Source organism: Vigna unguiculata, chromosome 1 (assembly GCF_004118075.2).
Source record: "Vigna unguiculata cultivar IT97K-499-35 chromosome 1, ASM411807v1, whole genome shotgun sequence".
Lineage (NCBI taxonomy): Eukaryota > Viridiplantae > Streptophyta > Magnoliopsida > Fabales > Fabaceae > Vigna > Vigna unguiculata.
Window position 1 is genome coordinate 35,020,074 of NC_040279.1, and position 65,698 is coordinate 35,085,771.

The 65,698-nt window shown below is 31.4% G+C and overlaps 6 protein-coding genes and 1 pseudogene across 9 annotated transcripts; 4 read left to right on the top strand and 3 right to left on the bottom strand.

Annotated features, from left to right (window-relative positions):
• Positions 1-2,711: 2,711 nt before the first annotated feature.
• On the bottom strand, positions 2,712-7,801 carry LOC114190932 (annotated as a pseudogene).
• An 11,176-nt stretch (positions 7,802-18,977) lies between these two features.
• Positions 18,978-24,284, top strand: LOC114165108 (glucomannan 4-beta-mannosyltransferase 9-like). The gene is made up of 9 exons (XM_028049768.1): positions 18,978-19,953; positions 20,072-20,170; positions 20,335-20,587; positions 22,269-22,379; positions 22,540-22,676; positions 22,834-22,947; positions 23,043-23,242; positions 23,353-23,547; positions 23,648-24,284. Exons 1-9 carry the CDS (start codon positions 19,624-19,626, stop codon positions 23,808-23,810), a joined length of 1,602 nt encoding a protein of 533 aa, XP_027905569.1. The 5' UTR covers positions 18,978-19,623; the 3' UTR covers positions 23,811-24,284.
• A 1,281-nt stretch (positions 24,285-25,565) lies between these two features.
• On the top strand, positions 25,566-29,245 carry LOC114185435 (pentatricopeptide repeat-containing protein At5g12100, mitochondrial). 2 transcript variants are annotated; one of them, XM_028073190.1, is made up of 2 exons: positions 25,566-28,135; positions 28,593-29,245. In XM_028073190.1, exon 1 carries the CDS (start codon positions 25,593-25,595, stop codon positions 27,927-27,929), a length of 2,337 nt encoding a protein of 778 aa, XP_027928991.1. In that variant the 5' UTR covers positions 25,566-25,592; the 3' UTR covers positions 27,930-28,135; positions 28,593-29,245. The 2 variants fall into 2 exon arrangements, with proteins under 2 accessions (XP_027928991.1, XP_027929063.1); XM_028073262.1 differs by having other exon boundaries at positions 28,598-29,245.
• A 678-nt stretch (positions 29,246-29,923) lies between these two features.
• On the bottom strand, positions 29,924-30,934 carry LOC114180558 (peroxiredoxin-2E, chloroplastic). Its single transcript, XM_028066892.1, has one exon. The coding sequence runs from the start codon at positions 30,809-30,811 to the stop codon at positions 30,161-30,163; it is 651 nt and encodes a 216-aa protein (XP_027922693.1). The 5' UTR covers positions 30,812-30,934; the 3' UTR covers positions 29,924-30,160.
• A 6,849-nt stretch (positions 30,935-37,783) lies between these two features.
• LOC114186177 (enolase) lies at positions 37,784-42,642 on the top strand. Its single transcript, XM_028074210.1, has 17 exons — positions 37,784-38,018; positions 38,294-38,357; positions 38,599-38,663; positions 38,761-38,808; positions 39,002-39,088; positions 39,171-39,251; positions 39,564-39,665; positions 39,752-39,832; positions 40,646-40,720; positions 40,819-40,881; positions 40,978-41,055; positions 41,344-41,538; positions 41,649-41,699; positions 41,797-41,885; positions 42,053-42,104; positions 42,197-42,253; positions 42,333-42,642. The coding sequence occupies exons 1-17, from the start codon at positions 37,953-37,955 to the stop codon at positions 42,411-42,413; spliced, it is 1,335 nt and encodes a 444-aa protein (XP_027930011.1). The 5' UTR covers positions 37,784-37,952; the 3' UTR covers positions 42,414-42,642.
• Positions 42,643-44,450: 1,808 nt separating this feature from the next.
• On the top strand, positions 44,451-47,185 carry LOC114185273 (splicing factor U2af small subunit B-like). Of its 2 annotated transcripts, XM_028072916.1 has the most exons (5): positions 44,451-44,880; positions 44,979-45,060; positions 46,199-46,325; positions 46,423-46,868; positions 47,022-47,142. In XM_028072916.1, the coding sequence occupies exons 1-4, from the start codon at positions 44,545-44,547 to the stop codon at positions 46,817-46,819; spliced, it is 942 nt and encodes a 313-aa protein (XP_027928717.1). In that variant the 5' UTR covers positions 44,451-44,544; the 3' UTR covers positions 46,820-46,868; positions 47,022-47,142. The 2 variants fall into 2 exon arrangements, with proteins under 2 accessions (XP_027928717.1, XP_027928708.1); XM_028072907.1 differs by having other exon boundaries at positions 46,423-47,185.
• A 2,548-nt stretch (positions 47,186-49,733) lies between these two features.
• Positions 49,734-59,412, bottom strand: LOC114187058 (histone deacetylase HDT1). 2 transcript variants are annotated; one of them, XM_028075192.1, is made up of 10 exons: positions 59,333-59,412; positions 58,385-58,455; positions 58,072-58,289; positions 57,924-57,946; positions 57,789-57,824; positions 57,549-57,712; positions 56,929-57,039; positions 56,765-56,855; positions 50,208-50,331; positions 49,734-50,114 (listed from the first exon to the last, which is right to left on the bottom strand). In XM_028075192.1, the coding sequence occupies exons 1-10, from the start codon at positions 59,343-59,345 to the stop codon at positions 50,054-50,056; spliced, it is 912 nt and encodes a 303-aa protein (XP_027930993.1). In that variant the 5' UTR covers positions 59,346-59,412; the 3' UTR covers positions 49,734-50,053. The 2 variants fall into 2 exon arrangements, with proteins under 2 accessions (XP_027930993.1, XP_027930985.1); XM_028075184.1 differs by lacking the exons at positions 49,734-50,114; positions 50,208-50,331 and adding an exon at positions 52,356-53,369.
• Between the last annotated feature and the right edge of the window lie 6,286 nt (positions 59,413-65,698).

Genomic DNA, 65,698 nt, shown 5'->3' on the forward strand with positions numbered 1-65,698 from the left:
TGACAATGATAATGGCAACCGTGACAATTACAAGGATTCTACAGAAAAACGAGAGAAGGAGAAGGTGATCAGTGAGGGAGAAAGAGAAGATATTTTGCTTTAGCGGAATTTTGGTCTTTGAAATACTACTAACGGTTTAGGTGGAAGACATGGGTGCATAAAGAAATATGCTTTGGACTTTTTAGATATACAATTGGAAGCCTAACCCAATAATACTCCCAGAGAAGATTTTGAAGTGTTTAAACTTGGCTGACACAAACTATTTGTACTCATTGTACTAGATTTATAGATGTGGAAACACGACTTTTCTTATTCCGATATCCATCAATTGAGTGATAACATTAAACTCATTCAATTCTATTTACCCTTGCATACTCTCTCCTAAGTCCATTGCATTGGAAATTCTAAAATGGATTCCAATGTACACCACTTAAAAAAATTGCACCTACTTCATAATTCACTTTAATGGATTTAATTGTAATTTATAAATTATCTTGTTGTTATTATTATTATTATTATTAATTTAAGAGATGTCGAGTAGATATGATTTTCAGAAGAATAGATATTAAAATTTGAAGTTGTGGTTAATATGTAAATGTAATTCTAAGTCATAGTTTTATTTTATATATTTCATAATCTTTTTAAACTTTTTTTTCTTATATTCTCTTTGCCATCTATCTAATATTTTAACTTCAGTTATCAACTTTCTCCCAACCAGAAGTCTCTTTGTAAAATATAATAGAGATGAGGAAATTCTATTCATATCAAATTTTGTTTTAGAATAAATTTTGTTTTTCATCGAATCTAAAAGTTCTGTTCATATGGTTTGTGTGAGATGGTTATAAGTCTAACACATAAGATCTAAATCATTAAATTGATCTGAGGGAAGTTAAAGTCTTAAAAGTGAAGTTACTATAAATGCACATGCTAATATAACTCAAAAGATTAACATTTTTCATCTTTCCTAATTACAAGAGTTTTCGTAATAACTAATAAATTTTTACTAACAAAATAAATTTGTTAAGAAACTCAAATTTATTGATAGATTATAGAATTTAAATTATCAACTAATATTTTAGTATGTAATTAATCAATTAATAAAATCCCTCGGTAAATTTTTTTTTTTCGACCAATTATTTTGTTACTAATGTATCCTATTGTCAATTTTGTTGATAAAATTTGTCGATAATTTATAATTTTTTTTATTAAATGAAAATTTCTATCAAGTCTAATGACATTTTTTATATATTAAGGAGAGATAGTGAAAAAAAAAAGTAAAAGAGGAGAAGGAGACGTCAACGACGGTGACTAAAGTTGGACGAAGAGAAAGATGAGAAAGAAGAAGAGGACAAGAAGAAAAAAGAGGAGGAGGAGACGAAGTCGAAGGTGAAAACAATAGTGAAAACATGATGAGTAAAAGTAAAGGAATAAGAAGATGGAAAAGAAAAAAAAAAGAAGTGAGCAATGAAGAAAAGACTCAATCATTTACCAAAAAAATTTATTGATCATAATTTATAAATAATTACTAACAAATATTTATTAATAAATTTGCGCTTACCGATAATAACCAATAGATTTTAAGAGCTATTAGTAAAACTCAAATTACCAATAAATTTTTATAATTACCAATCATTTATATTGATCAGTAATACATATTCTTCTTACAATAGAAATAATACGCCAATTTTAATATACAACAACTCCACCACTTACTCGATAAAGTAAATAGAAAACTAAAAATGATATATATACATATACTAATATTAAACTCTATTTTCAAAGCAACAAACATTTCTAAATACATTCAAAATATTATTATATTTGTAAAATTACTAACTTAAGAATAGGAAACATTTTACGGCTATGTTTCCTTGTAATATTTGATGTCATAACTCAAACTCATTTATAGACAGACAAAAATATTTTATCTTTGTCCACATTTGTGTGGAAACGAGTATCATGCATATAAAACAAGAAAAAAAAATACTAAATCATATATTGTTTTAATTTTGATAATATATAAAGCATATGAATTGTAGTTTTTTTTAGGTGTGCAGAGTTTGAGAGCAACATATAACAAATTGAACAGCATAAGCATCAATGTTGAAGGCGGTTAAATGAATCTAGGATTTGTTGAAGTTTTAAGGATTTAAATAATTAGTTGGAGGTGAGCTTTCTATTACATTAATCAAAGGTCTGGTTCGCAACATGAACTGAACTGAAAACTTGCGATTGAAGAAGTTTGAAGTTTGAACGGTCGAAGACTTGAAGTATAAAAAGGACGTTTTGGTTGGAGATGTTACGGAATTTTCAATGTGGTTGCACTGTCATCTTGTGCTTCCCACCAAAGTTCACAGATGGAAAATTGTTAAATGGGGCAAAACCATTGTCACTCATTGGATTGCAGAAGCAGCTAGGTTCTAAATGTTAATGATTGAAGTGTAGCTGCCACATTCATTTACAATGCTTTCTTTGAACAAGGACTCATTTTTAACCACGGAAAAGGAATTCGCCGCTATTTTTTTATTGGTTTTTTGCGACACATCACATTCGATTGTCTTTCGTACTAAATCGAAATGCAGTGTTGAAGCAGATACATGTCTTCCGATTACTCAGCTTTCAAGAAACGGAATCGTTGTCTTAACAAAGCTGGTAAAGATTGATGATTTTTTATAATATATTTGTTATGAAAATATATAGATTTTTTTCTTTCATAATACCTAATATAATGTGAAACTTAAACTTATTCATAGATTAAAAAAAAGGATTTTTATATAGATTTGTTAAGAAAATATTATGAATTTATCTTTAAAATAAATGATGCAGAGTTAAGAAACAACTGTGTATATAAATTATTATTATTATTATTACACGTAACTTCTAAATTAGGTAGGATTTTTAAATTTACCGAAAGAATGTAGCCTATAAATAAATTAAAATAAAAAAGATACATTCTTCATTATATTTTATTACAAAAAATTTTAACTATGCGGAAATTAAAATAAAAAGGATACATTCTTCCAATAATTTATTAGCAAAATGCATTATGTTTTTAGCCACAACAATGGATGAAATTGCTACAGCATATTTGGTTAATTGTTCCTTTATATCTTAGGTACATGAGATTATCGAGGAAACTATCTGTTGTAATCATCACCATTAGGTTGATAACTAATCATAATCCGAGGTTGATTAATCGTAATGTTGTGACTATTTACGCTAATCACAGTGGGTGATATATGTTTAACAATATTAATTATTCCTAATATTATTTACTCAATGTTTTTGTATCAATTACGACTTGACTTGTAAATATTATATATATATATATATATATATATATATATATATATATATATGAAAGAAATTAAAATATTTAGACTACTAAGAAAAAGTTAAAGGACTCTCTTTGTATTTAAATTATTCTGTAATTTCTGTTTTTCAAATGTTCTATTTAATTTTTTTTTTAGACAAGGTTTATTATTTTTTGTCATTCTACAAAAGAAATCGGAGTGAAGGATAGTAATAAACATTTTTTAGAGTAAAGTGCAAAAATATAACATTTTAAAATAAAGATAAAATTAAATAAAAATTTATATCTCTGCGTATTATATTTAAATAAATGCTTCAATTTATCCCAAAAAAATTAAATTAAGATAATGCATTTTTAAGTTTATTAAAATTAAGAAGCTTAATTACTTTGATTTGACAAATTGATGAAGAAAAAAAAATAATTACTTTAACTTAAACAAATTGAGGAAGAAGAAGGTAAAACTTAATTATTTTGACTTAAATAAATTAAGGAAGAAGAAGAATAAATTTGATTACTTTGACTTAAATTGAGGAAGAAGAAGAAAAAACTTAATTACTTTGACTTTAACAAATTGAGGAAGAAGAAGAAGAAACTTAGTTACTTTTGACTTAAACAAATCAAATATTTAAAAAATGTAAAAGAAACCATTTAAGAAAATAATAATAAATGTCATCTTATAAAATAATAAATTTAGTAAAATTAAATACAATAAATAAAGTTTATATTCAATACGCTACTATCAAATATTTTACAATGCGTCGTTTAAAATAATTGATATTTAAAAATAATATAGTGATATTTTTCAAAGAAATAAAAAAATATTTATAAATTTAATAAAAATAAAAATACTAATATATGTATTAAAAAAAGTTAAAGTCCTGTTAAAAGTATTTATTACATCAATTAAAGTTTTAATCAAACAAAAATAGGTTCTTAGATTTTTTTTATTTCCGTTAATTTTTCATCTTTACCTAGTTATTCTTCCATATATTACTAAAGATGGCAAAAATACTCGTACTCGCGGATATCCGCGGATAAAATCTATGATGGATAGTTAATACTCGCGGATAGCGGGTAACGGATATTTTAATACTCGCTTATAAATGGATCGAGTACGGGTATCATACTATCCGTACCCGCGGGTACCGTTATTCGTAAAAAAATTAAAATTAAAATTTAATTTAATTAAAATTAAAATTAGCAGTATATTTTATTATGTCAAATTTAATTATAATTATAATTATAATTTAATTTAATTTAATTTAATTTTATATTTTATTTTTATAATTTTATATTAAAAAATTTATAAAATATAAATTTTTTTAAATATTTGCGGGTATCGAGTATCCACGGATATCCGCGGATTTTAAATATATTCACGGATATTTTTAAGCGGATACCCGACGAGTAAACAGACAGATAATAGACAAATTTTTTTTTACAGATCAAATTGCGAGTAAACACTGTCCATATCCGACCCGTCCCGTTCTCATCCCTACATATTACATTACCATTTGCTTCTTATTGGTTTCTTATCCATCAAGTCTTCTACTGTCAATAATATTAAAATAACAAACTTGTGACTTTTTTATATGGAGCTTTTAAATTTAATTATTAACATAAACGACAATAACCTATAACATCCTCCTCCATCCTTTGTCAGAAAGAACCAATATACCAACGACAACCACACATATAGCTGCCAAGATGCAATTATAATATTTTCTCTTAATATTGTTATAGCAGTTAAAAGTATATCCTAAAATTAAAATTTTAAAGTACTATTTTAATTAGTAAGTAGAATGTTTTTATATGCGAAGCGTGGGACGAGAAATGTCAATAACATTATTTTTCTGGAAAAAATCTTAGTTATTATTTGAAATTTAATAAAAACAATAAATTTGGCTTCCCTTAATATTTAACTAATCTCTTATATATTTATAGTTTTCAATAATAATAATAATAATAATAATAATAATAAATAATGTGTGTATTTATGTTTGTATGCGGACTTTTGTAAAAATACATGATCAATATTAAAATAATAAATTTGTAAAACAATGTTGGTTTCTATACCAAACTTATGGTCAATTTTGTCAAAAAAAAAAAAAAACCCATTTTAAAAGGTCATACTAAAATATTAATTCTTTTTAATTCAGTTTATAAAATCAAGTGGAATTAAGTTGAATCCTCAAAAACGTGTGTAAAAGTATGTTTATTACTCATACTAATAAATTTGTAGCATTATTAATTTGGAATTAGGAGCTGCAAGTCTTTTATTTGTCTATTAAGATATTAATTTTTTAATCTATGATCACCAGTGCAGGAAGGCTTTTTGGCAGCGATTATTTTTCATATTCTGCACCGGTTCCCGGACCGAGGCATATTGGGGCGAGGCCAAAAGAGGATAGCCTTTGGCCTCGGTTGTAAACCGAAGCCATAGAGTCCCTCTTCTGCCTCGGTTGTTAGGTCTAACCGAAGCCATATGTGCTCACATTTATACATTTTAAAAAAATTCGCTCACGTTTTGGCCTCGGTTTTAGTATGACCCGAGGCCATATGTCCCTTTTTGGCTTCGGTTTGCGTAGTACCCGAGGCCATATGTCACCATTCTCAATCGCATTCCATGGCACCCACAAATCCGCATGCCTCCCCAAAGCCCTATCCCAATCCCCACCACCACGGTTCCCAAATGCACTTCCCTCGCCCTCCTCAACATCTCCGAAAAATCCGAATCATCTGAAACCAAAAATAGCCACAAACACCCCCGTCCGCCGCAGCTCCGCCACCAGCCTGTACCCCACCGCCAGCCTGTACCCCACCTTCGGAACCAGCAGCGTCGTCGCCGCCTCATTATACTTATGATTCCCGCGTAAAAATCGTTCCTTGAAACGGTCCCGTTTCTTCTTCCCCTTCAGCGACTTCAAGCGGTTCAGCTTCTTCTCTCGCTCGCACTGGTGCAGCTGCTTGAAGTGCTTCTTCAGGTCCATGTGGGTCTGCGCCCACACACCCCGCACGTCTATGGCTCTGAGGGTGTGACCACACCCTTCCGTTTGAGGATGTTGAGGTTCCTGCATTCCTGACGCTCTTCTAGGACCCACTGGGGGAGGTGGACGAAGGTGTGGCAGTTGGCGTTGGCGGAGAAGTCAGTCACCTCGCCAAAGCGGGAGGCGAGGGTTTTTAGCAAAACGGCGGCGTCGTATGGAGGCCCGCGTGGGGGCTTGTTGTAACGCTGAGACGAGAACTTGTTGGAAGCAACGTGCCTGCTTTGTGTTTGTGAAAATGCGGAGTGGAAAGTGAAGTGGATTGGGTTTGCGTTGTGGAGAAAAAGTGAATATTTGCAGAGAGAAATGGAGGATAGCAGCGCGCGCGAGGAATAAATGGGGTTCAGTTTTGAGCCCTAATTAAATTATATGGCCTCGGTTCAATTTAGAACCTAGGCATATAACCCCTTTTGGCCCCGGTTCCTTAACACCTGAAGCCTATAAGTCAAAACGAGAATGACATTTTTGAAATTTTTGGCAATCTTTTTGGCTTCAGGCCTTCTTAACCGAGGCCTAACACCCCTTTTGGCACCGGGTTTTTTGTAACCGAAGCCTATAACTGCTTTTGACTTCGGGTTTTAGGTGAACTGAGGCATAAAAGTTGTCTGTAATTGCAAAATTGCCACCGCGTCATTATAGGCTTCGGTTCCTTACCAACCGAGACCTATAAGGCGAGGTAAAAATACAATTCTGCACTAGTGGATATATTATTAGTTGAAAGTCAAAATCAGCAATTTAGTTCATATATGATTTTTATGAGTAACCTTTGTTACAAAAATATTATTAGTTGAAAGTAAAAGGCTATAAAAGCATTCTGTCGTATTGAAATTGCCCAAACTTATTATTTTTTTAATAAAAAAACTAAAAACTGCTTTTTATGTATTAAAGTTGTAATATATATGAATTTAGGATATCCTCCGTTGAAAGTCAAAGTCGAAAATACTATTTTCTTCTCATATTTAAAATTTATATACACTTATGCATGTATTATTTCTTTATATGTTGATTTTTTTTAAGATTGGTATTTCTTAGTATATTCTCTTCTAAATTAGAGGTAAAAAATATATTCACTTGCAATATTGTTATTTTATGGGTTTTTTTTTATATTTAAAATTTATTAAAAGAACGTCTCACATCTATGAAAGATGCGAATATTATGTTAAGTTTTCCTACCCTCTTTCTTATATTCAAATATACACTCCTTTTCCCTAACAAATTAAATTACATGACATTTCACTCTATTCCTAACTCTTTTATATTAAAAATTCACGGGTTCTTCTGTAGAAAAATGTCATTACCAGTATATCTTCTACGTTATCACATATAAAAAAATATATACAATTATTACATTATTATAATAGTCAGTTTATGATGTCTTAAGACATACTTTATCTCTCTGAAGGATAAGTATAAAAAAACTGTTAACAAAAACGTCCTCAACCATGTGTACGCAGGGAATTTCATATTTTTTTTATTTTTTTAAATAAATAAATTTAAATTTAAGAAACTTATTTTCTAACAAAATACTTAAATTTTCACTAAATATCAAAATTATTTAAATATTAAATAATTATTAAAAATTTAAAAGCTTTAAAATTAATTACTTTTTATAATTGATCTTTAAAGTTAAGTTGATATTAATATTTGTAAAAAAAATCTCAATTGATATTAATTGATATCGAGTATAGTTATATAAACTGACACTGATTAAGACTATATTTACGAGATTAAAACTATGTTTATGAGGTTAATGATTGAGTTTTTTATTAATATATATATATATATATATATATATATATATATATATATATATATATATATATATATATATGAACTTATTAAAGAATGTTTTTAATAATGTTTAGTCAAATGGATTTAATTATTTATTTCAGTGTTGAAAAATAATATAATAGTTTCATTAATTTAGAACAAAATATAAGTTAATTTAACATTGTTAAATTAAGTATACCAGCTTGAATATTTTAACAAAAGAATGGAAAGTAACATTCTAGTTTAATTTGGGCAGTTTTATTTATTAATTTTATACTTAAATCAACCGAAGAATATTCCTGTCACATCATGATGATGCTATAGTAGTATCCAAATATTGTGAAATAAAAAGTCTGTTATAGTATAAATAAATGGGGAAATTTGGGAAAAATGACTTCATTGCTTTACTAAAATATATATATTAATTTGACCTCATGTGAGATATTATTTTGATCTTTTAATTTTTTATAAAGATTGGAATTAGAAATAAGAGTTCATTTGACTTTATAATTTTAGACCAATTTAATTTTATATTTTGGTGTATGATTTTTTTAATAAAATTTATTAAATTTATTTAACGTTTTAAATATATTTTATAATAATATTTGAATTATTTATTTATTTAATATATTTTTATTTTAATATTAATTAAGAAATATTTTTAATGTATAAAATAAATTTAATAAAATTTGATCAGAAGAATTTTACAAAAGGTGATGGATGTATGAAATTGTTTAAATATACATGATTTTTTAACAATAAAATGTAGTTGATGTAATAAGTGATAAATTGACGGGAGAGGACTTGAGTAATTATTCCAAATCAAAGAAATGTATAATTCACTTTAAAAAAAGGAACACGAATAATATATTATTATGGCTCCGCGTCAAGGATGAAAACGATTTTCCTTAGTTTTTAATTATACGATTCTTCATGGTTGGAAAAAGAAGCTATCAGATTGGTTGAAGGAAACTACATATTCATCTGAACTGGAATACTGATCCAAAGCAGATAAACAAGTTTAACTCTCAAGTTTTAACAAATAAGCACTCTGGAACATACGTACATGACAATGGTCAATGAATTTCAGAAGGGTATGGACACATTCTAATAAAAATTATGCTAAATTACGTTTATGTTCTTTATTTTCATAATAAAATATTAATTTGGTTTTTTTACTTTTTTTTATCTTAATTTAGTTTCTATTTTAGAAATTTTGATACAATAAAGTTGTTTTTGTTAGTAATGTAGTAATAACGTTAAAGAGATATTAGGTGTCAGTTTCTGATTTTTTAATTTTTTTTTTAGATTTTTTAATTTTTTGAATTTTTTAAAAAAATAAAAAATTTATCACGTTGACATTGTGTCATGTGGCAATGGCATGGTAGTGACGTGACAATGACATGTGTCACTGTTATGCTAGGTATCATTTTTTCATTCTCAAATTGGTCTTTGTATTCTAATTTTTGTTTCAATTTAGTCACAATTTTTGTAAACAATGTGCAATTTTTACCCTATTCAAATTGAAACAAAAATTAATTTTTATATAAATGTTATACAAATATTTTTATTAAATTTGATATTTTTATTCAAATTGATATTTTTATTATATATTTTTAACAAAACTAAATTTACTTAAATTTGTGTTTCATATTCAACTTTGTTTAAAATTGTTTTGAAATTTTAAATTTACTTGTTTTCAATTTTTACATAAATTAGTTAAAATTATTTTTAAAATTTATATAATTGTTATATTTACACCAACTCAAACATTTATATATAAATTATTGAAATTTACACATTTTAAAAATATAAATTATTTGAAATATAAATTCAAATAAAAAACAATATTAAAGTATGATGTAATAAAATATCGATATAATTTATGAATCTCTTTTCTATTAGCCTTATTTTTTATTAACAACTTTAAAACAATTTTAAATAAAGTTCAATGTAAAATATAAATATAAATAAACTTAACTTTGTTAAAAATATTTACTTGAAATATCAATTTTAATAGAAATATTTGTGTACATTTATATAAAAATAAATTTAGTTTAAATTTGGAGAGAGGCAAAATTATTCAATTTTTACAAAAATTAAAACTAAATTGAGACAAAAATTAAAATACTGAAACCAAATTAAGAATCAGAAAATGACACCTGGCATAACATGTGACACTGTCACTGTCACATCACACTGTCACACTATCATGTGGCATGACATCAACGTGACAAGTGACAATTTTTTTTAAAATTTTAAAAAATAAAATAAATAAATAATTCAGAAAATCCAGAAACTAACACGTGACATCCTTTTAACGTTGTTACTGCACCACTAACGAAAAATACTTTATTGCATTGAATCTTACATAATATGGATCAAATTGAGATAAAAAAACATAGAGGGATCAAATTGATATTTTAATACAAAAACAGAGACCAAAGACATAATTTAACCTAAAAATTACATGTCTTGTAAAGTTCAATATCGTCTAGAATAACTTAAAAGATGCATGTTAGTGATTATAAAATGGACTTTAAGTCCATGATGTTTTTTGCCTCGTGTCAAATACACTTTGAGCTACTGTTTTATTTTTCTTATACTTTTGTAGTAGGGTGTCCTGAGGTGTAGTTAAATTCTTACTTTAGAGAGTGTAAATATATTTAGGATCAAAGGATTGATAAATTTTTTTATGTTATATAAATTTACACATAGTGATTATTTCCTGCTTTTGTGATTTTTTTCTTCGTATTTAGAATTTCTACATTATATTTTTTGTTATTTGTGTTAATCTTATTATTCTATTAATAAAGTAATTATTAAAGATAAAAACTATAATATTTTTAATTCACGATTATTTTTTCGAACATGTATCTCTATTGTAGTATTGTCCGTCACCGATATCATGGGTAACATAACAACAATCATCACAAGAATAATAATGAACACGAAAAAATATATTTATATGAATCTGGAAAAGCTTTCTTAATAAAGTAAAACCAAAAAATTGATCTTAGCTTAGCTGTTTGCATGACCTTTCACTGTTTTTCCTGCAAGCTTGTAGCACACCACATATGTCCATGCCACATGCCCCTCGTCTTGTCAATTTATCCAATTCGAATCACTTCTTTCTTATGCTTCTTTCTATTATTTTTTTTTAGTACAAAATAAGTTTGCAACAATTAAATAAAGACACATGGAACAAACCCTTCACAAAATTAAGTAACAAAACAATAGTTGGCATGTGGTAAAGCATCTTGCTTTGTCAACTAAAAGATTAATAGAAATATCCAACACTGATTCAAACATGGCAACAATATATAGTTCCATTTATATATATTATATCGCAAAACAATGTCTTTTATTTAACACATAACAAGCTTTCAGCTTTCAGTAATGCAAGAAATGCATGTGGTTATTACATTGCTTTAGTATAATATAACAACAACTAGACTTGACTTTTTTTTTTTAACAAATTTCCCCGGTGATACTCATTGGTCAAAACGTGGTTAAATATATTGTCCTCAATTATTGAAATTCAGCACTTTTTTCTGGGAATATAGAGCTTTTTTGTTATGCTTAATAAGATTAAAAAATAATTTTGTTTCCTAAGGTAATACTTTTGCCAGGGCGTTGTTTGTGTACCCTTTCAAAAACAATTTTAGTTGAGACTATCAACGTCAAGGTCTAAATTGAGATCATGTTAGAAGTGAATTTTAAGTCTAACTCAACCCTACAAAATCAGCTTGTAAGATGAGGTTTGCACCTCACTTATATATTATGAATTAATTTTATCTCTAGTCGATGTGAGACTTCCAACAAATCACGTTCAGCTCAGTCATCATCAACATGAAGCAACATTGCACAATATTCTAACCATCGTTGTCCTGCTCATCACTTGCACAGAGCGAGTGTTGCGAGATCTCATTCACAACTATCAACGAAATCTGCTCGTCAAATCCTAGAGATTTTGACTCTAGATCCAAACAACCCAAGCTTAATGTTTCCAAGTATTTCCTTTCTTACATCTTCAGCTATGCAATTTACCTTCGCGAACCTTGCTTTAGGCTCCTAAAAAAACTCAAAAAAAAACTTTTTTAGTATTAATTACTTTAGAGCTTTAAAAAAAGACTCTCAAAATCTTGAAAAAATATATTCAAAATAAAACTATAATACATTTAAACAAAATATTTTATTAGTAAATAAAAAGACATAATTCTTAACTTGTTTTAAGTCTTCCAAATTCTTAAATCACCGATGCACGTGACATCGTGTTTTAGTTAACCAAAGATATAATTTTTGAAAAGTGGGTGGAATTATTACACATAATTTAGTTAATCTACATGAAATAATGAAAACCCTTTATTTTAAAATAGCATCAAGAAACACCCAGAAAACAAGAAGTATAAAAGTATTTAATATATATAGTATTTTATTGAATTATTGAGAAGTAAAGTAAGTGGTAATAGATGATAGTCAATGGTGTGAAGATGAAGAAGACGTGTGGTGTGGACAAGCTTGGGATTGAAGTGTAAGAAGGATATATAGCAGAATGGGGAGAAGGGTCAAGAAGAAGGTGCAATGTCTAGTCTCAGAAAGACACACCCACTTCATTCACATGCAAATTTGAAAGGAATGTGAAACTTCTGCAACCAATCGTTACCCAACTCGAATGGGGTCTCTCTGCTCAACCATAATACTACATGAAACGTTTACGACACAAAATAGAAGAAGGAGCATCAATCACCCCACACAAAATCATTCACCAACACGTACAATATCAATAAACACTTCACATACAAGTACACACAGAATAAAAGTTATATGCTTGTAGAATATATGATGTTAAAAAAGAGAGAGATAAAAAAAATAAATGTTTAATAACTATACACATAAAATAAAAGTGTAGATATGTATCATTGTTCCTACCCCACGTATGATGTATTATTGTAAGACCCCCCACCACTCAATTTCCCCCCAAGTTAATGCATTCTACATGGTTGGCCATTGCACATTGTGCTTTATTTTTTGATTTTAAGCCTAACTCAACCTCACAAAACCGACTTGTAAGGTGAGGTTTGATGTGGGATTTCCAACACACCTTCTCACGCCGAGGTACGTCAAGGTATATTCATCATCCGATAGCGGGTGGAACAAAATGTCCAAGAAAATTCGCTATAATAGGCTCTAACCATGCTCTGATACATGTTAGAAGTGGGTTTTAAGTCAAACTCAACACTACAAAATCGGTTTGTAAGATAAGATTTGCACCTCACTTATATATTATGAAATTGTCTTATCTCTAATCGATGTGAAACTTCCAATATGTAGTTAGAAGCAGAAAGAAGAGTATTTTTTTTAAACCAATATATAAAAAATACTTCATTGGTATAGGTCATCAATTATATTAATTATGCCTTCAGATATTATAAATAATTAATAGACAACAGATTAAAGAAATTGGGAATCTCTCTTAGTCTACCTTCGAAAATGAAAGTTATTAAGACACTACCTTCAACCTACAGTTGTTGTTTTTCATTTTTTCTTTTTTTTTGGCTTTTTCCAGAATTTAACCAAGCTTTAAAGGAATTAGAAAACGCATGCATGTGTTTTATTTTTATATATACTTTGTGGCCTAATTAACAAATGCCGACGCTTTTGTTTAGCTGTTAAAGACAGAGACATGAAACTAAAATGATAATAATGTGTTAAGGATAATCGATATGATTCACACTTTTAAATTGGGTTTGTAGGAATGACTTGTGTTTCCATAGATTGGGAATTTTCTTTTTTAATTTAGTCAATGCATAAGTGGTAGGTGAGAGATTATAAACTTTTGACTATTTATGTTGATTATCTCCTTCTCTAGAAATTCTCGAGCTTATTCTATACAAAAGGTTCGTTGTATAGCTTACGATTTCCTCGCAACCTTTTAACAACAAAATATTCAGAAGAAACTACAGTTATAGCAACAACATCATCGAATCCTTTATTTCTTGATAATGCTTTGTTGTCTACATGAAAAGACTTAAAACTAAAAGATAATGCTATAAATATATGTTAGTCTAAGATAATTATAGTTAATGATGCGATGGTAGAGATTGTTGAGAATATGACTTTAAGTTAATAAGAAAATTATAATCATTTTTTAAGGTTAAAAGAAATTATACACTATTTGACTAAGGAAAGCGTATTAGGTGAAGATATAGAGAGATTTGTGACTATTGATTTCCTTTTGGTTGTGATAATTTATTTCTTGTAGAAGATTCATTACACACAAACTTCCATTCTACTACTGATCTATAGAAATACCAATATCAAATTATATTGTGGTAACAATGTACTAGGTTGTATATTGTTTTTTAAATTTGTTGCAATTGTAACAAAAAATAAAACGTTATTATTGAGAAATATACTCATTTTATATTAGTATAGATAAAGTTATTGCATCGGGTTCTATTTCCTACCGACAGTATTTGCTCAATCGGTATGTTCACTCTTTTACTTCTTGCATATTTTTTTGTGCCATTTTTCTTTTAAGAACAAAAAGCTATAATAACTAAAGAAAGTCAAACAAAAAATGTGGTAAAGAGGGGTTAATGTGTACGCAAAAATATAATTCAATTTATATGACCTGTTACTATATTTGTCAAAATTGATAGTTAGCCTGTGATTGTAGACTTGATGCTCGTTATCAACAACTTTTTATTTTAATTGCTAAAAGCATATTATTAATGACATTTTTCTTTTCCGATGGCGTATGACCATTACCTTTAATAAGGCTTTTGTATTTGCAATTAGAATATAGAATATAAAATAAAATTTCACTTTGTTTTAATTTGAAATATAAAAGATATAGTTTATAATGGTAACTTTCCCATAATAAATTGGCTCAGAACAGATCATTTGTGTTTGTTTTTCCTTGGCACCGGATTAAATAGTTCCAAATTTCACACGTGGTGGCAGATAAAATAGTTGCAAATTGAAGGGTGTTGAATATAGTGCATGATTATATTAAGGGAAAATAGAAGTAAAGAGGTTGTTATGAAAGAAAAGAAAAAAAAAAAAAAAAAGAGAATGAAGGAGAGAAGGAAGATGATGGCGCTGACCATAAAGAGATGAGTTTGGTTGGTGGAGATTTAAGGGCACGAAAGAGACACCACGAACCTTCTTCTGCCATTACACCGTCGCAACAAAAACACTTTCTCCTAATAAAAGAAACAAAAACACTTTCTAGTTTTAGGGCACCCCATTTCTCTCTCAATCAATTTGTGGATTTAAAAAAAAAAAAGACACGTCTCAAGTTATTTTATATATAAATATCATAATTAGCATTAATTTAAAGTTGGCTAATCCGTTATGAATGTCTAATATTAAGCAAATTATATTAATTTACTAAACCCATATTAATTTGACACTAATTCTAATAATTTCACTTATATATATAATTAGCATAAACATATGCGCGACCATGTGTGTACACATTTTTTGCATATACATGATGTAAAAAATATTAAAATGGAATATATACTGTTTTTAAGTTAATATATAAAATAAAATTATATTTATAAAATATAAAATAAAATATATAAGAAAAGATGAGAGAATAACGATTGATAAATAGAATAAGAGAGAAGAAATAGAGATAGACGATTTTATAAAAAACTTATAAAAATAACAATCAATCTTAAAAAATTTAATAAATAATTACATTTTAAAGGATAAAATTAGAATTTTGAAATATAAAAACAAAAGAAGAAATGCTCTTTATATATTATATATATATATATATATATATATATATATATATATATATATATATATATATATATATATATATATATATATATATATTATCTCTCTCATACACACGTATATATACATCGCATCAATAATTTATATTATTATTGTCAGTAATATACATTAACATGCAATAGTATATTTATCACACATTTTCAAAACACACTCATAGACACTTAGCATTCACACACAACATATAATATCATCACCGTAATATTTTCATGTTAGTAAATAAAGAAAATACTTAAAGACATATAAAGTTTTTTCTTATGTGTAATTGATTGACTTTTTCGAAAAAAAGTTTATTATGTATGTTTTGTGCATGAGTTTGGTTTAATTTCCATTATTATTATTATTATTTTTATATAATAACAAATAATTATTATATATTGTTGTACTTAAGATCAGTGACAGAATTTTAAAAATATTTTACAAAGACGAAGAATGATATATATAAAATTTGAAAATATACCAAGTGTATAAAATACATTAAACTAAAATAAATTTTATATATATGAGCCATAGCCCCCTCAAGACATAGACATCTGCCAAAGATGTCTAGTACAAAATAATATCTAACATCACTTAAAAAAAATAAAACTGATAATTTTATTGACTATAATTTGATTTATTTTTTATATTTTAATCTCAATTCTTCATTTAGTATTAAATATTCTAATTACATGGATAACGATTTCTAAGTTGTTTACATGAGTTTAATTTTACATTCTTGCTGTTGTCATAGACTCTTTATAAGTTGTTTACGTAACTTTTAATGACATTTAGGTTGATAACATAAGATTAATAATGTTATACTCCAATTACCCTTTTTTTATTTCATATTTCCGATTTCATAATTTTAATTATTTTGTTTTATTAAGTTAGTTTTAGAAATAATTATTAACTTTTTAATAGCATGACAAAGCATTATTAATAACAGTACATTATATATAACTTTGTTGTCAATACTATATCAAAATTAAATCTAATATAATTATAATTTTCTTAGGCTGTTGCCTCACACTTTTATCCATAATAATGTCATTTTAATTTTTTATTGTTTAATGATTTTAACTAATTAAATTTTTATTACAAAGTGACTTCTAAATCCATGTTTAATAGGTATGGAAGGCAACATTACGACCTTTATGGTGTCATTTGTTATCATAACTCATTGTTATATTTGAAACCACTACTTTTGTTTTATGGGAAATAGGCTTTTTATCCATGATTTAAAAAATAAAAATAAAAAATAAACTTGATTTTGGGTTTTGTTTATTCAAATCAATAATTTCGTCCTTCAAGATTTTAAAAATACATATATGTAAATTTAGTATTTTCTCATAGAAGGATTAAAAACTGTGGTTAAATGATAAATTTAAGTATAGAAATAATTATAATCATATATTTTTAAAAATTAGAGGAATGAAACACCAATTTAAAAACTAAAGGAAAATAATACCTTTTTCTTCGTTCTCTAAAGAGTGCAGATTAATAAATTTTTCGTACATATAAAAACAATAGGAATATTGTATTTAAAATTTTAAATAATATTAATTTCTATTACTTTAATTGAGATGGATAAAATATACAATTTTATACTTCATTCAAAACCAAAACATAAAACATAAACAAACTAGTTATATTTTAAGGTTGTCACATGATTACAGGACAGAGATAGTATCATATACATCATTGATTGCTATGTGTATGGCATAGTAATAAAAATATTCTTCTAAATATTTTTTTTAAATATTAAATGGACTGGTTATTTATTTAGTCATTTTATAGTAACAAATCTTTTTTATTTCAGTTAGATACAGATGTTCTCATTTAAATTAACGTAATTATTTTTTACTTTTTATTTAAGTTGCAGTTATGTGTATTCAATAATAGTCAACTGTACCTCTATCTTATTTAATAACGCGAGATTGGAAGTTAGCGTAATAGAATTTACAAAAAAAATGAAAATATTATAATTGCAATGCACATATTTAATTTTCTTGATATTATACCGAAGAAAAATTATGCTTGATGGAATTATTCATAAAGTATATTTATATAACTTTTATAAAAAATGTGATTTTTACTAAAATATCTGATTTGTTAGCTTCATAAAATTATTTGATAGAGTAATGTGACATTTTTAGTAAATTTTCCATTTTAATTTAGAAATTATATTCTCACTTTTGCAGGAGAATATTCTGTGAAAAACCTGATAAAAACTAGGAAGCGTTCTTTCCTAAAAATATTACTTTAAAGGTAAATTAGCATCTAAAGAGTGAGCTATGTGAAAAATACAATCCTGTTACAAACTTTAGTTTTAAGTGTTTATATTCAATAAGAATGTAGTTGTGAAATAAAATATACAACCTAATTACTTACCATGAAATTTATATGACAATATCTAAAAATGTAATGTATTGCAATATTAAAATGTCAAATATATAACCCTGTATTTTTCAAATTTAATATAATTATATTTTAGATATAGAATTATGTAGTGTACTTAAAAAAAGCACAAGTTTAAATTATAATTACCGTTTAACATATATTCAAATACAAATTCCTTCATTTTGGAGAAGAATATATCGAAAAAAGTTAACGATAGTGAAATATAAGTTCAAATTACATAAGGAAACAACTATTCTCAATCCAACATTTTAAAAGAATAAATTTAGGAATTTTTTTATATAATATTAAAAATATATTCTTGAATATAATCATGGTATAAAAAATCATTCTCAACATATCATAACAATATAGTTGTTATTGTATTTAAATAGAAATTTAAAATATTTAAAATATAAAGACAAAAAAAAAAAATGCTCATGTGCAAGGACGGGGCTCCGAATGGTATTAGTTGAAATAGTGACTAAAGAAATAAAGAGAATGAAATGTCATGTGCCGGGAAAATTAAGGCAAATGATTATAACGTTGTAAACTCGTGTGATTTCCATAATCTTTGTATTTTGATATTACCACCCTACCTTGCCAAGGTGTTGCTTATTTTATATATAAGCCACGCACTCCTTCTTCTGCCTCCACAACTTACTACTAACACTCAGCCTTAACACTAAACGTTATAAAAACCCATTCAAGAGAGAGAATCAAAGCACCCACACAAAGAAGAGAAGAGAACCTCTAAAAACAAAAATAAAAACATTCTCTCCCATTCTCCTTCCTTAGTTCTTCTTTCTCCATTTTCTGTCTTTTTTCTGTTTTTTTACTTGCTTTTCTTCTTTTTCTTTCACCTTCTATTTCTTCTCTGATTCTGCATTTCGTACATGCGGTGTTCTACTTCTCTCCTGGTTTGATTGCCGAAGCAAAACAGGATTTTTCACAACTCTTGTGGCCTCCCATTTCAGGAGAATCACTCATTGGTACATAGAGCTTGTTAAAAGCAAAAAGGAAAGAAAAAAAAAAAAAGTGTTTTGAGATCTGGCATGTTATCCTTTTATCTCTAGCTTTCTTTGTGTGGAGTGTTTGTGCTAGAGTGACTGACATTCCAGCTCTGCTTCCTTTGTTTTGCGTGGCCAAGAAGCAAAACAACAATCACCAAAAGAAAAATATTCCATTGAAGTGATTCTTTTAAGCCCTTTTGGATCTACCACTCACACCCTGAGCTTGGCCTAGCTTTGCTTCCCATTACTCATCACTCTCTTTTCTTCTTCTGACATCAAAACGGTTCCAATGGATCGTTTTCCTTCCAGTACCATTATCCCTGACGCGTTCCAAGGGGCCAAAGATGACCTCACCACACAGCTTGCATTGGTTTGGAATCAAATCAAAGCGCCATTGATTGTCCCGTTGCTGAGACTAGCAGTGTTTCTGTGCCTGATCATGTCGGTGATGATGTTCATTGAGAGGGTCTACATGGGCGTTGTCATAACTCTGGTGAAGTTGTTCGGGAGAAAGCCCGAGAAACGTTACAAATGGGAGCCAATGAAGGACGACATAGAGTTGGGAAACTCTTCTTACCCAATGGTTCTCGTTCAAGTCCCCATGTACAACGAAAGAGAGGTGCATACTACACAGTACTTACCTCTTTTTTTCACCACTTTTAACACTTGTTATCAAGTGCAAAACTTTTGACTTTTTAGCCTCGATCTTAGTTAATTTTCCTTGGTTCTAAATGCAGGTTTATCAGCTCTCAATTGGAGCTGCGTGTGGGCTTTCTTGGCCTTCGGATAGGATCATCATACAAATCCTTGATGACTCCACTGACCCAACAATCAAGGTTAGCGCATTAAAACTCATCATGGTTAGTTACCGGTGTTAGTTCCATTCCATGTGAATGATGTACTATCCCGGGAACGTACAAAGCCTGGATTGGACATACTCAAATGATGTGATTGTTCTTTGCGGCATTCTGAAACATTTGTGGTGACTTGACAAACGCAGGAAATGGTGCAGCTTGAATGTCAAAGATGGGCAAGCAAAGGGGTGAACATAAAGTACGAGGTTAGAGACAACAGGAATGGGTACAAAGCAGGGGCTCTCAAAGAAGGCATGAAGCGTAGCTACGTGAAACAATGTGACTGTGTTGCAATCTTTGACGCTGATTTTCAACCAGAGCCTGATTTCTTGTGGCGCACCGTCCCATTCTTAGTGCACAATCCCGAACTAGCCCTCATTCAAGCGCGGTGGAAATTTGGTAATCTATTAATTTTGTTTTAATGTTGAGTTGAGTCTTTCTTAATTAACTCCTAACATTCAACATCAGCGATCACAGGGACAACAACCCTTGCTTAATTTAGGTTTCTGGTTTCCTTGATGGCGGCTTTAGTTGCATTAATCTAGACTAGTATCTTAGATTAGACAGCGAATCCTAAAATCAGAACTTGCTCTTAAAAACTGTCGGTGGGTTTTTTGTTTTGAACTTGTTTTCAAGAACTAGTTTGTTCGTTTGGTTGGGGTGAGGTAGGTCCCATTTTGTGGTTGAACGACCGTGTACAAATGCTTCAACTTTCGTGGTTGCCTTTGATTTAAGCCACGTATTCCTTTTCCTATCGTTTTTTTCACTTCTTTGTGTCTGTGGGGCTCACTGTTTCTACTCGCCTCCAAAAACTATAATGCAGACTACAGGGAGCAAGTGTTCCTTCTCCTTTCCTTTTTCTTTTTCTTTCTTTTAGTTGCATTTTCCGTGGCTTTGATTTCTTTTGAGTTTTGTCCCGTGTTGTGGAAAAAGGTGGGAATGGCAGATTGGTAAACCTCTAAACTTTACATTATTTTTTGGGACAGTCTGTCATGAAAAGTCATCTATGAACTGTTAGATGATTAACCATGATATAATAATGGTTGTCACGTATATATTGTCCTGGCTAATGAATTCATTTATGGCTGAATAGGGTTTGGTTGTGTCATTGTGTGGCCGAAAAGTCTGATAAAACGTTGGACCACTGCTTAATGCGGAAAAGGGTAATTTAAATTTAGAGGTAAAATAGATCTTTGACTGGATTAGTAAGTAACTAAGAAGGTCAAAATAGAATGTTGAAACAAACACCAAATTTCACTTATCCGAGTCTCAAAAGTTAGTATTTGACATCTTTTTCTTCATGTACTTAGTTTTACTTGCCCTATACATGCGTGTATTCTGCAACATGCTGTATATAATTTTCATGAAACAACAATGCTTACAAAGACTCGATTAAACCACCCATATATGATTAACCAAAAGTACATTTTTGTTTTTAGAAATATAAAAAAATGCATGTGATCTTATAATACTGATAGAAAATAAAACAAAAAGAAGATGATAATGTTTTAGAAAGATGTGTGCTCTACAGGTGAATGCTATAAATTCTAAAATGTGAACTGGTGAAGGGCCATACCATACTCCAGTGACATAAAGAGTAGTTTCGGGTGTGAACAGTACCGATTTTTTTCTTTTTCTGCGGTGATTATTTTGTTTTTAGCTAGTAAATTGAATATTCGAGGGGTCCAAATATTATTATTGCTGATTTCTGCTACCAGATAGGAGGGCAATACTTGAAAGCTGCACTGCATGTATATGTATAGTTGAAAGGGCATTTCTGTCTTGCGAGAAACAACACCGTTTGTGATATTATTGTGGTTGTTGTTGTCATCATTGTTCTTATTGTGCTACTTCATCTTCCATTTTTTCCCCTTACTTGTCTTCTGCTCCTTCCGGCAGTTGCATGTGCAAATTTAATGGTGGACCTTATTTCGTAGTCACTGTCTATCTCTACTAACCGACAACTGGATCTCTTTTTAACTCCTGCAAAATCAATTTATTTACATAATGCCACTGCAAATTTCATGCCAGCTAAGGGAGCAATTTATTTATTTATGTATATTTTATTCTGTGATTCCAGTGAATTCCGATGAATGTTTGATGACCAGAATGCAAGAGATGTCATTGGATTACCATTTTACTGTGGAACAAGAAGTGGGGTCTTCCACTTACGCCTTCTTTGGATTCAACGGTAATATGATGCCAAAATTTTTCACCTTTATATCTGTCCATTTTTTTCCTAAGAAACAAAAAGACAACAGGGACTTTTGTGCAATAGTGGAAGCTAGGTCTTGTTTTCATGTAGCAGGAAGGTTTAGTCAATTTTTTTGTACTCTTTAAAAATGCATTAGGGACTGCGGGAGTGTGGAGAATATCTGCATTGAATGAGGCTGGTGGATGGAAGGATAGGACCACAGTGGAAGATATGGACTTGGCTGTGCGAGCCAGTCTCAAAGGATGGAAATTCTTATACTTGTCTGACTTGAAGGTTCGGTTACTCCAAACTTAAGAACAGTTAAATCCATTTTAAACATACAAAACATCATGGTTGTGTTGTGAGAATTCATGTTTTAGTGATGATTAACTTCTACTTCAGTTCATGTTTATGCTGTGTATGTGATGTGATGTCAATTTTATTCTGACAGGTTAAAAATGAATTGCCAAGCACTCTCAAGGCCTACCGTTACCAGCAGCACCGTTGGTCTTGTGGTCCAGCCAATCTTTTTAGAAAAATGGTCTTGGAGATCATAAACAACAAGGTTAGTTTGTTTTGTTTGCTTGAATAATCATGAATATGCAGAAACAGGACAACATTTGTTGACTACTTCCAAATTCATATGTATGTGCATTGCAGAAAGTGTCATTGTGGAAGAAAATACACGTGATATACAGCTTCTTCTTTGTTCGGAAGGTCGTAGCACACATCAACACCTTTGTGTTCTACTGCATTGTGTTGCCTGCAACAGTTTTGGTGCCTGAGGTTGTGGTCCCAAAGTGGGGAGCTGTCTATATCCCTTCTGTTATCACTATTCTAAACGCAGTTGGAACTCCAAGGTTTTGATTTCTCCCAAGTTTAGCTCTATGCTCAACAGAGTTTAAAAGAAAGAAACTTGTTTTTCAAGTAAACATTGTTGACTTTATTGCTTGTGTTTTCTGTGTTTCAGGTCACTCCATTTGCTGGTGTTCTGGATTCTCTTTGAGAATGTTATGTCCCTGCATAGAACCAAGGCAACGATTATTGGTCTACTAGAGGCTAGTCGAGTGAACGAATGGGTTGTCACAGAAAAACTAGGTGATGCTTTGAAGGCTAAAGCAGGAGGTAAAGCACCTAAAAAGCCTCGATTCAAGATTGGAGACAGGTATGCATGAATGAGTATTTTTTCTTCACGTGTTTGATAACTTAATGTTGTATGATATCGAGTTGCTTACTATGTTGTTTTTGTGTTGAAATATGATTAGGATTCACTTGTTAGAACTTGGTGTCGCATTCTACCTCTTCTTTTGTGGGTGCTATGATGTTATGTTCGGGAAAAACCACTTCTTCATCTTCCTCTTTATCCAATCTCTTGCCTTCTTCATTATGGCATTTGGATATGTTGGCACCATTGTTCCCCAGTCCTAGAAGGGCTTGGCATTTCTTCATTCGGCTTCTTCATATCAAAGTGTATTATACTGTTTTCACCATGGTTCTGGCAAATTACGAGCTTGTTAGTGTAAAAGAAAGGGTGGTCATTCTTTAAGGTGTTGTTGCATAATCAGAGTCGGTGACTCTAAAGAGTTAGTTTTCTTGTGAATATACTGCAAAGATATATATAAGGAAATTACGGAAGTTCTTCACTTAAAAGGGAAGCATACAGAACAAGAAAGCAGCAATCATGTGGCATTCCTCAGGAGCAAACATCTTTGATTGGATGGATTGTTTATAAGATTTTGTAGTTTTTCTTTCTATTTTTAACCTTTCTTTACATTGTATTTGTTTGAAGAAATAAACAACTTCAAGAAATGGGATAAAGACTTCCATTTTGTATTTCCAATATAAACAAAAATGTTAACGCTGTACCAAAGAAAGTTAATAATTGAATTGGCTTCGTTTAAATGATGAATTGATTTAAGGGAAAAAGGACATGAAATGAAATAAGGGTTAATTATGTTTTTTTTACCTAAATTATAACACGATTTTAGTTTTCGTTTTTATCTCAAGATCTTGGTACGTTTGTTGCCTCATTCTCTTGTCCAAAATTGGTTTCTATTATGTTTTCTCATTTTATCTGATACTGCTATTTAGTTCTACTGTCATGTTTGGGGTATTTTTTAGGGTAGAAACTTCACATCACCACTTGCTTAAAAAGCAAAAGTAGTTACTTATTTTGTTTCTTGTTATCATTTTCCTTATTTCTTATTATGGATTTCTTTGCTCCAGAAATGGTCTTGTTATTTCACTTCCTACTTTTCCAGATAATTACCAAGTATCACATTTAACTTTTCAAATGATGTCTTACTATACATTCTACTAAAAATCACATAAAGAGACCAAATTTTTTGTCAACTATGTTAAGTTTTAAGTGGTAAAAGTTGCTTCTTCATTTACAAATAAGAATGTTTGCTGGATTACATTAATTTAATATCAAAGTCTTTCGGTCCAAACATTAATTGGTTTCAATACAATATCAAATATATTCCGAACCAATTGAAAACAAATTAAATTGAATAAATTCACTTTTATGATTTCCTTTTTTGTGTAAATGTTATCTAAAAATATGAAGTTAATAAACACCATCTATAATGCCCAATTTCACTCTCTTTTCCCTAGTCGAATTACTGTTCATATTCATATAAAAAAAATAGTTAATTTGGGAGAAAATCGTACTACTTAAATAACCGAAGGCAAGCTATAATAAGGACCTAAGTTAACTTGTTGTAATATTTTAATATCTAAAAGATTTAAAAGACTTTTAAAATATTTCATAAGAAACACAAAGTGGTTTCTTATTCTTTAACTTGTTGTATAATACGGAATAAGTTTTTTTAAATTTATATTGGATTAGACAATCTGTATGTATGTAATGCAAATCTATATTCTAAATTGTATAATCTAAAATGTTTAAAATTAATATATTTGAATTTTGGAATATATAATCAAAAGATCTAGCGACAAAAGTATAGTTTCAGCATGATATAATGTAAATTTTATAAGGAAAATGATACTTTAAACCCTTTCGGTATGAGAGTGCAGAAAGCAAATATTGGGGTGCAGGAAGAAATTGTAAGAGCGTGATGGGTGACTGGGTTATGGATATAAATTGGGCCAAGAGTAGAGCCCACCAACAATAAGAAGAGTTATTTGAGATATGAACAATTCCAGCAGCAACGTGAAGCATTGAGAAGAGTGGTTTTTGCGCGCCATATGATGGTTTTTGGAACTCGTTCTGCTCTTCGCATTCTTCCCAATTCGCACTTCAACAAATTCAATTCCTTCTTCTGCTCCGAGTCACTCACACTCTGCGAATCCGACTCAGAATACCAGCGTCGCCTTCAAAAGGTTCAAAAACTCGAAGCTTTACTCAACCGCGGTCGCACAATCACCGCACGAAGGTTCCTCAAATCCCTTTTTCTCTCTAAAACCACATTCTCCTCTCTCTCCGAACTCCACGCCCACGTCTCCAAACCCGTCTTTTCGGACACGCTCTTATGGCTCTGCTCCGTTTCCAAAATGCTCGACGAAGCCACCGACTTGTACTTTTCCATGCGAAAAGATGGATTTCTCCCCTCCACGCATTCCGTCAATCGTTTGCTCCGAGCCCTGGTGGCTTCCAGGCATTTCGAGAAAACCCTTTCTGTCTTCGCCGACGTTGTGGATTCTGGTATTCGGCCCGATTTTGTTACTTACGGGAAAGCTGTTGAGGCGGCGGTGATGTTGAAGGACCTCGACAAGGGTTTTGCGCTAGTGAGTTCCATGGAAAAGGAAGGACTGGGTCCTTACGTTTTTACTTATAACTTGATCTTGGGTGGGTTGTGTAAAGTGAGAAGGATCAAGGATGCTCGGAAACTGTTCGATGAAATGATTCAGAGAAATATGGTTCCGACTACTGTTACTTATAACACGCTCATTGATGGATACTGTAAGGTGGGTGAGTTAGAGGAAGCTTTTGGCTTCAAGGAGAGGATGAAGGAACTGAATGTGGAGCGTAATCTCGTCACGTATAATTGCTTGTTAAATGGCCTTTGTGGCTCCGGGCGGGTGGAAGATGCGAGGGAGGTGTTGTTAGAGATGGAGCGCTGTGGTTTTTTGCCTTGTGGGTTTTTGAGTGTTGTGTTTGATGGTCCTTCGAATGGCGCAGGTGATCATGGTTTATTTGATGGAAAAGAAATAAGGATTGATGAGCGAACTTATTGTATTTTGTTGAATGGACTTTGCAGGGTTGGAAGGATTGAAAAGGCTGAAGAGGTTCTGAACAAACTAGTGCATAATGGAGTTACTCCAAGTAACATTTCATATAACATACTTGTGAACGCATATTGTCAAGAGGGTGACATGAAGAAAGCTACGCTGACAATTGAACAAATGGAGGAGCGAGGGATGCAGCCTAACCGCATCACTTTTAATACCCTCATTAGCAAGTTCTGCGAAACTGGGGAGGTGGACCAAGCAGAGACATGGGTTAAGAGGATGATAGAGAAGGATGTTTCCCCCACCGTGGAGACTTATAACTCGTTGATTCATGGTTATGGTCAGAGGGGCAATTTTGTCAGGTCTTTCGAGATTCTCGAGGAAATGGAGAAGGCTGGGATAAAGCCTAATGTCATCAGCTATGGTTCTCTAATAAATAGTCTTTGCAAAGATCGTAAGCTTCTTGATGCTGAGATTATGCTTGCAGATATGATAGGTCGTGGCGTTTCTCCGAATGCAGAAATATATAATATGCTCATTGAAGCTAGTTTCTCACTAAGTAAATTGAAAGATGCTTTCAGATTTTTTAATGAAATGATGCAAGGTGGAATAGATGCAACTCTTGTGACATACAATACGATGATAAATGGACTCGGAAGAAATGGAAGGGTGAAGGAAGCTGAGGATATGTTTCATCAAATGGCAGGCAAGGGCTGTAATCCAAATGTAGTGACATACAATTCCCTGATTTCAGGATATGCCAAGTCATTAAACACCCAGAAATGTATTGAATTGTATGATAGGATGAAGATGGTAGGCATAAAGCCAACAATTGGGACTTTTCATCCTTTGATCTGTGCATCCAGGAGGATAGGCATGGCCGAAGTGGAGAGAAGGTTTCAGGAAATGTTACAAATGGATTTGATTCCCGATCGATTTGTATATAATGAAATGATTCACGGTTATGCTGAAGATGGAAATGTTCTGAAGGCAGTGTCTTTGCACCAACAGATGCTTGATCAGGGAGTTGATTCGGACAAGGTGACTTACAATTGCTTGATTCTAGCATATCTTAGAGACGGAAGGGTTTCAGAAATAAAGCATATTGTTGATGATATGAAGGCTAAAGGACTGGTTCCAAAGACTGATACATATAGCATTCTGGTTAAGGGACATTGTGACTTAAAAGATTTCAATGGTGCATACTTTTGGTATAGGGAAATGATTGACGTTGGTTTGCTTTTAAATGCTCGCATTTGTTCCCTGCTAATTTCCGGACTGAGGGAGGAGGGAATGCTGCCGGAGGCCCAAATTGTATCCTCAGAATTGAGTAGCAGAGGTCTGAATAACTAGAAGACTGAATAGGAAAATCCTTGCCCCGTTGTTCAATGCATTATGATTGGAAAAGGACAGGTGCCTAATATCACAAAGTACGTGATACTCTACATTATAAAACTCACTTTTGCTGTTATTACATCTAAGAGGGGATTGTTAAACCCCCTGGCGATGAGACAAAGTTAGATACCGGAGAAAGAGGAAATTAAATACAAGCTCAAATGGTACATGACTAATCCCAATCCTAATTTTTTATACATAATTCTCCGTGGATTTTAGTTATTGATAGTTGAACGTTTGGAAAAGTTTGCTTCAAACTTTGAACACATGAAAATGAATCATGCCTCTTTTTGAGCTTTGCTATAAATAATGACAGTTTATTGAGTGTGAGAGTGTGTATGTATGTGTTTGAGAGAGATAGAGAGAGAGAAGAAATTACTGAATAAATACTTAATTAACACGTTACAATCAGGTTCTTTAACGACACATAATATTTCTGTTTATACAAGTCAGATACATCACCCTTATTATATTGCGGATGCTTGATATTTCTTTATTTGTTAGAACATATAGTGTTTGTTAATTATATCCGCAATCTTTTAGTTAAAAGTTATATGAAGATTAAAGGGTTGGCTCCAACATATATATGCTTTCAAATTTTAGTGGAGCGTATTTTTTTAGTGCAGGGACATGTTTGAGGGAGGTTTTCATCAATATCTACTTGAAAGAAATATCGTGGGTCTTCATCACTTGGTTAAGGATCCTGCAGCTCCTAGCTGATGTCGTTGTTGGTGATTGTTTGTGAGGCTGAAATTTCACCAGTATTTGCCACAAAGAAACAACCGGTAATAAGTTTGTGGCGCAAACAACCGAGGCATGGTGTCGCACTCTTTCCCGAGTATGACAGACCAGAGATGCCAGAAGTTTCAGCATGAAAGAATAATTCCAGGCTTGTGTATCACATACCCTAGCACCCTACTTTTCGTAGTGAAACGGCGTTCAACATTTTTTGTAATGATTATTTGACTTTTTAAGGATAATATCTGCATAACAAATTTAGCACGAGGTTGGTAGTGCTGACTGATTCCATTGTTGAATTAGTTTATCAAAGTGGAGCTTAACCGCAAAGGTTAACTTTAAAAGGCCTTTGATTGTGCTTATCAGTGGAGGTTGGGTTGTCTTGTAAACATTATTACCGGCAGAGTGATTTATGGGTGAACTGTATTGAATAATCTGTTTATTCAAGTCAATTTTATGTATATCCAACTATGAAAATAATCTCATGTAACATGATTTTGAGAACCTTTAAGATGTCAATTTTATGTTATCTTGTACACGATGAAAAGGAAAAAAACTCTGGATCCGCTTTTACATTAGTATCACTTTTTTCCTCCATCAAATTTACATCATTCCAAAGACAGCAATTCTTTTACCTCGTAACATATTAATAATTTAAAACCTGGGCAAAACTCAGATTGGAAGCAATACCTAGACTGCTTTTATTGACACTTTGTTTCTATTTATCTTAGAAAATCACACAATTACCTCTAAAAGAGACTTAGCGGGGATCAGCTTTATTTATTTTAGTTGCACAGTGTTATGCGAGTTTTAGAAAGAAATATTAGCATATAAAGATAATTTGAGGATCAACCACAATTCATTATTGTACATGAAACTGGATGCGCATCCCCTTAAAACTGTATATATAAACACAAAAGTGAGAAGATGAGTCTACTTTAACCTCAAAACCATGATTACCTTACCAAGTTGTACATCTGATTTGAACAAAAAAGTGAAGCTACCTGCACTATGCGAGGTTACTTAGCCAGTGCTGCCATGACCTCTACTTTACTAACCATCAAGAGGCACATCAAACAAGTCAAAGCTTTAACCATCATTGAAAGCAAATCCAAACTATTCAATAGAACAGCATCCAATCAAGTATTATTTTCGCTTGCACTCTACCAGGAAGGCCAAAACGTAAAAGCATCAAGAAGAATCAACAAGAACGCTTCAATCAAATTCTAATTTACTCATTCTTTAAGAAAAACGATAAAAGAAGAAGAGGCTCAAAACCAATCGCAACAAAAGCTCAACACCAGCACAGGGTTCTATTATTACAGGCAGAGATAACACCATTGAGATCTAATTCATCGACGTTATTAACAAAACCCTAAACCAATTGAAAAAAAGGCTAACTCGTGTGCGAGGAGAAAGCGAAATCCGGAGAAGAATTACAAGAACCGAATTCAAAGGACATCGAGAATGTCCTGAGCGCCGCTGAAAGTGAAGGCACCCCCTTCCTCCAAATTGAAGAGCTTCACAACCCCATCCTCAGCCAAGAGAGCGTAGCGCCTAGACCTAACCCCCAACCCAACGGGCTTGTCGCTGAGATCTAGCTCGCACCCAATGGCTTTCGTGAACGTTCCGTTTCCATCGGACAACAAGAGCACCTCGTCGTTAACCTTCAGGTCCTCCTTCCAAGCCTTCATCACGAAAGCATCGTTCACCGAAATGCATGCAATGGTGTCCACCCCCTTCGCCTTCAGCTCCCCCGACTTCTCCACGAACCCCGGCACGTGCTTCTGTGAGCACGTGGGAGTGAACGCGCCCGGCACCGCGAACAGCACCGCCTTCTTCCCCTTCGTCAACTCCGACACTGTCGTCGTCTTCACCTCTCCATCTGAATCAAGGTAGGAAAAGGTTGCCTCCGGGAGCTTGTTGCCGACGCTGATGGCAGCGGTGATGGTGGAGGAGGAGGAAGAGGAGAATCTAAGGGGCTTGGCATGGCGGCGAGCGGGAAGGCGAATAGAGATTTTGGAAGAGAGGGTTTTGGGAGGGAGGAGAGAGACGGTGGTAGAAGAGATGAGCCTGGAGAATGTGGTTAGAGATGCAGCCATGGTGACTGAGTTGCAGAGAATAGATGACAGTGTGGCAGTTAGTTGGTGAGGAAATGAAATGTGGAAGAATGAATGAATTGTGTGTTGGGTAAGAAAGGGGTAGTAGCGTTGTTGGGTTCAGAGTCCACGATCCTTCATAGGGCTCTTGCGTTGGCCCAAATCTAATTATATTTAACCATTCAAAAAATATCTATTGTGTTCGAATAAATAACTCTATAAAATAAACTATTTTTCTCGTTTTAAAAAATAACTCCCATAGTTCTTACATTTACAAAAACTTTATTTTAACCTCACACATAAACAAATATTAAAATCAATATTTTTTATGCAGGACTAAATCATGCACAATATATCAAAATGGAAATTAAATAAGACAACAAATGTTTCTAAGTACTGTACAGTGACTTGAAAAATTCTACATAATTTGGTAATTTTTAAAAAAGTAAAAGAAAAATGTAAGATGGAAATATATGAGCTGGAGAGTAGCTGTTATCATTTTTTATGATGTTTTACTTGCGAAAGATCCAAGGGCCAATGGATTGGGCCATCCGTCTCCTTCTATTTTCTTGTATCCACTCGAACTCACCGGTTTACAATTTTTCTTCTCTGTTTTTTTTGTTTTTGTTTTTTTAAGATAAATATCAGATTAAAACTTATTATAATATTAATTTTCATCATGGCGTGGAAGATCAAAGATAAGGATAATTTATGATATATAAGATATACAAGAGAGTGCATACATCATCTTACATATCAGTTTTATAATAATATATTAAGTTTAAAGTCTAATTCTTTATAAGTCTAATTCTTTATATGGGATTAAAGTCATGGGTAAGAGTTTATTGTAACGATATTTGTTATTTTTTCAGCTCATTGTATCACTCATTATTAGAGATTACAAATAATTTCGTTTATAAGTATTTTCTAAACTCGTTTCCATTTTGACGAGAAATCCATGAATTGACTGGATATGAAAAATATTTGAATTTTTCAATTGGGTATGAGACTAAGAATGTACATATCCATCATAATACTCATCTATGCCATATCAGCGTCTCCGTTTAAATTATAAAAATACTCATAATCTATTAAGTAAACTTATATAAAAATTAAGTTGATATGAGTACAAGTATAAGTATATATCCGTTAACCGGTAGGGATGAGGATGAGACAAAATTTTGATACCCGTTAAGTTTAAGTGTGAGAATGTAGATGGATTTTCTTTCTAAAAATGGGTATAAGATATCAAAACTTGTTCCTCTCAACCATGTTCTTAATCCTATTTGTTATCGAAAAAATTATTATTTGTTGGACAGATAGTTCCATATACTTTATAAGATTAAGTATGATTTAAGATTCACTTCTTAATATAAATATTAAAATATTTGTTTAAAAATAAAGATACAAATTAATTAAACAGTTAAGTAGGAATGAAAAAAAAAATTTAAATAAGATATATACCATTTCTGTAAACTCAACCCAACCCTCAAAATTGGACGGTGTTTCGATTAGGGATGGCAAAAATATCTTTGTCCGCGGATATCCGCGGATAAAATTCGCGACAGATAGTTAATACTCGCGGGTAGCGGGTATTTATTACCTGCGAGTAGTAGGTATTTTAATACCCGCTTATAAACGGGTTGGGTACGGGTATCATACTATCCATACCCGCGAGTACCCGTTACCCGAAAAAAATGAAAATGAAAATTTAATTTATATTTTATTAAGTTAAATTTAATTAAAATTAAAATTAGTAGTATATTTTATTATGTCAAATTTAATTATAATTAAGATTTAATTTAATTTTATATATATTTTTTTTATAATTCTATGTTAAAAAATTTATAAAATATAAATTTTTTAAATATTTGTGGGTATCAAGTATCCACGGGTACCCGCGAGTTTTAAAATATCCGTAAATATTTTTTAAACGGATACCCGACGAATAAACGGACAGATAGCAAACAAATTTTTTTGTAACAGGTCGAATTACACGGATAAACACTATTTATGTCCGACCCGAGCCGTTGTCATAGTTTCGATCCTCTTTTTCCGCCTATATTTTTGTATTTGAACATCAGCGTGTCATAACGTTAACTTATTTGTGGTCCTCTAACCAGTCGCCTATATAGCCTTTGTTCATTGTTCTTTTTCCTGTGAATAGAGAACTTTAAGAAAATAATAATTTTAATATTTTATTTTTCATTATCATACATTGAATTTTTATTTAAAATATCAAACGCGATCAGTTTTTGTTTAATCCTTATATAAAATTTTAAAAAAATTATGTCAACCAAAGAAAAATTAGTTGCGTTATGAGAAAATAAGAGTGGGAAGAAAAAAAAATGCAAAAGAAAACGACGAAATCTTATTTAATTAGTTTTGTCTGAAATTTTCAACGTGAAATTATCTTACTGGATTATTCTGCTACGTTTGGTGTTATTGTATTCACCGATAATTTCTATTGTTTGTTAGAAGAAAGAAAAAAAAAATGAATGAAAATACGTTTCATTCTTTATCTATGTATTTTTTTATATTGTCATTTTTAAAACTTTATTTAATCTCCACGAAAATTTATTTTTCTATTTCTCTTTTAGTTCTTCAAATATTTTTACGTATTTTCGTCATTGAAAAAATTTCATCATTTTTCATCATTTTTCATCAATGTATCTAGACACGAATCATGAAGCCAATCACATCTGTAATGAAATACAAAATATAAAAATATATAAAAACAGTAACTTTTTTTGCACAAGACTAAACGAAAATTGTAAGCAACACAAAAGGTAAATTATGATAAAAAAATATGGCTAGTGAATTAAAGAAGACATTAATAAGGAAGAAAGAGGCGTGTCTAGTGACGGAGAAATGCACGCTATAGTATAGCTCATAGATCATACAAGTTTTTTTTTTTGTTTCTAACTAAAATGATTTAGGATTTGAATAGCAATAAATAAGATTAAATAAATATGAAATAAATTGTACATGTAATACTTTTAATAAATATTGAATAAAATAAATAAATAAGCTTTTGAAATTGGACACGCATGACTGATGACTATGGCCTAAGCATCTTTTGCAACAGGATTTTCAATGGTTCATGGAATATTCCATGTAATATTCGTATTGGTTTGTCCATTTTTGTTCTTTTTCTGAAGAAACTTGTCTTCCTCCTGAATGCTGTTTTGTTATTATTATTTTTTACAATGAAAAATGTATAAAAAAAAAAAACTCTACTATAAGAAGAAGAAAATAAATAATAAAAAGGGATTTTCGATTGAACTATACCCCAAAAATTTTCTGGCATTACACCATACCCCAAAAAATCCTGGTTTTATATATAATAATATTTCGATTGAACAAATGATATGGGTTAAGTATGTTTGTAGTCCCTGAACTTTGTTCTAAAATTGGAATTCGTCCCTGGTCAAAACTTTGATAAATTTCGGTCCCTAAACTTTAAAAATGAATGAATATAGTCCTTTTAACCCAATTTTGTTAACTTTTTTTTAGGTTTCGAACGCATTTCTCAGTAAATATTATGGTTGTTTACGTCGTTTGACACATTCTCGGCTCAATATTTACTGAAAAATGTATTCGAAACCTAAAAAAAAGTTAACAAAATTGGATTAAAAGGACTATATTCATTCATTTTTTAAATTTAGGGACCAAAATTTATCAAAGTTTTCACCAGGGACGAATTCCAATTTTGGGTCAAAGTTCAGGGACTAAAAACATACTTAACCCAAATGATATCTAAAATATATAGAAATCAGTCCTCTTCTCCATTTGTTTAAAAGTTATATGTGTATGTATGCCTAATTTTATTAAAATGATATCAAAATATTTTTTTTTTTAAGTTTTAGCATTATAATTTTAAAATTTGGCTTTTGTATCCAAGTTAGTGTATTTTTTTCATAATCATCTTTGATAATTAGGATTCAATTTCCTTTCAACTATAAATGTTTATCTCGTGATTTTCAAGTGTTGAATTTATTTAGTGATTTAAATATATATCTTATCTTTATATACAAAGTTCCATCTACTCTATAAGAATATTCTTGTTCACTTTAATATCTATCTGTGGACTTTGTTTATTGGCATAATTAATGTTTCTTTATATTTGCGTATAGTCTTCCTTAATTTGTTGCTTCATTTGAATTATACCTTTACACTCTTTATTCAAATTTTGTTTCAACAAACATATTTTGTATTATAAACTTTAACTATTATACAATTTCAACAAAAAAAAATATTTAAATTATAATTATAAACAAACATTAACGTATACTAATACACAAATCAAAATAATAATTCATATACAAATAATTACATATTACTCTCAAACATCACTACTCAAACACCATTAAAGTGTTTGAATTTGACTTAAAAATAAAATTAACTTTTGTAGTTGATTGAGCTTCATATAAAAATTAATTTTATTTCTTAATTTTAATAACAAATATTTTATTATAATTGAAATTAATTAAAAATAAATATTGTTTTAAATTGTTCATACCCAAAATTGATTTTGACATTTGAAGTGAAGTTCAATTATACTTCTCACGTCTGCAAAGTGCAATGACCCACCATTCTTGGGTACCAAGTAAACTCCATAGCAAGACAGACAAAGAGTCAAAGAATATGACCAGACCGACAAAATATCCAGGTTTCAGATTTTGTTCATTATTACAATAAAAACTTAAAATAATAAAAAAACACATTCTAAATACTGATGTTTTTTATTTACCGGATATGTTGCCATTTTTTTTATTTATATTTGTTCATACAATTGGGTTTTCAGGACTATTTTAATATATGAAAATACTAACCTTATTTTTTTTAATTGTTTATTAGATGTAAAAATTGATATTAACTTATCTAGCTTCAGTAGTTCTCAAAGTTAAAAGCAGTCAAATTTGATGTTCTTAGCCTACCTGTTTGAATAGGACTTTGCAATTGTGATGCATGTATGTATCCATCCACCTAATAATTCACCCAAGAGTCCTTTGTTTTCGTGGAGTTTTTTTCACCCATGAAAATATAAATATTGGAATGCATGTTTTAGTGTTTGTTAAAAGATTATAAAAATATATTTTTAGCTATGTTTTACTCTAAAATAAGCTATATTTCTTTTGATGCAAATTTGTTTCATAATAAGGATTGAATATAAGTTATATTTCACAGAAACTAGTATGCAACCTTTGGTAGTTATTTTATTTTTTTTTTCTTTTTCTGTGATTATTTTATACTAAGTTATATTATTTTCACGATAATTAGAGTATAAAAGGAATTTCTTCCTCACATTTTTTGTGTGCGCGCTAACTTTATCTTGCGCATCAAGCAAATTGAAAAGCAAACCACAAAAAGAAATATTTATCTATCTCATTACCAGAATCGCACAATTACTGGTTTGCATGTAGTTATATTTTTTCACTTATTATGATTTTCTAAATGAATAAATCAAAGAAATAAATACACAAAACATTAAAAAAATGCATTTGCAAAAGTAATGTTACAGCTAATAATAAATTAAAAATTTGGCAAAATTAAAATTTCCACAAAATGCGTAATATAACCAGCTTTATTCGAAAAACACATTTATAAAACACTATCGTGTACGTGTACACATTTTTTAAATATGCGTGACATTATATTAGTAGGTGATGATATTGTAATGTTATTAAATTAATATATAAAATAAAATTAGATTTATTAAAAATAAAGTTAAATATATAAAAAGAAAAGAGAATAAATGTTGATAAATAGGAAAAAAACAGAAATAGACAATTTTATAAAAAGCTTTTAAAATAATGGTCAATTTTTAAAAATTTAATAAATAATTATATTTTAAAAGGTAAAATTGAAATTTTGAAATGTGGACACAAAAGAGAAAATCATCTTTATGTATTATTATAGATATTCTACGTTTAGATTAAAATTTGTAGAATTAAATTTGAGTTGAGCTTAAATTTTGAAAAACTGAATTTTCTAAATAGTAAAGTTTGTTTTTAGAAAATTATTTTTCAGATTTTTTTAGTGTGTATATACCCTTTTAAAAATAATTAACTATTCCATTTAGACTTAATATAAACAAAAGAAAAAGATATATAGATTGAAATTTACATCTCACTGTTCTAATTAATGTTATTATTAGAAACACCTCGTGTCTAACAGACCTCATTATAAAAAAGACAACTGGAGAAATCTTAAAATGAAGAATTATAAAGAAATGTAACAATTATTCTTAAGCAATATGAAATTAATTAATATGAAATTAATTAATCATACTTATAGTTAAGTATACAGATATTAACTACACTCGTAGTTAAGTATAGAGACGGAATATAATTTCTAAGCCCCTGTTTACTTTATTTAATTTAAGAAAAAGTAGAGAATAAGAATCAAACACAAAGAAAGTACGAAAAAAAAAGGAAAAAAAAACATATCACTTAGATTTGCATAAGAAAAATCATATACTTTAAAATTAATTAATTATATCATAAATATTCTATTAAGATTATACTATTAACATTTTATTAATATTTAAATTATTGTTTTCTTCTACCAATTTAAGAAGAAGAAGAGAAAAAGAAACAAACATAAAAGTTAAAGTAAACAAAAAAAGAAAAGAAACGAAAAAGCACCAGTAAATAGTAAATTTTTCACACAAATAAAAAGATATTTATATAATCCATTTTACCAATTATGTTATACCATAAATATTTAATTTTCTTTCTATCTTTCACTCCAGACATTCAATCCAACAAACTTTGTGCCTGTCTTAAAAAACAACTAAGAATGATTTGTCTATGACAAAAGATTGAAATTTTAGTTCACTGAGAAACACGATGAAAGATTAATGTCTGAACTTGAAACATGAGATCTAATTCATTTACAATAAACGTAAAAAAGGTTAAATGCAATGAACAATTAAGGTGTCAAAAAGTTGTTTTTCCTTAAAGTGACATGTGACTAACGAGACAAATCACAGGAAGTTTAAGCTCGGTAAACCTAAAAGTGAGTGAGCCATAGTTGGGACTGGGAGATATAAATAAACCCACACACCACTCAGGCCTCTCCTCAAACTCTACCTCTTCTTCCCAACAACTCACTCCAGATCTCACTCGAAGCGCAATCCATGGCAACCATCGTGAGCATCAAGGCCCGTCAGATCTTCGACAGTCGTGGCAATCCAACCGTCGAGGTTCGCTTCCTCCCCCTCATCTCCTCTTCCATTTCGATACGTCCAATGTTTCTGTACCATATTCACTTTTCCGCTTAATTTTTCCGTTATTACAGTTTTAATCCATCTCGGTATTTTATTTATTATTTATTTTCGGATGGATTTTATTTTAAAATCCGCACAGCTTGTTTGTTTTTTTCTGTTTTTTTTTTCATGGCTTAATTTGAATCTGACGAGATAGAGCGTTGGTTTGTTATGAGAAAGTTTTCTGATGTGATGGATGGTTGTTATGTTAGGTTGATTTGTCATGCTCCGATGGTACTTTTGCTAGAGCTGCTGTTCCAAGTGGTGCATCCACTGGTATAGTTCACTCATTTCTCTCAACTACGATTTGTCACTGCAAAGTTTTTGGTGTCGTTTTCCTACAAAGTTCCAATAAAAAAGAACGTTATGATTTCATAGTGTTTTTGTAGTACGGTACAGCGTTCTCTTTGGGGCAGCTTCCATTTTTTTTTCACTTATGTACAACCCATGTATTGTTGGTGGCTTGCGTGTTCGAAATATCGCTGAGACCTATTTTTTTCTTTTTAAACTTTGACAGGGATTTACGAGGCACTTGAATTGAGAGATGGCGGATCCGACTACCTCGGAAAGGGTGTATCAAAGGTGAGTCTTATGTTAGTGTACTAAATAGTGTGAAGGGGTTGTCTTGTTAGATTGATCTATTCGTGTGATTTTTACCTGGTCTTTTTTACACGTGCAGGCTGTTGACAACGTGAACAGCATTATTGCCCCTGCATTGATTGGCAAGGTTGGTTCAGTTTATTTTACGATTTACTGTAATGTTGTTGCTAAAGAAACTTTTGCATAAGTTAGGACTTGCTCATTATGCGGCTAATTGTAGTTGAGTACATACGAACCTGTAACATGGAAGTTCAGTTCTATTGCTAAAGGTTGTTTAGCTTGATTTAATTTTTATTTTGCTATTTTGTGATAATGAACAGGACCCAACTCAGCAGACAGCTATTGACAACTTAATGGTTCAACAGCTTGATGGAACTGTTAACGAATGGGGTTGGTGCAAGCAAAAGGTGCGTAGCTGAGTATATTTGGAAATTTGCATTTTTTTTTGTGATTCATATAATTCTAATGCAATTTTCGTTGCTGTTTTAGCTTGGAGCAAATGCCATATTGGCAGTGTCTCTTGCAGTCTGCAAAGCTGGTGCCAGTGTCCTTAAAATTCCTCTTTACAAGGTAATTATTCGTGAACTGTGGTATTTAATCATCTTAGATGTAATTGATTCTTCAGATCCCTTGTGTAACTGAAGTTGTCCTGAAAGTATGTGATATGTCTAAAGACAAAATAAAAATATCTGCTACTGTGATGGCTTCTTTATAATCCATTTAAATTTTATGAAATCCAGTGTTCAAGATTGACCAGATAGCTGTGTTATTTTACCATCAGATTGTTTACAATTATTCTTTTACAAAGTTACAATCTTTATTTGATTGGGGTCTTCTGTTGTTTTCGTATATCTGACATGGCATTCCATTCTTTTGGTGCAGCATATTGCAAACCTTGCTGGTAACAAAAAGTTGGTTTTGCCTGTTCCTGCTTTCAACGTCATTAATGGTGGATCACATGCTGGAAACAAGCTCGCTATGCAGGTATGATTTCAGACACCTTTTTCTGTCTGTGTGAGAGATGAAGCAAGACATCTTTCTGATATTTATGACATACTATGAATATGCAGGAGTTTATGGTTCTTCCCGTGGGAGCTTCCTCTTTCAAGGAAGCCATGAAGATGGGCGTAGAAGTATATCACAATTTGAAGGTTAGTTTGCATGTTACATCCATTAACTTTTTCTCATATGTATTTTTAAAACTTTGCCAGAGGTGCATGCTCTAAGAACACTGTTTAAGGTATAATCAATGATTCTTGATTTCACTATATTTAGGTTAAAATCTAAAATAATTAACTCTGCTAATTAAAATAATATAAATTCATAAGTCTTGTACAATTGTAGTTGATTTTGATAAATGAATTATGTCTTAATAATTATTAATGCAATTTTATTTTATTTAGAGGACAAAAATGTCTATAAGTGTTATACAACTGTAATTGATGATTTATTTAATGTACACAAAAATAAAAAATTATTATATAATAAAATAATTTTAGATGTTTAACGCTTTATTACTTGATTGTTGATATACCATGTTGCTTAATTTTCTTTTTTTAATTTTCGTTTGTTGCTTTCTGTGTTAATTTAAGCTTTTTTAACTACTTTAAAAGTATTTTATTAAGAATTATTTTATGCATCAAATAAATTATCAATTACAACTATATAACACTAATGAATATTTTTGTGTCCTCTAAATAAAATAAAACTGCATTAATGATTATTGAGGTAAGAATTCCTTTATTGTTATAGTTAATTATGAAGTTTTGTAAAATTCAATGTTTATTAATTATTTTTAACAAGTGCCACGCCCTGTTAGCAGGTCCCTTAAAGTTATCATTACACCTTATGCCTGGTGTATATCCTGTGAATGTTTTCATGCTGCGATGGTTTGTCAACTTGATTGTAGATCGGTGCTACTTTGTCATAGTTATTTACGAAGTGTTACACTCATTTTATTTCAGTCTGTGATTAAGAAGAAATACGGCCAAGATGCAGTAAATGTTGGTGACGAAGGTGGCTTTGCTCCAAACATTCAGGTCAACGATGATTTTTAACTCGTTTCTTTTTATGCATGGAAGTCTGGTACCAGCTCATCCTTTTGGCTAGTAACTGATAAGCTCTTTTGATTGTTCAGGAAAACAAGGAAGGTTTGGAATTGCTCAAAACTGCCATTGCCAAAGCTGGCTACACAGGCAAAGTTAGTATTTCTCTCTCTTCAAAATTCTGTCTATGGTGCTTGGCTTTTCAGTTGTCTTCTTTTACACAACCTTGAAAATTGCTATTATGTTCTTAGGTTGTCATTGGAATGGATGTTGCTGCTTCCGAATTCTACAAGGAGGACAAAACATACGATTTGAACTTCAAGGAAGATGTGAGCTCTTTGTTATTTAGCTTATTATTGCAACTGTTTTGGAAAGTGATAAAAACCAGACATCTAATTACAAGCAAATGTGAATAATCCCAAATTAAGGAAACATGCATAGCAAAGAGTGTTGGACATTCAATGGAAACAATATTAAATAAATGGATGGACTATACATACATAAATGGATGGACTGTATGAAGAAATATTATATTAAATATATAAAAATATTGATACCATTCTTACATATTTACATCTAGATTCATTATTTCTTGGCCTTTTCTGTTTGACCTGCAGAACAACGATGGCTCACAGAAGATATCTGGCGATGCTTTGAAAGATCTGTACAAATCATTTGTGTCAGAGTACCCAATTGTGTCAATTGAGGATCCTTTTGACCAGGATGACTGGGAGCACTATGCTAAGCTGACTGCTGAGGTTGGAACCAACGTACAAATTGTTGGTGATGATCTGTTGGTTACCAACCCCAAGGTTTGTTGTTTGATCAAACAAAACTTCTCCCAAAAAATGTCTTCATTCTGTTGGAGAGCCCCCGAAGGATTTTCCTTTGACTTTTTTCTTTTTGCATTTTGTGTACACAGAGGGTTCAGAAAGCAATCGATACCAAAGCATGCAATGCTCTTCTCCTCAAGGTACTCTTATTCTATTCATAAAATTTCATGTGAAAAGTTATTTGAACTGAGTAGATGTATATAAGAACCATATTTGACACAAATCTGAAATGAACAGGTCAATCAAATTGGTTCTGTGACCGAGAGTATTGAAGCTGTTAGGATGTCCAAAAAAGCTGGATGGGGTGTCATGGCCAGTCACAGAAGGTTTGCATCTGTTTTTAAATCCTACAACTGTAAGATCTTCAGTAGGTTTGGCCAATCACAGAAAAGTCGCAGATGACAGCTGTGAAATGTGCAACAAATCCTACGGCTGTAAGATCTTTAACCAGCTAACCGAATTCTATATACTCATCCTTATATTTTGGTTGCAGTGGAGAAACCGAGGATACCTTCATTGCTGACCTTTCTGTTGGTTTGGCAACGGTATATTGTCTTTGTTTAATTAATTAAACTTTTGTGTTATTATCACTCCATTGATGAAGTCCACCATATTAATGTTTCCTTTCCATCAACAGGGTCAAATTAAGACTGGAGCTCCATGCAGGTCAGAGCGTCTTGCCAAATATAACCAGGTTAGTGTTGTTCATTCTTTGTACTAGTTTCAGTCTTAATTGTTAAGTCTTTTTTGTAAACTTTGAGCGCTCTTTGCAGCTCTTGAGAATTGAGGAGGAGCTTGGTGCTGAAGCAGTGTATGCTGGAGCTAACTTCCGTACCCCTGTGGAACCATACTAGAGTTTTGAAGTGGAAAAACCTGGAGACCCAGAGTTTTGAGCAGTGAGATTTGGCCTCGCGGTTTCAGTTGTGATGAATAAGTTAGTTAGAATAATTGTCGGCATAAAGACCTTGTCAATAATTTTGAGTTGTGATTCACAGAGCTGATAGTTCTGTGTTTAAACTTTAAAAGGTGTTTTTAATCATATTTAGCCTTAATACTTGATGCCTACTTTCAGTTTAGTTCCAATTTTACGGGTTATCTTGCCACGTTAATTTCCTTTTCCCTTGATCCGTGATATAGCAGCAATTTCTTTGGATGACGATGTAGTGCATAAGTGTCCTTATGCCAAGCCGCGAAGGACGTTGACACATTTGCAGTGTCATACATATTCTTGTGGGTCTTTAAATAAAATCGTGGGATTTTATAGCATAATAGTGCATCACCTTTCCATGGCTTCCCGAATCTGTTTCCAAATCTTTGTGGTCCATTCATGATGGTCTCCAAGGGCTCCCTGTGGGCGGGTTATTTGGAAAATGATGCCCAAAGTTTCCAACTTCAATAAAGCAAAGTTCTCACTGACGAATAAGGCAAAATATGAAACTGATGACTTGAAAGTGATGCCCAGTTTTTCTGACTCTGGCTCTTGTATGCCGCGTAAATTTTTCATTTTTACTCCAAAATTCAGACATACACTTAGAATAACTTTTAACCATATCATCTTTATACGTATTAAAATTCATTCATAGCTATTTACATGTATCAAAGTTGTAATCAGATGACTGAAATAAATGTTACTTGATCAGCTTTTAGGAGATTCTGTTAAAAGATAAAGATCTGTACAATTGACTATGATATAGAGTTTATATATTTTTGGAACAAATAAGCTTTATGTCATCCACTTCGGGCTGTTGATTCCTACACCCCATCACATTTTTTTCTTGACCCATCAAAACCCCTTCCGAAAAATAATTTCCGTAATCGGGGAAAGTAATTGCTTTCCGGAAAAAAAATAATCCGGAACTGTCTATTGGGAAGTGATAGGGTGGTGGAAGAGTTTTGGTAGGGTGCAGAAAGATTTTGTCTCAACTTCGTCTATTTACCGAGACCATTCCTAGGCTCAATAAAATTGAACCCCAGCCTAATATAAACCCATTATACTGTATTATAATATATGTATTTGGTTTGATGAGATACAAAATTAATAAAAAATCATATCAAATAGTTAAATACATTTTATTGATTTAAGTGGTAAATATTTTTTTTTCCTTACATAGGATTTTAAAGTGAAGCAATTCTGAATAACAAAAAAAGGTGTCAAGAAAATACAACACTAGCAAAAATGAGAAAGACTCTCTTCAATAAATAAAAAGAAAAAATCATAAGAATATAACACTTAAATGTTACAAAAATGTTTCACTATAATTTCTGATAAAAATATTACATTTGTTATTTTCTTTAAGCAATGTATTTTTTATTTAAGTAAGGAAAGGAAAATATATTATGAAGTGCGTGACAAGGCCCCAACACACATCTGAACCTTCTGTCCCGATAATGATAAACTCAACCGATACCGACTTTCCACGGAGAAAAATAATGTTTTTTTATTTTTCTTGAGAAAAGTAGAGGAGATTTTCCAGTTCCAAAAAAAAAATCCTATAAATGGTTAAAAAGCTCAGACAATTCACATGTTTGGCCTAATGAGCGTTTGTGTAATAAAAGCTGCCTGTAATAATCCTCGTATCAAACAAACAAGTGAGGAGCGTACATATTTTTCAAACATTAGTTTTCTTTTAATTAAAATTATGTCTACCAATTAAGAAAATTATGTTCAAAATTTAAGTTTAAAATAAATTAATGAAATATTATAAAAATTGAATAAACTGATTTGAAAAAGAAAAACACAAATCTTCCGTGTAATAGGCAACATGCGAATGAACTGATGCAGAATAGTTTAATCGACTAGAAATTTCGATTTTTTTTTTAAAGCAAACTTAAAACAAATTAATGTAATAATTAAAAAAAAAAAACAGAGAGAGAGAGGAGAGAAGCGAGGAGTGTGTAGGCAGTGAGAGTGTATAAAAGGATAGAGATAGCGGAGTGAAGGAGAAAAAAAAGAAGCGAAAGCGAAACCCTAACCCTAACGGAGAGATGGCGGAGCACTTGGCATCGATATTCGGAACGGAGAAGGACAGGGTTAACTGTCCGTTCTACTTCAAGATCGGCGCTTGCAGGCACGGCGACCGGTGTTCACGGCTCCACACGAAGCCCACAATCAGCCCAACGTTGGTTCTGTCGAACATGTACCAGAGGCCCGACATGAATATGAACATCATCACCAACCCCAATCAGCCCCAACCCCAATCTCTCGACCCCGACAAGGTCCAGGATCACTTCGACGACTTTTACGAAGATCTCTTCGAGGAGCTCAGCAAGTATGGCCCTATTCAGAGCTTGAATATCTGCGATAATCTCGCGGATCATATGGTTTCTCTCAGAATCCCTCTTTTCACCTCTCTCGTTTTTTTCATTTTTTTATTTTCGACCTGGATCGTTTTTTTGTTTATTCCGTTGTTTTTGTGCAGGTTGGGAATGTGTATGTTCAATTTCGGGAAGAAGATCATGCTGCCAACGCCCTCATGAATCTTACCGGGAGATTTTATTCAGGTCCTTCATTTGCCCTTTCACTTCCCTCGGTTGGGGTTTTTGCCATTTCGTTTTAAGTGTTCTCATTGTTTGTGGTTTTTATTCTGTTGTTGTTTGTGCGTGTCGGCAGTTGTTACGAATGTGAAGTAATCATCGGAAGGTAGGTTGCTGGGTGCAGTATCAATACGAAAGCCATTTTTGAAAAAAAGAACTTATCTTTCTGTGTTTTTTTCTTTTGTAAGCAATAATAATATTCATATTACCATCCAACCGGTAGCATGGAGACGTTTTTAGATTGATTAATTGTCCCAAATTCAAGTTCTGTATATATATATATATATATATATATATATATTTACAATTTCTAGATATCAAGTTGTTCCAAATGGAGAGGTTTGCCACTCATAATGGTCCTACATGTTACAAATAGGATTACCACCAGTGAGAATACATGTGCAATCTTGCTAAAAAATGATAGTTTTTGGGTTAATAGGTTGGAGATATCCTTGTTGAGTTTTAGTTCTTTACCTTGCAGTATCCTCTTTTCTTTGCCCGTCCTTTACTTTTGTTGTGAGTCTTGAGCATTTTGACATAGTACTTTGTCCTCGGTCACATGGCCGCTTTTTATTATTATTCAAATTATCTTTCCAATGTCTTGTTTTGACTTTACTTGTTTTGCATCTAGTTAGGATAAAGATTGGGATGCAATGGTCCTTTATATTTACCTTTGGTGGCTATGCACACACACGTTCGTTGTATGCAAGTGGGGTTCAACGCTCACCTTACTGGTTTTGTGAGGTTTGAGTTGGGTCCAAACCCAGATAGTTAGATGATATCAAAATCGATCCTACTGAAATTTTTTGTTGGGTTTATCAAGTCACCTGTTATTGGTCACCTACTACAGTCAATCTTGCAAATTTCATTCTCAGAATGTCTAGTCTTGGTGGAGTGTGTTGGAATTCTTTCATTGTCTGGTGGTATGACCACGTTAAGGTATATAAATGGAGGACAACCTTCATCTTGCAAGTCAATTTTGTAAGGTGACCCAATGTTTTTGGATATAGTAAGAAAATGCTGTGCTGACTCTTTTACTGTCAACCCCGATCTCGAAATAAACCTTGCTGTTGTGTTGAAACTTATAACTTACTCATCCATCTAGGTCGCCCAATCATTGTTGATTTCTCTCCTGTTACGGATTTTCGAGAAGCAACTTGTAGGCAGTATGAGGAGAATGTATGCAATCGAGGTGGCTACTGCAACTTCATGCACCTGAAGAAGATTAGCAGGTTGACTATTCATTGTAGTTCTCATACTTCTTAAGATCATAAACTTGCATTTATAAAATGGCTCTTCTTGGGTTAAACCTCACTCTTTTATTTTCAGGGATTTGAGAAGGAAATTATTTGGAAGAAATAGACGATGGAATGGCCGCAGTGGTAGCCGGAGCAGGAGCCCTCCAAGGAATCGTAACCATGGGGAACATTCGCATTCTGTCCGTAATGCTGGCAGAAGAGATTTTGAAAGGCCGCATGGCCACCATGTTAGGAGGCCTAGAAGCCGTAGTCCTCGGCATAGAGGGGGAAAACGAAGTAGAAGTCCAATGGGGAGGGATAGGAGTCCGGTCAGAGAAAGTAGTGCAGAAAGGAGAGCTAAGATAGAGCAATGGAACAGGGAGAAGGAACAAGAGGAAACGGGTAGCAAGAACAATACGAAAAGCAATGATTATCAAGAACGGAGTGGTGCACAGAATGGCAATGAATCTGGTGACCATCAGATATAGCAGCAACAACGTAGTTATTTGGCTCAAGATTTGGTAGTAAGTGTGGCAGGTAATCTGTTTTGTGATGTTTGCACCTACTTAGTGGATTTAGTTGCCATTGTTATTCTATTTGAAACTGTCAATTTAGTTATATAACTTTGTAATATCCATAGTAACAACAGTTCAATTTTCTGCTTCAATTGTAATGTTCTGCAAATTGAAGGGAGGAAGAAAAATGGGAAAAGCGGCGAGTTTAACTTGTTGCTGGGATGAAGCGATACATTTGATAAAGTTCAGCTATGAATGTTTCATATTCTGTTATTGAGTATTGTTGGATGTTACCGTAGTCAAGGGTTTTTAGATGAAAATAGATTAATGATGTATGAATTTCAGTGTGAATAACTATAGATTTTAAATAAATGCGTTACCAAGTTTTTTACTTACTCAAAAAGCTGTCTCTAGCAAATGGCTTTACTCACAACTTGCCTGGATTCATATAAAACTTAGAGCAGCGTATGATAAATATATTTTCTATATACTTAATACTCATAGTCTAGGATCAGTTCAGTTAACAATATTCTGGAGAAATATCAAGATTTTTATTGCATTGAATTTTATATAAATTTTACATTTGTTTTGGAGTGTATTTAATAAATTCTGTGTTCCAATGTAACTTCTTTAATCTCTCAAATGTGAAACAGTTTTTTTTTTTAGAAAAAAGGTACCTGAAGTTATTTTTAAGAAATATTATAATGCACTTGTCCAAGCTTCTAAGTTTTGGAATTGAGTTTCAAAGCGAACATTTTAATTGTAATTTCGGTAAAAGATTTCACACATTCCAATCTAAAAGTTGGAGACCATGAGCATCTGTAGCTCGCAATTTCTGAGCGTTGATTATAATAGAAAAAATCATTGTCATTCAATAATTGGTATCAGAATATCATTTTTTTCTCATTTGACACCTACTGATAATATTATGATGACACCTATTGATTTTTATCTTTTCGTAGTATTTGTATTTACATATATTTCGTGTTGAATTTTACATATTTTTATTATGTGTCGTATTTTGTTATTTTTAAAATAAATAAATAATTTATACATATGGTATTTGATATATATATCAAATTATTTGTATTGTATTTTATTATCTTTAGAATAAACATATACATATTCTATTTGATATATATATATATATATATATATATATATATATATATATATATATATATATATATATATATATATATATATAAATAAATAAAAATGATAATTATGTAGTGAGTAAAGTTACATGGTAACTTATTATAAAATTTATTACACTTTATAATTGAACCACGAGTAAAAGAAATTTGACGGTGCATTTTATCTCTGTTATAACTGATGTTCCTAACATTTTTCATTTTATTTTTCAAAATAGATATCACTCAGCACTAAAATATTTTTCTTTGTTCTTTTGAGCATAATAGGGTTCCTACTAAGCATTTCCGTGCACAGCTCTCAATTGTAGTGTGATCCTCCTAGTTTGGTGCGACTGAAGAAGAACCCTTGATAATTTGTTACTGTACTATTGAGAATTGAATGGGCTCGTTGGTTTGCTGAATTGGAGAACGGCTATCTCATTATATAAATCCACTGTGATGTTTTATCCACTGTGAAATTCGTTTGTTGATATTACACAAACGCTAGCAGACTGGTTCAATGGATAGGCCCTTAGGCAAAGTCAGGGTTTGATCAATGTAGTGTTTTCTTCTATTTTCTCTCAGCCCATTATTTTCAGAAGCATAAAAAATAAAGGTATTTTTGGTTTCATTAAAATTATTGGGTATTTGCCAAGTGTTTTTGGTTTCATTTTATGACACTTTCTTTTTATAAAGTGATATGGTTTCTCAGGAAAGTTTCATAAATTACTACTATCTAATTTATCAAAATAAATCATGATATAATCCTTCAAAATTTTGAAATTATCATTTTGAACATCTCATTTTATTTCAATTAGTGTACTTATAATTGGGACATTTCTTTTATGATTACCTTGAAGGTTGACTTGTAAATTTAGTTAGTACTTATAATTATAATGTGACATGTAAATTTAATTAGTACCATAGATTTTATACGCATTTATAATGTATAATACATATGATACATATCTATAATGTATAATACATAAATACGATACATAAATGTATCTAATATATTGATACACTAATCTATATTAATACACTAATTTAAAAAATAATAAGATACAAAACACCTGATGTTTATATATTGAAAAATATATAATTTTTTTAAAACATGAAAAACATATAATTATTTTTATGTGAATCTAAATTAAAATCAGTGTACTAAATATTATTAACATAAAATATGTAAATTATTGTTATATATAAATATTATTAGTTTATATATTAAAAATATATAATTTTTCTTATGTAAATCTAAATTAAAATCAATGTACTAAATATTATTAACATAAAAATATATAAATTATTATTATCATATAAATTATTATTATCATATAAATAAATATCAATAAAATATTTTAAAATATCATATATATATATATATATATATATATATATATATATATATATATATATATATATATGTAACAAATGGATATGTGACATAAATTGGAGATATATTATAGTGTATCATAAGTAAATACAAAAAAGTAAAACCAAGATAACTTAGATATGACGTACAAATAAACATACGCCTTAAAATTATGGGGGAAAATAGTGTATATAGTCTCTAGGTCAGTGTTTGCCGTATCAAATATTAAGGACTTTTGTATGCATCATGCAAGGAAAAAGGTCATGGAAGCAAAACTTAGCCCAAAGCGAGTATTAACATTCAAATGTTCCACTAAACATACCATGACGTTATTTAAGACTTCGATATATCTTAATAAAAGTGATAAAACATTGATAGCTTTTCAGCAACATTTAATTCCCAATTTACTTCGTTAGGAATGTAATTTCACAAGTTGCAGGGAGTATTTCGGCATTTCATCACAAAGACAATAATAAAGGAAGGGTTCGGTTTGAAAGACCCTACATAGGATCAGGTTCAAATGGCCAGCAATCACAAACCCAAAAAATATAAAACTGGAAATCCGGTCTCCAGTTGATTAATCAAAGTTGGAAACAAACATAAATAAACCAGCTCTTCTACATCAAATAAACCGTGTTTTCATTATCATCCAAAGCCATAAACATTAACATACTCATGCCTCCAACAAAAAGAAAAGCTTTACTTAGCACTGTGCTTAGCCTTATTATGAGAGTTTAAGCCATCTTCTGTCTTAAATGACCTGCAAACCAATTTAAAAATTATGAATGAATTGATATTCCTGATTACTTGAAAAAAAGGAGACAAATCAGTATGAAAAGAAATCCCTAATCACCTGTTGCAAGGCTTGCAGCTGTAATCTCCTCCTGACTTCGGAGTCTGCCGCTTGTTATCTGCAATTGCTTTTCCAGCCTGCTTAGAAGGGTGAGGCGTTGCAACATGAACAACGTTCTTGCTATCTGAACAGATAAATTCTCATCAATATGATTTCAGTTTTACTGTGGTGACAAGTAAAGGAATCAAACATGGTTAAACTAGAAACAATTTGCTTTTCTAGTCATTTTCAACTTTTTAATATCTTGTACATCCTAGAGTTTACATTTAATATCAGATCTATCTCACAATTCCTTTTCACTTTGAATAGTAAATAACCATTAATTTTGTTTATGATAGTCTTTTTAAGTCACCATTTTCTATTCTAGTACACCTTCTGTTAACCTTGTTCAAATCAAAACTGTACCATACTGGCGGGATTAACCGCCATAAACCAATGGTTAAGTTAGCCATTGCCACGATACTTGTATTGGGCCGTCAACTTATTAAAAGGCTGTCAACTTATTAAAAAGCCGCTAACTAAGTTTTTATTGAACTTAATATAATGCTATACGAGGGCCGTCAACTTATTAAAAGGCCGCCAACTTGGTAAAAGGCCGCTAATTAAGTTCTTATCGAACTTAATATAATACTATAAGAGGAAAAAACACTTAACAACCATATTCATTAAACTATACGGTTTTCCTTATAACTAGTAGCCCACCTATTTTAACTTTGAATAAAATAGCTAAAAACCCATAGGGAAAACGTGGAAGGCCTGGGCTTAATCAGGCCCATATGAGCCTAGTGAAGGTCTAGCCCATGACTTAAAACTACTAAAATATGATTAATCTTCTATAAATAAAGGTGGACCCCAACAATAAAAGGTACGCACATTAATGCTAAAAATTGAGATTTGATTTTGAGAATTTTTGCTGACTTGATCGTTGAAGTTCTTTCTGCTAGTAATCCCCAAAATGTTCCACCAAGCACTAAGATATGAAGACATGTCAAACAAAGCCCGAAGAGCACACATCCGAGAGGTTCAAAGTAATCCTTGTTGAATTGAAAAAAAGGCTAGACGGATCCAAAGGGGATGGCCACAGGAGTTGTTAGAAGTACTATGGGCATACAAATGCACACACCAATTCGCCACGAACGAGTCATCGTTTAGTCTAGTTTAGTCTAGTTTAGTCTAGTATACAGGACAAAAGCCATGCTTCCAATTGAAATCGGAGAACCCTCTCTGAGACGACTAAGTTACAACAAGAAGCTCAACGACGAAAGTTTGCACATAAACCTAGACCTAGTAACATTGTTATGCGAAAGGCACACATGAGGAACATGGCAATTAAACAAAGGGCAACAAGGAAGCACAACTCCAAACTCCAAACACGCACATTCATAAAAGGAAATCTGGTGTGAAGAATGGCAAGCAACGCAAGAAAGAAAGACGAAAAGTTCTAAGCTAATTGGAATGGGTCGTACAAGATAGGAGAAAATGTAGGGGGGCATATAGACTGGAGCAATTGTCTGGAAAACCAATACCGAACACATGGAATGTATCTCATATCAAATTTTACTTTAAAAATCAGGTTGAACAAGATGATCCATGTAACCCTATTATGTAATCCTAAGTGTACTCTTTTTCCTCATCCAACATTTTTACCTAAGGAAGGTTTTGGCCGGAGTTTTTAATGAGGCACCCAAACAATCAATAAAATCAAGGTTCCTTGCCACCTACTTAAATAGGCGGTCCTGGTCGAGCATTTCTAAGTTCTCTGCCGTCTACTTAGGTAGGCAGTCCTGGTCGAACAAAAAAAAAATTATTTCAAGTTTCCTACTACTTACTTAGTCAAACACAATTATTTCAAGTTCCCTACCGCTTACTTAGATAGGCGGTCCTGGTCGAATAAAAATTATTACATATTTCATGCCAACTACTTTATTACAAACTTTCAACAAGTTTATATCAACTACATATCTCATAATTGCTATGCAAAATACCCAATACAAGTAAGCGGTCAACAAATATTCTATAATACGCAAAACGATCAAACATTAAGCACGCGAAAGCAACATTTTAAAACAGAGAATACAAGTGCATAAACAGAATGATCAAAGAAAGAGCAATATATTTCGCGAAGTAATATGCGAATACGATAAGATGTTCACGGCTGATAAAAAGTAAGAGTTATTACAAACTTGGACCCGAAACAAAAATAAATGTTATCAAAATAAAATCACTTTGTAGTAATCTCAGCCTCATCATTCGCCGTCACCTCCTCCTCAACAGCGGGATCAACAGTAGCTTCAGGCTCTTCCACGGGCTGGTCAGAATCCATCTCTTCCTCGTCCAACAGGCGCCCCTTAAAGACATCTTTATACACATCATAACGAGGATCCGTAGCATCCACCTCCTTATAAAATAATGCCGCCTGCCTCAAGCCTTTATGGAAGCCATTTATGTGCTCCTGAACTATATAGTCCTTCAAATCCTCTAGTTCGCTCTCTATCCTCTGATATTTCTCCTTCAATTCGTCGTTGTTCGCCTCCAAATCTTCAATCTTCTCCTTCATTTTCTTCTCTGAATCTAAACACCTCACCTTCCAAGAACCTAGTTGTTTTTTCTCGGCAACTAGCTCTTCCCTCTCCCTATCCCAGGCTGCCTTGTCCACTTCATACTTAGCCTGCAACACCTTTAACTCTTTATTGACCTGCTCTATTTTAGCCTTTCCTCCTTCTTTAAGTTCCTTCTGCAGCAGGCAGCCCACTCTTCGACACAGGATCAGGGCTTTGCTATTAAACTCCACCATTGCCTTTGCCATAGCGATAGGCTCCATGTTATCCAGAGAAGAAAACACAGCCTCCTCTAAATTGATCTCGATGTCACAGCCAACGGTTGTCTCCGGCAACTCTATGAGACCAACCTCAGGTCTCTTAATTCCTGAGGACGATCCCGGTCCCAGAAGCTCAGTCATAATCCTTTTAATGTCCTTTCCGACACCCTTCTGAATAGGGATTGTTGCCTTTCTTTTTGTACCACCGTGTACTCGAACCTCTACTAGTGGATCCTGCATGTTGGGAACTTCAGTATCCCCAACATTTTTGGATTTTTCGGTCAACTCCTTCCTCAGGCTCTGGAAAAGACTTAGATTTTTCTTTCCCAGCTGAGTCATATGACCTACATCACAACCACACAATTCATTATCATTCTTACTCTAAAGGAAACAAAGGAAATAAAACATGATACCTTCCAAATCAACAAGAGGGTGCACTGATAAATAAATCCTAACTAAACCCTAAGTATCACTAAATCTCTCCAGAACTTCTACTATCCACCATCATCCGCCAACAACTCCACCTTCTTCGTCCCCTTGTAACGTTGAGGGTTGTACGTCTAGCTAAACAAGAATTTGGTACTCCAATCCTCATTATAAAATAATGAGCGGCCTGGCTACTTCACAACAACCTTGAAGAAGTCATCTTTGAAATGCTTGAATGAATGCAAAAAAGCGTCCAAAATACTTATACCCAGCCGGATAACCAGAGACAGCTAGGTGATTGGATCTCTCGGCCGAGTATCATAAAAATACAAGAAACACTAAGGAGAGGGACGAAGGTATAGTGATTGACATAATAGTTTGAACGCTTGTAAGTACCCCCAACTATTGGGATGCAATTGAGTTGGCGCAACATTTAGAAGTAGTAGTACTCCCATAGTGAAGTTATCAAAGGGAAGTCTCATGTGCACTGGAGAAAAATGGCACATATATGTGTAAAAGAACCCTTCCTCAGCTTGCTCCTATCTGTGACACACAAAGTCCACGATGCTAACTCGTTTTAAAGATACAATATTCGGAGAGGTATCCTTCTCAAACACAGGGATACATTTTAACCACGAATCCAGCAATCGGGTCCATAACCTCAGCGTTGCTCCAGCTTCTAGAGGTTGGGGGCTACCATACCCTAGGGGTGCATCCCAAAGAAAGGATTTTTTCTTTTAAAAACCAAAACACTTGTAAAAAGCCTTTAACATGACAAATATTTCTAAAGGTTGGTGTACCATACTGGCCGGATTAACCGCCATAAACCAATGGTTAAGTTAGCCATTGCCACGATACTCGGATTGGGCCATCAACTTATTAAAAAACCGTTAACTAAGTTCTTATCGAACTTAATATAATACTATACGAGGGGCCGCCAACTTAGTAAAAAGCCGCTAACTAAGTTCTTATCGAACTTGCTATAATACTATACGAGGAAAAAACACTTAACGAACATATTCATTAAACTGTTTAACTAGTAGCCCACCTACTTTAACTTTGAATAAAATAGCTAAACCCATAGGGAAAACGTGGAACCTAAGGCCTAGGTTTAATCAGGCCCATATGAGCCCAATGAAGGTCCAGCCCATAACGTAAAACTAGTACAATATGATTAATCTCCTATAAATAAGGGTGAACCCAGCAATAAAAGGTACGCAATTCATTAGTGCTAAAAATTGATATTTGACTTTGAGAACTTTTGCTGACTTGATCGTTAGAGCCCTTTCTGCATGTAATCCCCAAAATGTTCCACCAAGCACCAAGATATGTCAAACAAAGCAGAAGAGCACACATCCAGGAGGTTCAAAGATTGGGGTAAGATAAGATTTGAGTCTCATAATAATTTGTTATTGTTTCTGCAGGAACAAAAACTGTTTAACGTTTGATTTTAGCTTTACAGACTTGGCAACCTTTCCAATAAGATGATGGGCCGCATTTGTACAAATTATCCATATGTGAAATATGTGAATAAAAGAGTTTGTGACACCTCTCATTTTACAAAAAGAACAAAAGTTGTCTTTTCCCTCTAACATATATTTTGCATAACAACCTTTCGCTTTAACCTACATTGATAACTGGCAGCCGCTTTCCATTCTTTCATGCATGAAAAGAAGTATTTCCTAACTATAGCTGATAAATGGTTGTTACTTATGAAAACCATAATTGAGACCAGGAAACTATTACATGGCTTCACTATTTTTATCAAAACTGAATTTCAAGCATGAATCAAGATTCTAAGATCAGATAATGGTTTAGAGTTTCAATGCCCTGGTTTTTATGAAAATATGGGCTAGCATAAACATGTCTGCATTAAGAATCCACATCAGATTTTGTAATAGAAAGAAAGTACGGGCATATATCAAATGTTGCAAGATTATGGCTTTTTAATTCACATTTATCTAAATGTTTTAGGTTATTTTCTATTGCACATGTTGTACACATTATAAATAGGAATAATCTCACAACCTATACATAAGGTGCAAATCCTTTTATAATCAGGAATATCTAGATTATATATGTATTTATTATTAAGAATAATTTTATTTATTTCCGCATTATATATTTATTATCAGAGGATATTAAATCTTCATTTTTTATTGTATTGATTTCATTTTCTCAACATAAATAAGCACCCTTGCTCAAAGTTACCAGACCTGAGAGAGTCTACACAGACCCGGGAAACCCGTATAATATATGTAAATAACATAACCAGTCCCACTTCCAGACATTTTACATTTTCTGCAACTAAACATGAAACAGAAAAAAAAAAATTGAGGTAAAAAGGACAACAACCAGGTACAACTGGTAGGATCAAAAGAACAGAACCAAACCAAGTCTAACTCGCAGGTGAAAACAAAAGCTGAAGACCTTCCCTGTTCGCCAAAAATTACTGACCTATTGCTCAGAAAGGTATATGTTCTACTTGAAACCCTTCTCTCCACTATACTAACTTGAGTTAGTGTACTGTCGTGTTTTTTCTTAGAATAAGATATAATATAGTTATTTATTTGACTTAATTAAAATGATTTTATTGGGCTTAATATAATATAGTTTCTTCATTATAGTGTGAAGTCAAGTATAGAGCTTTAACCCCTACTACTTGTAAACTACAATGTTTAACATATCTTCTCTGATATCACAATGTTCCTTTTATCCATCTAGCATTGCTTTATAGTACATCCAGTCGGGGAGGCAGATGATTTTAGGAGAAAGATTCCAACCCTATAAGTTTGACCATAAGTCAAATGATATCAGAAAAATCTCTTAAGCAAATAAATGGCAAGCCACATGAAAAAAAGGGGTAAAGTGAGGGGCTTTCCCCTGACTAGAATAGTGACTAGTAACTAAATGCATGATTGCAGCTGTGATTTTCAATAACAGCCAAGTATAAGGACAGCTTCAAGAAAATCTGACATGATGAGCTAAAAGCGTCATGACCATGCCGACTTCATAAAGCACACAATGTTTTCATTAACTGCCCTAAATCCTGACATCTAAATTAAATTATTCACAACTTAAAATATCCAATTTAGCATTGGGAGACCAAGAAGCAAGTAATGGCATAAGGCTATTAACTACCGTAAAACCTCACATCTAAATTACATTATTCACAACTTAATTTATCCAATTTAGCGCACCCAAACAAGTACAAACAAAATAAGGCTTGGGGTGAAAAACATAGAGGTTATTTAAACAAATCTCACACAAGAAACAAAGTTTGGAGGGGGAGGGGGAATCTAGGCCAACTAACCAGGCTTCTGAGGAGTAACAAATTTTGCCTTCTTCACAGGGACAGTTGTTTTGTTGGCAGAGTCAATATTCCGCTTCTTGCCTGCTTCAATCTAAATGAGAAAAAAATGGAAGTTAAATCCAAAACCAACAACAAAAATCAAACACTCCATAGTCCCTCCTTACCTTCTTGGGTGTCTCCTCATCAGATTCTTCATCATCCTCATCCTCGTCATCATCCTCATCATCACTGTCCTCATCACCTTCGCTACTTTCTATGTCACCATTTGCTGTGGGCTAAACAATATATCATCACAGCAAAATAACAATAAATTAAACTTAAAAATCAATCATTAAAATTGTCCTTCAATCCAAAGTCTTACTAACTAAAATAGCAAGCCAATACCAGATGAAACAATACAGAGAAGAAACACAATGCCTCTGACAATGATTATCCAGCTAACAAACATGTAAAACAGAAAACATATTTCAAAATCTTACTTCGACCAGACAGTTGACAATACTTATTATGACGGGTTGGCTGAATAATGAGAAAATGATTAAAAGACAGATTGGACAACAGATAACATAACTGAACTATAATCATCATCAACAAATTTTGTATTCACAAACTGATATGTGATGACAAGATATTCACATCCAACAAAAGAAAACCAAAATAGAAGAGTAGACATACATGAGAAAACAAAAGAAGGTTTTTACTCCCAAACCATCAAGTTTCTCTCATACCTAGTAAAGTCAATGTCATGCATTTTTGTTACAAATACCTACGATTATACAAATACCTTATCTTCACTTGAATCACCGTCAGAATCAGATTCGGATGAATCTTCATCTTCACCATTTGCATCCTTTTCCTTAACCTTCTCATTCTTCTTTGGATCTGTTGTCTTCTTCTGTTTAGCTTCATCAGGTTTGACACCATGCTTCACCTCAAACTCAGGTTTACCTACATGTATGGTTCACAATATACACTAGATAAACTGCTTTATGACATTCTAGCTAAAGCAGACGGACATATTTACCATTGGCAGCACTAACTGGAATATCTTCATCAAGATCTGAAAGAAATACAATAGAATAAGTTCAGTTAATAATAATAATAATAATAATAATAATAACAACAACAATACCAATAATATTCTAGCTAATTATCTCACCATCAGAATCTTCATCATTATCAGTAAGGATAAAAGGAGAATGAAGTTAAGGACACCTTAGCATTATTAATGAGGAGATTACAGTATGTATCAAAGATTGTCAAGAGAAAATATGTATTCAAAAGTAATAAATAGTATTAAAGGATATGACTCCGACTGAGATTGAGCTTTAAATCCAGTAAAGAAGACACTCCCATTTTTCCAACTATGGGATAGCTCAAATTCCTTCTCAAATATCAAATCATAAGATATTTGAGGAAATTTAGCCGTAGAAAGCGTTCCAAGCACAAGCTTCTGGTTACCAAACTTCACATTCAGGGCCACCGATTCACCTCCTTTAGCCTTAGTCACATCGCCCAGGCATGCCTGTCAAATGATGATTCAATCATTTAAACAAACCATTATTAATTCCAAATAAGGTTGATGACTCCAAGTTCATTTGTTAATGAATAAAGATATACATTTGAAAGGTGGATAATCTTGTCGTCTCCTGGATCAACTTTGAGAGATTCTCCACTTTTCACCTCAACACCTAAAATAGATAGAAAATAGAAATATGGTCTTAGTTTAGTAATGCTTTTTGTCCCCGTGAAAAACATCAAATGCAATTTTTTTTCTGCAAGCTTATATAATACGATGGGATTCAATCACAAAAAGCATTATTTAACTCCATTCTGCACCCCAGCCTAAGATCTCTTTCAACAGGATGAATAAACCCAAATAGGGAAACAATTTAACTACTTTTGCAGTTGCAAATAGTTTGACACTGCACAGGACCCACCTTTAAAACTTCGGCATTAAATTTTAATATAAAACATCACAGTCAATTTTTTTCATAATAGAAACTCTGGGGTCAAATACTTCAATGACACACTCCAAAAGTTGGTAGAACGATGAAGTTTTTCGCAAACTCGACCACTCGGCAAATGACCTATATGAAGTGATTAACAATTACTAGAAAGAGGCACCGGTGGCATATAACATGCACGATGGTTGGTGACCATAATTGTTAAGAGTTAAGTAAAGAGTGACTAAACTACAGAAAATCTGATCGATTCGTACCAATATTAAACAAAAACCAAACTTGACAAAACCTAAGACAATTACCCTACATAATGAAATACAGGAATTAAAAATAAAATCTATGGATGAAGATATTGGATTGTCTAATAAACATAGCAAAAGCACGAGTTCAACCCATTATAACAAAACTGAAGGAATGCTTACCTCCCCAAGAAAATGAAAAAAGAAAAAAAAAAAAAAAAAAACAACCATGAGACTGTTCTAGATTAACAAATTTATACAGTAAAAAATTGTAAGAAGAAAAATTAAGAATAAAAACACACGAAATAGAAGATAAATGGCTACGGAAACCAAGAGAAGAGCGAACTGGTAAGAGACGATGTTACCCCAAAACTCCATGGTTGCAGAGACGGTCCAGGGAAGAGAAAATGTTTCCAAAAAAAGTCGAACAGTTTCAAGGATGTGATATACATTTATTTAGGGATCCGTACCTTACTTATTATTTCATATTTTTAATTTGAATAAATTATTTATTTTACAAAACTTTTATATTTACTATTCGACGTCACGCTTTTTATAACAATAATAATATAATAAATAAACCGTCATTTAAAAAAATATATAAAATAGTTATTTTAATTTTAAAATATTTATATTTAAATAAAAATTCGCTTAAAAGCAAAAATAATTATTTAACTATTAAAATAATTATTAAAATTTAAAGATAATTATTTAAATATTAAAATTAAAAAAGTAAATATACTAAAAGGAAAATAATATTTTATTAATAATATAAATAATAACAAATATAAAAATTCGATTATTCATCTTTTACTCACTGAAATAAAAATTTTATTCCTCTTGTTTATGTTAGTGAAAACATATTGCTTATTTATATATATTTATATTTTTTTACATTTACCAAAATAAATATAATAATCAATACAATAATTTTCATCAAGAAGTTGTAAATAGTTGTTTTTTATGTCTTAATTAATATAAGTGTAAAATAAAATGAAAAAGTGTTCATTAAATTTAAACTGTGTTTAACTTTTAATTTATTCAGCGGTGCATTTAAAATATATTTATGAGAGGTATGTGGAGTTAATTTTAAATTTCGTTAAAAAAATATACTAGTATTTAAGTGATAGTTACAAAAAAAAAATTATAAATGGTGTAGAAAAAATACTTTGGGCTTGGAGTTTAAATTGTAACAAAATTATATTAAAGAAAAGTAAGTAGGCTTTTATGTGATTATAAATAAAAAAACTTAAAAAACAAGATAATTATGTAAAAGTGGTTGAGTAAAATAAAAAATCATAAAATTCTTTTGGAAAGAAAAACAAAATGACCTTATAATTTAATGATTTATTGAAAATAATGTTTTCAAATATCTTTTAATATATGAGTATCAATTTGTATAAATTTTCAATCCAACAAATATACTTAAGAATAGTTTAATAAAACTCATTTAATATTATTGTCCTAAAGGTGTTAAATAATATTCACAGTATATTTGTTGAAATAGTTATGTATATTAGAATAATATATAGTCAAATTTGAATAGTGAATATCATAAATATTCTTTTATATCATATACCAACAAAATATATGGTTATATAATATATTACTGGTATTATCATGTTGTATTGTAAATATGATAAGTTTTTATTATCTTTGATTTTATAATAGAATATATAAGATATTAAAATCCTATAAATACATGTAATATTTTCCTATGGATTACATCACATTTTCATAGTCATTATCCTATTCTCATATATCCTGAAAAAATTACACTATCAGAGTCTAACTTGAGCTTTTGAGATTTTCAGAGTTTTTTCATATATTTGGATCTTATCACTTGTTTAAAGATCCACGTTCTTCAATCTCGTTAAAAACAATTTGTATTTTTCATTAATTTTTTTCATTAATTTTAAGTACGAGTTTGAAATTTTTATTAGAATAAACGATTTCAAATTGGTTCAAAATATATTTTTCTAATTCAACCAGATTCTTTAGAAGTTTTAGAAAGTAAAGTCATATTTAGTCATTGTGGTTAAGAAAGATAAAAAAAATATTGTTAAAAAAAACTCATGAAAAGGATAAGAAAATATTGTTAAAAAATGCTCGGTGGTTAATGACAAGAACAAATAAATATCAAAATAAATGTACTAAAATTTAAAGTTATCAAATATATAAAACTATATCCTAAGTTTTAATAATAAGAATTGATCCATGTTTGGAATGATGATAAGACAATAAGGATAAAACCAAATTCGCATAAGCGAAACTTACAAGAAAAATCATCAAGCTTACATAAATATCGGAAAATAATCACAAATATTTTTTGTACTGATGTCACCCAAATTTATTTAGCTTGACATTTTTCATAAATATTTTGTAGTCAATACTTTTAGGAATTATTATTTTATTGACATCACTGGTTTAATTTTTTGTTCAAAGTCTTTCCAGATTTGTTTAAATGTTGATCGACAAAAAATTAAATGAATAAAATCGTCAAAGTCACTTTATGATGATTTTTTTTAAGACACTTGATTTAATCTGATCACTTTTAATAGAAAAGTGACAAATGACCGATAAACTTTTGAAAGTCAGTATAGATCTAAAAGTTCATATAAATGTATAATATGACTTTATTCAAGATATTATTATGGATAATTTGTTAATTTATTTCAATACGAAAAATCATTAAAAAATATAATTTTGACCAATAATATAAAAATAACGATAACTGATTTTAACCGAAATAATTATAATTAATATCAATTAAAAATATTTTCAACCATTAATTAAGAAAAATCCTACTTCGGTGAACTGAAAAATAATCTCAATCAATGTTGACTCAAAAAACATCATAAAGTGATATGTTTAAATTATTACATATATTTAATATTACTTTTCTATTTAATATTATAATTAAAATATTATATCAAGATAAAAAACATATATTTAGTGAATTTAAATTATTATATCCAAGCAACATATTTGAAAACAAAACTATTTCAATAGGAAACAAATCAAAATTTATATATTTTAATTTTTTAAAGTTACAAAGTTCTATATGCAAACAAACGTGAAAGCAATGTTCTTGTGATTCCAGATACGTGAATCAATACAGTAAACACTAAAGATTATGGAAAACAGTGTTGTTATTCCAAATAAGTACATAAGGATTAAAAAAAAGGTTATTATGTCATAATTAAATCTTAATGTTTTTCTAGTAGTTGCTATTTTCAATGCATGAGTAGTATCTATTAATAAATATAAATTTTGAATTTTACATGACCTTTTTCATGTAGAACATACCGATATATAAAATTTAAGACTTTTTCATTTCATAGAATACAATGTCATAAAGGCCTTCAGTTGGATATGGTTGGACACTTCTCATCCAGGACGTTTCTTCATGCACCCTATCAAATTTCTTTCTTCACCCATCAAATATATGAATTTTCAAAAATAACCTCATGGCTTATTTAATTTAACCCTAACCTTTTTAATCCAATTTCTTCACTGCACGTGTTTTACTTCTTCTTTTGCTGCTGTTGCTGCACATTGTGCTTCTCTCTTCATCCATGGTGCTAATCACGTTCTTCGGCTGAGGAAGAACTTGGGTAGTTCTTCGGCTGAGGAAAAACTTGGATAGTGCATTGTAGGTCTAGCCCGAGTCTGGTAAACCACCACCTCCTTAAGACTTCGCCAACACTTCAGACGAAACACTCCACACCAAGGCGGTTTCTCCACAGAGGATTTCAACAGACATGTTAAAATTGGTTTCAATATGTGAGCCAACTCAGCTCATTATGGGTTGGAGTCAGGTTAGGTTGAAAAAAATTTAACTCTTTTAAAAGTTGGTTGAATTTAACCCGACTCACTTAACCCATTAACATTTTTTTACAATTTTATTTTATATTTTTTTAATAATTATTTACTACTTCTAATTATATAGGTTCACAGTTTCATATTTTTAAATGTTAAAATGTTGCTTAATAATACTTGAATAGTTTGAATGTTTAATTAATTTGATTATCAAGTTATATACGTTGATACTTTCATCTTTAGATGTTGTAATATTTATAGTAAATTACTCAAGCAACTATCTTATAAACAAATTTTTCTAAATTAGTATGACAAAAATGTGTAGTTGATTTATTTATATTTTATTGAATAGCATTACAGAGGATGTGTAATATTAGTCATATTTTATTGGACTATATAAACACTTTCTTGAAAACAATTCATCATATATTGGTGGTGAGATGATGAAATAATTGGTTATTGATTTTATTGCGATTGTCGTCTCATGGATTTTTTAAAAAATTATTTAAATATTTGAATACTTAAAAATAAATACATAAATAATTTTTTATGTGAGTTGGTGAACCAACCCATTTAACCCACCAACCTGTGATGGGTTGGACTGAATTGCAAAATTTCTTACTTACTATAAAGTGAGCTGGGTTGGGTTCATTCATTTTCATCCCGGTTCGTGATGAGCTCATCCGTGTAATGTTACATGTCTAACTTCAAGTAAATCAAAGAAGGCTATAAATGGAATTAAGAAAAGTAATGGAGTGCATGAAGAGATTGATGGGGTGGAGGAAGAAACACCCTCTTATATAATATGGGTCATCTTCACATAGGTTAAGCCCAACCCAATTATATCAACATACAATTATTTTCCACTTTGTTGTCTTTATGCTAACTTATTTTCATGATTTTAGGTGCGTAATGTGTATTATCTTGCCCACCTTCTATTCTATAGGTAACATTTGATAACTTCAATAAGAAACTATATATATGACTGTAAAATTTTATCCTTTATATACTAAAAAGAAAATATATTAATATTTATTATATTGAAAAAATTAGGGATGGACATAATTTATGAAATACATTATCCATATTATTATAACTAAACAAAACTGAACTCTTTTAATAAAAAGTGAACTGAACCACTTTTAAGTTTAGTTAAAAAAAATGAAATTATGTAGTTACAGTTTAGCTAACTCTTAGAATTATAAAATGATACAATCATATTTTTCATTGTAAATCTGGACTGTTTTTACATATTTTACATTATCTTGAAATTTTAACGCTACAATCAATCATATTCTTTGGTGTCAGTGAATTTTTTTATCAATCATAGAAAATATTTACATATATGATAAACTTAAAAGTTTCTCATCACATTAAAGTAACTTAAAAGTTTAATTGTGAAACAAAATGCCATTTATTTAGAATATATATGATATAGTTCTACCTTAACAATTATTTTAACAATTGTAATCCAATTTCAAGGAATAATCACAAATTTAGTGTTGAAAGGGGGAGCCTTTCATCCATAAATGAAGAACAATTTTGATGATGTCTACTGATCTAGGATAAAACATAGCTTGGTCTAGTTAGGATATGCATTAGGCAATTAGCTTCTCTTTATCAAATGTATTTCAGGCCTGTTGTGTATTTCTGCATATGATTAGTTCTTTAACTAATGGATTAGCTGTGAGTATTGTACAAAGTAAGTGAAAATATACTCACGATAATCGATTAGGTAAATTGCTAATCGAATTAGTGACAACAAAAACCTTTGTATAAAAGTTGTTTTGGAATCTGTTTTGGGTCTGGAAAAATCAGAAAGATCACGCAGTTTTCATCTGAGATAGAGCCATCTGAGAGACACAAAATTTCAGAAGATTCTGCAAGATAACTTAAGTACAGATCCAAGAAGAATTGATGGTTGATTCTACCATGATGGATCTTGCTTGATTCAAGGAGCATCAAGTCAAATCTGCACAACTTAGGTGTATTCGTTTCTTATTTTGTTTTCAGTATTTTTGATTACAGTTGCTTCAGTGATTGAAGTGTGGACCTAGGTGCAATTGTGTGGATGCATTGCTCCTAGGGGGAGTTCTTGATTGTTGAATCAAGTTCTTGGATTTTGGGGGTTAGAATTACATAGGTGTGCTTGTAATTCTTGGAACCTTTCTGTTTAGTGGAATCCTCCTAAGTGTGTTACTTAGGAGAAGACTGGATGTAGATTCGCCTTGAATCGAACCAGTATAAATTGTGTGTCTTGATTCCTTTTTCTCTCTCTTAATCTTCTTGATTGATTTAAACAATCCATTAACCCAGAACTGTGTAATTGATTAATTGAGCTTTAAAACCTAAGATCTTTCCAAGATTCATCTTAAACCAGTAAAAGCCTATTAATCAATTCAGATCCCTTGTGGTTAAGGTGATTAGACAATCTGATTTTAACAATTGGCACCAGAGCTGGCTAATCGCACATAATCGATTAGAAAGATCCTGATATGTCTAATACATCTCAAACCTTTGCTGAAGGGGCATCCATCAACAGGCCACCTCTGTTTGCTGGTGAAAACTACCCTTTTTGGAAAATTAGAATGAAAATTTTTCTTGAATCAGTGGACAAAGGGGTCTGGGATGCTGTAGTTAATGGACCTTTTCAACCCATTAAAGTTGTGGAAGGAAAAACTGTTCTTAAAGAGTTCTCACAGTGGACTCTTGATGAAAATAAAAGGGCACACTATGATGTTAGAGCCAAAAATATTATATCTTCTGCACTAACTTTGGATGAATTTTACAGGGTATCTGTGTGTGAATCCGCCAAAGAGATGTGGGATGTTTTGGAGGTCACCCATGAGGGCACGAATGAGGTAAAAAGAGCAAGGAAGAACACTCTCATTCAAGAGTATGAGATGTTC

What these genes read in the sequence shown, in the direction of transcription:
- LOC114165108 (XM_028049768.1), top strand. Translation starts at nt 19,624, where the DNA reads ATGGATCGTTTTCCTTCCAGTACCATTATCCCTGACGCGTTCCAAGGG. An exon ending in CCATGTACAACGAAAGAGAG is followed by an intron (nt 19,954 to 20,071) that starts GTGCATACTACA and finishes TTCTAAATGCAG; the next exon opens with GTTTATCAGCTCTCAATTGG. An exon ending in TCAAGCGCGGTGGAAATTTG is followed by an intron (nt 20,588 to 22,268) that starts GTAATCTATTAA and finishes CTGTGATTCCAG; the next exon opens with TGAATTCCGATGAATGTTTG.
- LOC114185435 (XM_028073190.1), top strand. Translation starts at nt 25,593, where the DNA reads ATGATGGTTTTTGGAACTCGTTCTGCTCTTCGCATTCTTCCCAATTCG.
- LOC114180558 (XM_028066892.1), bottom strand. Translation starts at nt 30,811, where the DNA reads ATGGCTGCATCTCTAACCACATTCTCCAGGCTCATCTCTTCTACCACC.
- LOC114186177 (XM_028074210.1), top strand. Translation starts at nt 37,953, where the DNA reads ATGGCAACCATCGTGAGCATCAAGGCCCGTCAGATCTTCGACAGTCGT. An exon ending in CCCCTGCATTGATTGGCAAG is followed by an intron (nt 38,809 to 39,001) that starts GTTGGTTCAGTT and finishes GATAATGAACAG; the next exon opens with GACCCAACTCAGCAGACAGC. An exon ending in TGTTGGTTACCAACCCCAAG is followed by an intron (nt 41,539 to 41,648) that starts GTTTGTTGTTTG and finishes TTGTGTACACAG; the next exon opens with AGGGTTCAGAAAGCAATCGA.
- LOC114185273 (XM_028072907.1), top strand. Translation starts at nt 44,545, where the DNA reads ATGGCGGAGCACTTGGCATCGATATTCGGAACGGAGAAGGACAGGGTT. An exon ending in ATAATCTCGCGGATCATATG is followed by an intron (nt 44,881 to 44,978) that starts GTTTCTCTCAGA and finishes GTTTTTGTGCAG; the next exon opens with GTTGGGAATGTGTATGTTCA. An exon ending in CACCTGAAGAAGATTAGCAG is followed by an intron (nt 46,326 to 46,422) that starts GTTGACTATTCA and finishes TTTTATTTTCAG; the next exon opens with GGATTTGAGAAGGAAATTAT.
- LOC114187058 (XM_028075184.1), bottom strand. An exon ending in TAATGATGAAGATTCTGATG is followed by an intron (nt 57,825 to 57,923) that starts GTGAGATAATTA and finishes TATTTCTTTCAG; the next exon opens with ATCTTGATGAAGATATTCCA. An exon ending in ATGAGGAGACACCCAAGAAG is followed by an intron (nt 56,856 to 56,928) that starts GTAAGGAGGGAC and finishes TTTCTCATTTAG; the next exon opens with ATTGAAGCAGGCAAGAAGCG.